Source organism: Bidens hawaiensis, unplaced genomic scaffold (assembly GCF_021521415.1).
Source record: "Bidens hawaiensis isolate Kalapana, Puna unplaced genomic scaffold, B.hawaiensis_p1.1 tig00032476_1, whole genome shotgun sequence".
In the NCBI taxonomy this organism is placed as follows: Eukaryota; Viridiplantae; Streptophyta; class Magnoliopsida; order Asterales; family Asteraceae; genus Bidens; species Bidens hawaiensis.
The window spans coordinates 96,757-168,845 of NW_027505254.1; the positions used below are offsets into that span (position 1 = coordinate 96,757).

Genomic DNA, 72,089 nt, shown 5'->3' on the forward strand with positions numbered 1-72,089 from the left:
GTTCTATTGACCCGAACCCGATGCATAGGGTATGATTTTTAGAGGCAATACCCAGACCCGAACGTGACCCGATTTTTACCAATACCTGATTTTCCAATACTTGGTCATACCCTGAACCCGGTTCTATACCGAACCCGGATATTTAAAAAACCTATTTTGTGCACCTCTACTAATACGTGCCAAAATCACATAAACCTCCATGAGCCCAACCAGAGGTGAGAGAAAGGTTCTGGGCCTGAAGATTTCATGGACTTAATTGGACTAAAGGCTCAATAGGTCTATAACAGGTGCATTTTTAAATTGGTCTCGTAACCAATAACCGGTTAATTATTTGGCGGGAAATAACTGGTTAATCAGGTCGGTACCAACCGATTTATAGACAAGAAACCCCTACCAGGTATAACCGAACCGATTAACCAGTGAATAACCGGATAAAAACTGTTTTTCTATAAAATATTAAAAAAAATCAGTTAGGTTAACCGGTTTCGGAAATCAATAATATAAAACGGTTTCTAACCGGCGGTTAGTTACGGGTATAAACAGGTTAGTGGTGGACCGGTTACTAACCGGTTAGGTTACCGGTTAGAAACCAGTTAAAAAGTAGTTAACCGGTGAGCTTGTGCACCTCTTATTAAGACCTTTCAGTTTGCTAAATGCAGACTCCATAACTCCACCCGTAACCTAAATATTTGAATCTTTTATGTTAGACCCATTTCTGCCATGTTTCACCAATCTAGTTGGTTCAAGTATGCGTCTAACCGTTGGAACCTATGAACTGAATCAAAACGGACCGTTGTAATCCTTAGAACCTACAAATGCTTGGATTGAACCTTGCAAATGTATGTTTGGGTATAATTTCTATTATAGTATTTTTTGGATATTTTGAACTAAAAAAAAGGATCCAATTACAATAGAGCGGCAGGTAAGCGGGCAACAAGTTGCGCTGCCACCCCATTTGAATGTCAAAAGCGATCCTACTGAAAAAAAGTTATCGTTCATCGGCGTCGTTGAGTTACTGTGAACGACCCGTTGAACTCGTTTTTAAAAACGTAGCAGCATCGAGGGCAAGAGACCCAAATGTATCAAAAGCAAAAGGAATGAAGACATTTTGATTCTCAACACACAACTTCTCGTGGTTAGCAATTTTTCCTGCTTCTTCCTTTAGCACCGCCTGCCTAGCAACAAACACGAACCATTTCTCACTGTTATAATTGAGTATATAAAGACAACTCTCAAACAGGTCTGGATAATGTGAGCGTGCAATGTGCTAAAAGTCGCGACATGTGCGCAAAAGGGTGCTTCACGCCCCTTTGAGTCCCTAACAACTTCCACTGATTAGTAAAAATTGGCTTCAGTTCTTAAAATAGCTTCTGTTGGTTCATACTTATGTGGTAGGACCTATAGGCTATACCTGCTGTAGAGATGCAACAACTTTTATATTACTTTCAATTCTTGATGATTATTGATTAGACAAGTATAATATGGGATTCTTAAGTATAGATAGAAACACATATTAAAGGAGTTCAATATAGTGACCCCTAGCTAATTCCTACATCCCACGTCGGGGAAATATATGAAAAGGAGGCATTGACTGAGTGTATAAAAACAAGGGTTGGGGAGATGTTAAAAGTATCTTTGCGCTTGGGGCAATGACGCAGCTAATGAGGTAATAACCTAGGCGCGTTAATTGCTGGTTGAAAACTATTTCCAAGCCCCCTCCTTGGCTTTGGGTCTCCCTTAGCCATCGAGAATTTCTGGAAGGACTTCCTTTCAAGGGTAAAGTCTTACAATCTCTAGTTTAAATTTTAATTTTGTTATTTCTCTAGTTTAAATTTTAATTTTGTTAATAACATATTGAAAGTTATTGATAAGTTACTCGTAAACGTTAAATCTTTGTAAATTAATTAAATACCAGTTTCTAGTTTTGCTTTATAAAGCTTTATGTTTTAACAATTGTACACGAACATGACTGATGACTGGGTTTTATTTGTTTTATTTATTTATTTATGAAAGATGAAACTTATGAGAAGATAATGATTTATGGTTGGGCTTTAATGTCATACTATCGTAGAGTTGTTGAATAGTGCATATTTTTAAAATTGAATTGTACTAAATATTGACGTGACTGACGTAAGAACTTAATTATGGTCCTTAGGAGATGAAGTGAAACCAGTTTATTAAATAAAAACTTAAAATACCGGTCTTCTGTGCGAAATCTGATTTAAACGGTTTAACCGACCAATTTAAACTGGTTTTTAAAACACCAACCCTACGGGCAATATTATACTTATGATCTTATACTAGTCACATTGTCACATTGTCACAAGTCTTATTAAGATTAGTATTTGACTATTTTCTTTAATTTCCCAAATGATACGTTAGTGCTGTTTTAACTTTTTTAATTCAACAATCAACATGCAAACAGTATGTTTGACTTTCAACACGTTTAATAACTTTAACTCATTTCATTCCCTGTTAATTTTAAATCAATCCATATTTAGTCAAAATTATAATTCAAAGTTCAAAAATATACACGCTACAAACAAATTAATTACTAAGAAACCGAATCCTGAGTTTATTTATAGGAGGTCGTAGATTCAAATTACGCATACGACAAAGTAGATAAGGCTAAAGGTAGGGGGGCTTGATCCATCGCCAAGTGATCCAATATATTTACGACACGTAGGCGCTGACGTGACACGTGATCAAGCCCCAGAGGTGTAGTGGGGCTTGATTGATCCACCCCCAAGTTTTTGATCCACCCCATGCCCAAACGGTTCTTTTGAGCCCCGCGGACCGGCTCGCCCCGACTGTCCACTAGGGATGGAAATGAAACCCGAACCCGATGGGAAAACCCGAAACCCGACATAAATGGGATGGGTAATACTCGACCCATTAGGGTTTGGGATTAGTTTTAAATTTTTCGCGGGTTTGGGATTTCTAATATACCCGATTACCTGATAACATAAACCCATTTATCCGATTATATATCAGATGTAACCAATATAGCTTATTATATAATATATATACTATATTCCAACTATATTATCTGTCGAAACTTGTTTGTCATTTATTTGAGATATTTTATCTTTATGGTAACCATCTTTGTAATCGATTAGTTATATTTTGTCAAAACCCGGTAGAAATCTAACGGGTTTTGAGCTGGGTATGCCCGACTGGTATTTTATCGAAACCCGATAAGAAACCCGAAACCCGACGGGTATTTACCCGATTAAAACCCGATGGGTTTGGGACGGGTTTGGGACGGACTTTCATAACCGGGTATGGGTTTGAGAATACCTAAACCCGACCCAAACCCATCCCTACCGTCCACGCCCCCGTTCACGCAAACGTGATAGTGATGTGCGCAACTGCCATGTCGTCCGCGCCCCACTACCCTCAGCCGAAAAAGTTCGCCGTTAAAAAAAAACTAAGACAAATCCAAATCCAAATCAAAACACCTTTTGATTTGAATTTAAAAGGTCGAAAGTTGTTTTAATTTTAAAAGCTATTAACCGCTTTGAATAAGCCACACCTCTAAATCGTGATCACATGCTACGCGGTGGTGTACTGACCTAATTTTGACCTTATTTATTATTCTCCACTTGATCTGCCTCCTAGCCGTTCATCTATCAACCAACTGTCACGATTTACATCTCTTAAGTTTAATAAAACCATAATATATATATATATATATATATATATTGAGATTAGACGTGCACAAAAAAACCGGTTCCGGAACCTAACTGGTGGAACCGAACCGGAACCGGTTCCAGTTCCAACCCGGTTGGTACAATACCCGGTTTGGGTATTTTTGTACCCGAAAATCGTACCCGGTTCTCATATTTGTATGTTAGTATCAGTTCCAACCCGGTTCCTACCCGGTTCTTAATTGTAACCGGTCGGTTCGTACCCGAAAAAACCGGTTCCGGCGGGTTTTTTTTGAAGAGTCAAACAAAAGTCAAAGTAGCCGTTGGAACCGGTTCCAACGGTAATATAGCCGTTGGAACCGGTTTTTTAGCCACCAATTAGCCGTTGGAACTGGTTCCAACGGTAATATAGCCGTTGGAACCGGTTTTTGATGCCCAAACCTATATATAACTTGTTTTCCACCACTAACTTCACCACCAAAATCAAAAACAAACTAAAATATTACTCCTTTAGCAAACCCGTTCCGTTACCCGACCATCCAACTAAATATTATTATGGCACCCATCAAAAAAACTAACAAGAAGGCTAAGAAGAGTGTTTTTGTTGCTCCCGTTCCTGTTACGGAGGACCCAAGGGTTGTTACGGTAGTCAACTATAACCACAACCAAGACATATGGAAGAATTGGGATTTGATTGTGGATGACGAATGTTATCAAAAGGCTCGTTGCAAACTATGTGGTTCAATATTAAAGCACGATTCCAACTCTACTTTGAGAAAGCACATCGAGAAGCCATATTGCAAGGCGTTGAAAGGGATTGGCGCGACCGATCAAATTGACTTGGGTAAAGATGGTACACTATTTCGTTACAACACGACTCAAGTTCAAGATAGAATGGCAAAGTTTGTTATTCAACGAGGTTTGCCGTTTAACCACTTTGATGACCCGGAGTTGACGTCATTGATTCGCGAAACTCTACAACCGAGATACACACATGTAAGTCGTACTACCTTAAGACGTCATTGTATCAGGTTGTGGAAGTGTGCTAAAAAAGAGTTAATCGAGTCTTTTCATTCTTTAGAAGCCGTGGTTAGTTTAACTACCGATGTTTGGTCGGCACCACACGGGTTGCCCGAATCATACATATGTGTCACCGCTCATTGGGTTGATCCGGTGACATGGCAATTGATGAAACGCACCATCGCTTTTGAAAACTTCCCGTTCCCACATACCACCGAAAAATTGTTTGAATTACTTGATGAAGTTATAACGACTTACAACTTGAGAAATAAAATATTTTCGATTTCGTTTGACAACGCTTCAAACAATACTAAGGCGGCTGAAAAATTTATCATTAAATATTCACCACCTTGTTTCGGGGATTTTTTTCATGTCCGATGTGTTGCACATATCATCAACTTGTTGTTCAAATAGGTCTTGACAATGAAAACATTTGTGATGATTTAAAATACTTTAGACTTATGTTACAAGATGTCTTCAAAAGTGGTAAAAGAAGACATCTTGAATATAAGAACTATTGCAAGTCGGTTGAAAGAAAGTATTTGGGGCCGAATTGGGACGTTCCAACCCGTTGGAACTCAACTTGTCATATGTTAAAGTGTGCTTTTGCCCAACGCCAAACTTTACAAGCTTTTCATAACAATCTTGTTGAAGAACGCGAGGCCGATATGTTTCCGGAAAGTGTTTGGGTCCAAGTCGGTTATTTGTTGGAGTATCTTGACGTGTTCAAAAAGTCAACAACAAAATTATCGGGAGTCTATTACCCTACTAGTTGTTGGGTTTTGCAAGAATTGTACTATATGTCTTGTGTTTTTAAAAGCTTTGCGGAGAAGAACAAACTCTTCGAAAATATTGTTGCGGTGATGAAAGAAAAGTTCATAAAATATTTTGAAAACATACCGCCGGTATTTACTTGTGCCGCCGCATTAAACCCCTATTGGAATGTTAATGGGGTTGAAACAACGATTGAGGAAATATTCGACAACTTAGGTATGCACGAGATTGACCCGAAGTTGTCGACGGAAGCGAATGACAAGTTCAACAAAAACCTTCAAGACCTTTATGACCATTATTTTCAAATGTATGGTCCAAGCACGGGATCGTCTTTTGTGAAAAAAACAACAACTAGTAGGCCGTGCAATGACCCACTTATAAACTTGATGAATGGGATTCGTGAATCGGCATCTAAGAGGCAAAGAGGAAACACACCAAGTAGCGAACTTGGTCGATATAGTGGAGCAAACTATGTTGAGGGCGCAACGGTCGACGCAATTCGCAATATTGATTTATTGGCTTGGTGGAAAGGTAAACAAAACGAATTTCCTATTCTATCCGCCATGGCTCGTGATTTGCTTGCCGTACAAGCCTCAACGGTTGCTTCCGAATCGGTTTTTTCTCTTAGTGGGAGGGTGTTATATATGCGAAGAACAAAACTAACTCCCGAGTCTCTAGAGGTTTGCATTTGCCTAAAGGACCATTTGGATGCGGTGGATCGTGTACAACACAAGGCGAACTTTGAAGACGAAATACCAATAGAGCGTCATATTCATGATGAGGAGGCGGATGACGGGGTTTCTTCCGATAACGAAGACGAGGGTGAAGACGAGAATGAAGACGAAGAAGAGTTGTAATCATTTGTTTTGGTAAAATTATTTGTAACTTGTTCAACTAATATTTAGTTTTGATTTGTTTTTTTATAATTACTTTTGTTACTCATGATTAATTTTTGTTACTTTTTTAATAACGATGAACATTTTATTTATTTAAAAAATAACTATTACAAACATTATTAAAACATAAACGATACTAAACATAACAACTAAAACATAAAAAACAAAGTCCGTCGTTTTAATCCGGGAATACTTATTTTTGGGTTGTAGAGTCGGACGACTCTCCCACTTCCGTTTTTTTAGCTTCCAAACTTCTTTTCTCTCGACAATACTTATTCGTATGTTTTCGTAATGTCGAGTTGGACCCTGCTTTAAGAAACTTCGAGCAATATTTGCAACGTGCCAACTCATGTGAGTCGGTCATGAGACACAAATCATAATGAACCCAAACATCGGGGCATCTTGTTGTTTCGATCACCATTACAACGTCATCATTAGTTGCCATTTGTTGTCGGTTTAAGGTTAATTGTGGTTTGGAGTGTGTTTTATAGTTTTGGAAGTGGTTTAACAAGTACACAAACAAACCTTGCTATTTATAGTAAAAAAATAACCTATTTATAGTTAAAAAAACCGGTTCCAACGGTCAAAAACGGCTATATAGCCGTTGGAACCGGTTCCTAACGGCTATAATATTTAAATTTCAAAAAAAAACCGGTGGAACCGGTTTTTACGTAAAAACCGGTTCCGGTTCATACCCTACCCGGTTCTTAAAAGTTGGCATATCTGGGCATCGGTTCGGGTCGGGAACCGAAACGGTTCTTGATTGGAACCGGTGCCATTTTACAACCCGGTGTGAAAAAACCGGTTTCGAACCGGTTCGGGTTTTCCAGTTGAACCCGATTTGTGCACCTCTAATTGAGATCAAGATCCATATCTATGATTGTGGGTCCCACACCAAGTAGCTGTCGGCTAACCAGACATAAGTCCTTGAATAGGTACGGTTGATTGCCAAAAATCACCGTTCGACTCATCCGACGGTCGTAATTAATCCTCGTGAAAAACAATGTCGCAGGAAAACACTAGGGCAATTTCCCAGATCCAACAACCCCTTTTCTTCTTATCCTACTTACATTTTCACCCCCTGATGTTATCTTACTTTGACAGCTGTTACCCTTGTCTTTTTGCAAAGGACGTTCTTGACATAAGCTTTTAGAGGTTTAACTTTTACTTTGAGTTTATATCTTTTAACCGAAAGACTCAACTCATACCTTTGATTAGTGTTGGAGTTCACAACTCTAATTACTTTCTCTAAAGCCCAACATGCTTTGGTGAGTGTCCTTTATAGTGGAATCATCAAGAGTTTGGAAATGAAGTTTGATTTATCCCCTCGTCAAAAAGCGGTGTTTGAGTGTCTTCGGGCTCCTCGAGCTCAAGATTTCTTAAGTGTTCTCCCTATTGAAGGATTGGGCCAACATATGTCGGCTTTGGAGTACCGGGCCATCCTGAAGTATCGGTTAATGATACCTTTGTTTCCGGTAGATGAGCCGTGCCCGGTTTGCCGTAAGGTTTGTTTGGATTCTTTTGGCGAGCATGCGGTTCACTGCAAAGAGTTGCCTGGGTTTAAGTACAAGCATGTAAGGCCCCGAACCCGGTAGCCTTACTTTAGCGTCGGATTTACTCATAAACACAGTTCTTACAAATCAGAGTTCATTAAAACTTTCGCGGAAACGTTTACTTGAATCATTCGTTACAAAACATTCAATCTCTTCTTTGATATTATAAAACAAATCATTATATTTAAAACATCTTTTCTTCCATCTTAAGATGCCAGCCGTTCAATCCATGCCATGTGCCATCCTCATGCTAGTTCTTTGGTCTGATCACCTGCGTGCATACTAAAAGTCAGCTACGCTGAGTGAGTTCTAGTTAATCGGACGCCATACAATACATACACATACATAAATATCCGAAGATACATATCCATACTTAGCTAATTACCCTTCTGCTCTTCATACATACTTACTACCATACATACATACATATCTACAATCACTAACCTCAGTCTACCGAGAGTACGTTCATAGTCCGCCGTCTATACCTGTACTCAAGGTCGTGAACACGTAAAAGGTCCGCAGTCCTTACCTATGTTCACCATTCATGGTACGTGCAAGGTCCACGGTCCTTCCCTATACCATCCCACTTCCACAACACGTACAAGGTCCACAGTCCTTCCCTATGTTGCAACCTAATTCATAGCACGTACGAGGTCCGCAGTCATCCCCTATGCTACCACAGCACGTATAAGGTCCGCAGTCCTTCCCTATGCTGATGCCTATCTATAATACGTATAAGGTCCGCAGTCCTTAACTACGTTGTCGTCTATTATCTGTAACACGTATAAGGCCCACCGTCCCTATCTACGTTTACATCTATCATCTACATTACGTATAAGGCCCGCAGTCCTTAACTACGCCATCACCAGCCGAGTCTATGTCCGACAGAAGCTAGAGGGATTTGCCATCCTAACTTACTATGTCAAACGTAGAACTCACATACCATTCGTGTACCTGTATACACATACTTCACATATACAATAATTACATTATAGCATAAGAACACTCTAGGCGTTCATATACAAAGAATATAGTTAAAACATTGTTTCTTCATGTGTAAGAAACATAAGATTTTACATGCATAGCAATCAATGAATGTTTCTTCTTGAAGAAGAAACATATTATAGATGTTTCTTCATGAAGAAGAAACTCATCACATGATTAGTCAACAAACAGAAAGACTACAGGTCTAAATATTTTATTCAAACAAATGATCAATCAAGGTTTAAAGCTATTTAAACCAGACTAAAGGTCTATAGCCGGATCAAGAGACGATCCGGATATTTATATACCTATTTTATTATAGGTCAAACAATCAATCAATCAGTCAGTCAATCAATCATTCATTCACAGTCAAGGTTTCAAACGAAATCACCATATCATTCAGAACAGACAATCACATGTGAATACGTTCAAACCTTTTATAACGTGAATACGTTAACCTTTTTAATCAATCGAAACATATTTATACTCGATAAGATGAACGGGTGTTTGTCTTAACGAGTCAGTCAATATTTACATGAGATTATGTGATCTCTAAAACGTTATAATACAAGATAGAAAATAAAAGCAACTCAGACCGAATACACATGTGTTTGGATCCAAACATAACCGTTCAGCCTAATCATTCTAAGGATACGTGACCGCGGGCTAATGGTCATAACTAGTCTCCCAGTAAGGGCTACGTGGCTCGGGAAAAATTGTGTGTGTAGGGTAGTGGTACATAGACCAGAAGTAGAAATGCTTCTGCTGAGCTTGTAGAGAAAACTATATTTGTATTATATTGTCATTCAAATGTTTTATAGAGTCATACGTGTTCACCAGCATATAGCTGACGTTTTTTTCCCCACATTTCAGGGTTACAGATTAGTACAGGTAGCAAGACATTTATGGAGTTAGATGCTCGTAAGGTAATGATGACTCAGTTTTTAATTATTAAAATAATTGCAAACGGTATTTCAACAAGCTTTATAAATCAAATACCGGGTATTTATTATCCGAGAAGTTTTCAAACAAATTAATATTTTATTCAACCAAAGTCTTCCGCTAAAATAACCCGCAACTCTGATGTATTTACAAAACATGTACCAACTTTTTGTCACATGCCTAGACCCTAAACTGGGGTGTGACATAGATAATCTGGCAACATAGCTACATAGACATCCTGTTTAAGAGATGTGACACATGTCTCGCTAATGCTCTGGAATGCTTAAAGTACAAAGATATCTGGAATTATTGTCATGAAATAATCATATATGTTGTGAAACTAGCATATTAGCAAACAATAAGATATGTATTTATAACAATATCCAATTCAAAAATAACTCAAAAGATTTCAAAAGCTTCTAATGAATTCTCTTAGAAAATAGGTTAAAAGAGTTATCTAGACTTGTCGTACTATCAAGAAAAAAATTGAATAAATCCAAGTTTTTATTTTTATTTTTGTGAAAACTAGTGATTGGATGCTCAAATTCTAAACACACTAAGATTGTTCAAACTTTGTAAATAGTAGTAAGTTGTAGTGCATTCCCGACTTATTCATTGTGATTCAAATTTGTTTTAAGATATATATATATTTGTTCAATCGTCGTTTGTCTATCAAAACCAACATCAGTTCATCGATTACGTACAATTATAAATCCAAACATTAAAAAATTACGATCTCTCTTTATCGCATGGTCCACCGTCCTCCAATTTATTAAATTGTTAAACATTTATGATCCAACTCATCGTTTAAAAAGCCAAGACCAACAATAGACCGCTACACAATCAAAATAATACATAGATCGCCTAAACCAAATCCAAATGATGAAATAAAGGTTATAGAATTATATTTAAAACCTTCTTTTAATAAAGTATATCTAAAAACAAAATTAATATTTAAGATAACAACTATATATTTAACCAAGATAACAATTAATGAAACTGCGTATAAAAACATATGAGCACTAGAGGTGTATGGAGATTATTGATCGAGGTTATCAGGAAGAGAACCGACCAATAAGGGATTGCAACATCATATTTAATCGAATCCATGAAGATTATGAATATTTAGTAGGGGCACCAAAAATCAACAGAGATTTAAGAAGATTGTTAACATTAAACTAAGCATAACCAATTCCATGAAACTAATCTGGTATTGAGTTTTGCTAGGGGTGCTTTTGGAAACATGGGCGAAGGTTATGAGGGACCCGTTGTGTCCTCGATCATTTCCGTTTTTTCGCTTAGTACTGCAAATTTTCGCGATTTAGTTCAAAATTTTTTATATGTGTTGACTTTGGACACCCATACATTATTTTACACAACTTCGGCCACCCCTTTGGTTAAGTCCATGCTGCGACACTGTTTGGAAATTGTACCGAGCTACCCTAGTACCCTAACGGACTCCATCATCAATCTAGAAACTTAACAACACTCTTGTTTGTGCCAAAATTACACTTCACAAAACCAAAAGGTCCTAAACTTCAAACATTCAAAAACCCAAAGGGCATCCAAAACATACTTGACATAATATTTTATAAACATTCTTAAGCCTTCTTTCATCTCTCTCTTTCTCTTTCTCTTTCTCGTTATCCTTCCCTTCACGAACACCTCTCCGGCCACCACCACCGTCATCTCCCACCATATCTCCGCCACATCTTCCAAACTCAACAAACACCACAAACTCAAACCAAACCAAACAAAACCAAACAAAACCAATCTCAATATGCAACCGGCAACCAACGGAACCACCAACACAGACTTAACTCAACAACAACTTCAACAACAACAGTGGCTAGCTATGCAACAATACCAACAACAACAACAACAACAACAATGGCTAGCTATGCAACAATATCCACCTATGCATCATCCAGCCATGATGTACCAACAACCACCACCTCACTACATGCCATATTACCAACAACAACAACAACAACAACAACCTCAACAACAACAACAACATAAAGGTACACAGATTCAAAACACAAGTGAAGACAACAAGACGATCTGGATCGGTGATCTACAACACTGGATGGATGAGACTTATATTCAGTCATGTTTTGCTCAGACCGGAGAGGTTAGGGTTTTGACTTTTTAACTTTTTGACTTTTGGACTTGTTTCTACTATTGTGTAACGTTGATTTTTATTCTGTGAATATGTACTTTTGTCTTTCGTGATGTAACTGTGTCACAAGTCACAAAGAGTACAATTAGTCAATTATTTTCACCTTGCCAAAACTAGTATTATTCTAATGCTATAAGATATATTGTATGTGTTTTTGTTAACCTACTTCATTAATTGCTAGTTTGAATACTTGTAATATTGGTGATTCATATATATATACGATAGATCGATAGATACTAACTAGCTAGTGTTATTTATTTGTTGAAGTTGATTTGTATATGTAATGTTTAAAAAATCGTATTATAGTCGATTCTGACTTGTACTATAGTTTTCTCGTCATTTTTTTGTTATCGGAGTTTGATGCTTTTATTTTTAGTAGTTTAAAAACCGTTGAATTTATGCAAAAACAAGACGGAACACAACGAGCGTCTATAGAGTTTAAATGATTAAATGTTTTAACTTTTTAGGCCCGGGTGAAAGGAATGCTTACTTGGTTGTTTGGATTTAAATTGTTTATTTATGAATAGAGGCCTTAGTGTAGTTTATGTAATGTTTATTTGTAAATTGTATAGACTTTCGTTGCGATCTTTTACAAAGGCTTTGTTTTGAGTAAATATAATTATTAGTTGCGCCCCGTTTTGTTGGGGCGTGACAAGTTTTCTTATGTTATATGTTATCTTGATACTGTACTTTACACGTCAAGAAAAGTTTTTTCGAGCCTGGGTTCTTAGTGGGATTTTACGACATTTGTTAGTTAGTTTGTTTTGTAAAGTGAAAAGAAGATGTCTAGAGGCGTAAACATATTTTCTTTGAAAGTTGGTTTTGATATTATGAAATAAGCAGGTAGCATCTATAAAATTGATACGCAACAAACAAACGGGTCAATCTGAGCGATATGGTTTCATCGAGTTCCAATCTCATGAAGCAGCTGAGAAGGTTCTACAAAGCTACAACGGGTCAATGATGCCGAACACAGATCAAGTGTTTCGATTAAACTGGGCAAGTTTTAGTTCGGGTGAAAAACGTGCAGACACTGGTTCGGATTTGTCTATATTTATAGGAGATCTGGCACCGGATGTGACAGATGGATTGCTGTATGAAACATTTGCTGGTAGATATCCGTCTGTGAAAAGTGCAAAGGTTGTTTTTGATACGAATACTGGATGTTCAAAAGGGTATGGGTTTGTTAGATTCGGAGATGAGGGGGAGAGAACACGGGCTATGACTGAAATGAATGGACAATATTGTTCAAGCAGGCCTATGCGTGTCAGTGTTGCAACACCGAAGAAGCCACCTACTCAACAACAGTATGGTCAGCAACAGTATCCGTCTCAAGGTATGCGTTAAACTTTCTAACTCTGTTTATTCAAAATGTTAGATTATTGTTGCGACTTGCGACATTTTATAATCATATAAGTTCTAAATTACTTTAACAGAAACTGTTTCGTCACGACTCAGCTCTACATATTTTTAATAAGCATTAAAATTTGCTTATTGATCTGTTTCTTTATCTGTTTGAGCCACATATTTTGTGATCTGTACTTGGAAGATTGTGTGTTAAGTGAGTAATGCGAAAATGGGTGGTTGGGTAACGATCTCAGGCGTGTTGAGGTCAAACTTGGTTTGGGCACAGATGAGTTCTAAAAAACGGGTCAAACGGGGTGGTCAGGTGGTTTGACTTGTTGGTTTAAGAAGGTTTTTTTTTTTTTTTTTTTTTTGTTTATTGACTTATTTCAAAGAGAAAACAACTTGCAGACATGAGCTGTTAATACACATCGGACCTGTTTCAATTTACTAAAAATCTCTTATATAATTATAATCCTTTTGACGATAACCCATTCAGTTTTTCTCGTTAAGCCATATAATGTGCCTTGCATCAAATTTGTAATGTCTATATGCTTTCTTTCATCAAATTTGTTAGATGCAATGAATACTAGTTTCATGAGTATCAGGTTTCAGGTAAAATATGGGATTTGGCTACTGATCTATCGCATATCGACATGAGTGTTTAAACGATAAATAGACATAAGAATCTCGATAATGATGTTTGGTATTAGCAGTTTCTGGATAGCTCAAATTCTATCTTATCTTTATATTATAGTTTGTATATATTCTCTTATTATTCTTTCTTATAGTTCCTGTACAATGTAATTTGTTCGGATATTTGAATATTCAATGATCCTGATATTCATTGACATACATGTGAGTAGATGTGACAGTAATAATTCATTTACTTATAAACGCATTTACGTTTTCTTATGTTTCACCTCCAAGTCACTTTATTCAATAACAAACGTTTTGACTATTACTGTACTTTTTAGAATAGCCAAAACGTTTCTTATTACATTTCTTAAAAGCAAGAAAAGTTGACAAAAATGTGGTTCGCGCAGTCCAAACCGACTTGACCAGTTTTGGCTATTCTAAAAAAGTACACGTTTTGACTCGTTACCCGACCTCTAGTTTGAGTTTCTTACACATACCTTCTCATCTTTCTCGTTTTTAAGATGATAGTGATCTTTGGGATTTGTCATATGCATCTTATAATGTAATCGGTGTCTTATGTTTTAGCTGTCCTATTGACCGGAGGAAATGATTCATTTAATGCTGTTCAATATGATGGCGATTTATCAAACACAACCGTGAGTCACTCCGTCTGTTTATTAATGAACTAACTAGAACTGCTAACAGCTTTACTAACCGTCATATCTTTACTTCTTACAGATTTTTGTGGGAGGACTCGACTCTGAAGTGACTGATGATGACTTAAGGCAAGCCTTTTCTCAATGCGGCGAGATCTTGTCTGTTAAAATACCAGTAGGCAAAGGTTGCGGTTTTGTCCAATTTTCAAGCAGGTAATCCTTTCTTCCGCCCTTGTGGGGCCCAAATTATATGTTTCTCGGAGGGATGTGCATGAAATAAAAAAAACAATCCATAACCATAAAACTGGAATTTCGGTTCGGTTTTTGCCTGTAATTAAAATCGAACTGAATGCATGGATTTTTATTTTCCATTTTGATTGCTAAGTAATTATTAGAATTTAAGCCAAAATGTATAATAATTAATTTGCAAAAATGTAAGCACAATTTCACTTTATGGGCCAAATTCTTTTAGCTTAAAAGTTCTCAACTCCACATGATAAAACGAAAAAAAAAAAAAAAAACTGAAACCGAACGGTTTTTAAAAACTCAAAAAGCTGACTTTTTGGTTTTTGATTCGGTTTGATTCTAAAACCGACCGATGCACAGTAGTTTTATTATAATTTGGAGGTTCCGCTAATATACGTTTATTTCTCGTTTAAATTTTCATAATTCAGAAGCAGCGCCGAGGATGCAATTCAGAACATGCATGGCACGGTGGTAGGCAAGCAGACGGTCCGTATATCATGGGGTAAAACTCCTGCTAACCGACAGGTAATTCCTTTTTTTTATTTTTTTTATCTTGACTCGGTTTTGACTTTTTAGCTGACTTATCATCATACAAAATATAGTTAATGTTAATATGCTATCATGTATTGTTTATGACAGAGGATGAATGGAAACGGAGGCTACTATTCGAAGGGCGGTTACGGTGGCTATGGCGGTTATGGTGGTGGTGGTTATGGACAACAGAACCAGGACGGAGGCATGTATGGAGGTGCAGACGCGCCGGCTTATGGGTCGAATGGGTACGATAACCATCAGCAGTCTGTTAGTTGATCTAGCTGGTGCTATTAATTTGAATCTGGACAAATATAAGATTCTAAAGACTTATTATGTTTGTTTTATGGGATATAAATATCTATGAATGCAACTGGAATTTTGATTGAATTATTTTGGTAGATTTTTAAAGTAGCATGTTTTGGTTTTTTAGTTTTGGGTAGGTCTAGGGGCCCGAACGCGCTGATTCGTTTCTTTTAGTCGTTTTTAAACGATAGTACGATACACGTGAAACTGGTTTTTATAGATCTAAAGTTTTGGTTCATATATACTTTTGAGTGTTTGAAAGTAGAAATGGTCAAAAGGGAAGAATAGATGTATGGTTTGGGTTCATATAATGGTTTAAGTGTTTACTAAAGAACAACATTTGAGGACCATTGGCTGTATAGTGGGTCTTCTTTTTGACCTTTAGAATCAGTTAAAGTTTGTGATTGCTTTAAACCAAATTAGTAATTAAAGAACTAGGCTTAACATTCATTGCTAATTCGTCTCGTATACTAATTCGAGTCGGGTTCGAGCCTCCGGTGATTTGATCCTTGACTCGGTTATATAAATATTTATTTTCATTTTTCTTATATATTGAGAGCCTCCGGTGATTTGCTTGTTGACTCGGTTATATAAATTTTTATCTTCATTTTTCTTATATATTGATAGCAGGGTACTGTGTTTTTCTGTAACCAACTGTTTTTTAAGATATTATTAGATACTTGTTAAAAAAAACTAAACTGGTAACATCATTAAACTTCAAAATAAACGAGGATACTCGTCAAGCATAAGCTAACTTGAGTTATTTACGAGCTTTGTTTCCAGGTTGGATTAGCCGAGCCATAGCTAGACTTGTATAGTTATGAACTCGTTCCTGATTTAACAATGACTCAACTCAGTTCGCTCATTGAATGACCATATCTTCAACTGTAAATAGATATCCCATAAGCAAGCTTTGATTTATTACAACTAATACGTCACATATACGAATTAACTATGACTCAAGTCCGCTCGCTCATTGAATGATCCTATTTTCAACTGTAAATAGATATCTCATAAGTTTAAGCAAAGCTTTAATTTATTACAACCAATAAGTCATTTATACGAAGTATCATATACGTCTAAAATGTTCATAAACACGTATCTTGTTGTTACACTTGCAAACATAAAAATGTAAAAAAATATCAATTTTCACCCTTCAGTGTGACTAGAGAAAAAAAAAATTGTTACCATTTATTAACGCCTACAAACATCAATTTCTACCAGCTTCTCTTACCTTACATGATCAAATAGATCTAACATTTCACAATTTCCATCATGCATGATTTGAACTTCAAACACCCTTTGACTTATCAACACACTGTTGGACTCCATACGATCATATGGAACATATACGATCATATAAGGTTATAGAATATGTCAGCTTTTTGCAGCTTGTGGTTGGCTGTCCAGAAACATTTCATACGATAGTATGGTAACTATACGATCATATGACTTTTTTTTTAAAAAAAAAACCAACTTTGAAGATCTTATCAACTTTGGGTTTTTTGAGAAATTATAACTTTGAATATGCATGTGTTAACTACTGACGTAATAATGTAATATGGCTGAAAGAAAACTTGTCCCGTCCGTGTTTGTATATCAAAACCAGTAGAATATTATATCACGTCTGGAATATTGTGTCCTGTCAAATAATACACAATATATCATATCACATCCAAAATTATATATCGTGTCGTTGCGTAAAATGAGGGTAAGTATGTACGGAATATTATATCATATATCCTTTAGCAACCACATCTGTATACTATCACAAATCTAAACACATCCGGCTCAAGCAATTCTGTTTTCTTTTACATACGCTCGTATGGGAGTCATACTATCGTATGACTTCTGGTCAAACTCCGTACGGCTGCACGCTCAGTGTACTTTTGTGTACTTTTGTCATGTGGGGTTCCATACGATCGTATAAATCCTATACGATCGTATTTAGGGATTGTGAGTTTTAAGAGATGGTGTACGAATATCATAACCCTTTGTTTTTTAAGAAATATACCACTTATGTCCGTATTCTTAAAGCTTTTGCATCACTACTGTTTTCATGGGCGCCCACATCACATACCGTATCTCTCTCCCTTGTCTCTCCCTCATGGAAAACGCTCCTTGATGGAATGGGTTTGGAATGGTTTTTAGCATGTTTAAGTGATTAAATTTATGGGTTTTTAGGTGTTTATATGTGTGGAATTGAATAACTATAAGAAATCAATATTCTGCAGGTGAAACATTAAGATCGGACATGATTCGGAAGATAAAAAAATTTGGAAGATATGGAAGATGATAGGATAGAGGGTTGAATTACGTAGACGTTGCCGCAAATGAGGAGGACAATGAAAATTTTATGAAGGAAACAATAATTTTAAGAAAGCTAAGACTGTAGCTTACGTCCTTAGGAGTATTTTTGTCCCTCCTCACATTCTTCTCACAAGCACATCCTGACACTCCTTGTAAAAGAATTTCTCGACACGCCACGATGAAGACGGTCTTAGGTATAAAATTATAAAACATGTATACGTATTCTATACACATACCAAAAATATTATCCAAAAAATTTACAAAATCGATGCACGAATTTACAAAAATAATTGAAGCCGTTGGAATGACCACTCGTGACAATTGACATATATGGGTATAGGCTCCCTTCCAAAAAAGTCTCCATGTGAGTGATAACACATGACCCACCAACAAATTATGTTCACCACTTTATACAGTAAAAAATTTAAAAACATGTTCACACTTTTAAAAATAATTAGTACATATTATTATATTAAAACTTATCATCATCGAAATATGCTATGCATCCATTTATGTCGTGTTCCAAGATATTGATAGCACGAGCCTTTTAGTAAACTACAACCAAAACGACAACGTTTACTTTTGTCAATAAATATACGTACCAACTTCTCATTTGCCATTTGAGAAAAATATGGAGAGGGGACACACATTGTTTCTTACACTACTTATTCTTGTAACGGTAACAACGTGCGAGTGTCAAATCCATGGCTCGCGGGCCAACCAGGCGGAAACCCTGATGGAATTCAGACGTTCAAGAAAATACCAGGCCCGAGTCAGTATGGCCAGTGAGGACATGTTGACTGAATCAGGCCTTGGTGATCAAATGAAAACCGACAATAGTGGGAGGAAAATGGAAGATGATTACATACACGAAGGGCTTCCCGGGCAACCATTATCCACCCTTTCGATATTTAAACAATATTCGGGATATATTAATGTTGATAGAGTCAATGGTAGAAGCCTTTTCTACTATTTTGTTGAAGCTCTTGATGAACCATCCTCTAAGCCACTTGTTCTTTGGCTTAATGGAGGTACATTTTGCTAATCTTTGCCTTTTCTTCGGTTTAACGAGATAAACTCGTAAAGTTTTATGAAAAATGTTACAGAAAATAACATTTTGGATGACTAAAAGTTGCTTACAACATTCTAAATCACTTATATTATATAAAATTAGCATATTACTTGGTTTGTATAGCCATATCTAATGCATTTGTTCTTAATCATATCTACGTGTTTTGATTAATAACACAACCTCTCTAAACGGTCCATTTTGTCACATATATTCGAAATTTGTTTGCATTATGATACAAGGAACATGTCAATAGAATTGCAATTGAAATGTAGTTATTATAGTCTATTTTTGGACTGGCAAACTACTATGTAGCGCAAGGCCGTCTTTGAGGGGGGGGGGGGGGGGGGGGGGTTCCCGGTCCGATCACCCTGATATATGCATGTCATGTCACTTTGGTTAATTAATTAAGTTAGAATAAGTTGCATCACATTTGCATACAAAGTTTTGACGTGTTGAAATATGCAAACTTGTATACATATAATAATTCGTATAATTCTTTTAATAAAAAAGACATGTATTATAAATAAAAGGTTACACAAATGCAATATATTTTATGAACTTTACACTTACAAAAACAATTTCTTATATTTTATAGATTCCACACCTATTTTCTTAGCATTTTCCTACACATCTTCATAACAGATGCGCTTACACACACATTATAACTTATAACGACCCATTATAACGTGACAGGACCGGGTTGTTCCTCGCTTGGGGTTGGAGCCATGATCGAGATTGGACCGTTTGGCGTTAACCCTGATGGCAAAACGCTCTATACACGAAGATATTCATGGAACAAAGGTTGGTTTTCTTGTACATGTCCCACTAAATATATATAAGTCAGCTTTAATAATATATGTTTTGATCCGTTACACAGTTGCGAATATATTATTCTTGGAGTCACCCGCAGGAGTTGGATTCTCTTACTCCAACACAACCAGTGATTATGACATGTCAGGGGATAAAAGGACTGGTAGGCTCCCTTTTATTATTGCATGCACCTTCTTTTATAAAGAAATAGAAAGAAAGAAAGTTAACATGGTTTTTATATCTAGTTGCTTCCATAGTAAGGATATTCCATTTGAATTGTCTTTTATTATTACTATTATTAAATAAACTGAAAGTTCCAACTTTCAAGTGAAGAGTTATTTTCACCCGTGCGTGCAACGAAACGGGTAAAATACATACATGTTTGAAAGCTACTGTGCGTTGCAGTGGAAACATGGCAAGAAGTCGGTCGGTATTAGTTCGATTTGTTATGATAAAAGTTTGATTATTAAAGTTAAGAGACCAAAAAGTAAATATGCAAGTTGAAAGGAAAAATATTTTATTCTCAAAGTTGAGGGGCCGAATAGTAATATGTGAAATTAAAGTTGAGAGACTAAAAAGTATATATACAAAACTTTTGAGACAAAAACCTAATTTACCAAAATTTGTAAATAAAGTTGAGGGCCAAATGAACTTAGGTAGCTAAAGTATAAATAATCAAAGTTTTATAAATTATATATATAATTACGTGTGCAATCAAGTTTTGATTTAACATATGGTCTCTTTATAAAATCACAGCCGTTGACTCGTACGCTTTCTTGGTGAATTGGTTCAGACGATTCCCACATTACAAAAATAGCGACTTCTTCATAATAGGCGAAAGCTATGCAGGTACATACTACGGTTCAAAATAAGCAACTTTAAATTCTTATATAAACACATTTATTTTATAAAATTGCTTATTATTATTGTTATTATTATTATTATTATTATTTTCTTAGAGAACACAATATGAAATTTGAGAAGTTAAATTATGTTGCAGGATTTTATATCCCAGAACTAGCTGATGTAATTATAAAGAGAAACAAGGAGGGTCACTCTAGTTCAATCATTAACATCAAGGGTGTTATGGTAAATAACTTCCTTTTGTTTTATCTTCTTTTTCTGCATTACAATATAAAAACCATATTGTTATATCTTAACCCTCTTAATATGTCTTATACAACAATTAGTAGCCACTTTTAATCAATTTCTTTTGAAACAACTTAACTATCAAACATACAAAAGTGATCAGTAAGAAAAGAATCTTGTATATTTTTATTGAGCTAGTAGTTTTTATGTTTTAATCAATTTCTTTTAATGTTTGAATTAGTATACAATGTGAGTATGTGACTGCCACTTTGAAACAATCTTTGACGTTAGAAAACCAATCTACATTAAGGACTAGTTTGACGAATGACGATGATAATGATACAGTCGGTCTAGATACCTATTAAGTCCCCAATCCCCATATAACCTGTTGTGAGTAGCAAGTTGACTAGGAAGTCGCCATAAAATCTAAAAGAAGTACATGTTAATATGTTATAAAGAGTTGTTAGTTTCATACACGTCCAAACCCAATCATGTACCCAAGCCTTAGTTTATCCTGCTCCAGTCCTAGTTTTAGAGAATTATCCGCGTCTAGCCGTCTACATGAGTGATGTAGAGGTCGTGCTCTAATCATAAACAAGTATTTAAAAAACTTAAATACCTATAACTAGCTAGTACGGATGAGTAAAGTCGTCTCCACATGGAATCAATATAAAGTGCAATTCAAGGACTAGGCTTTCTAGACTTGAGAGGACTCTCAAACAACCCACCGAAAATAAAAGAAAGACTCAAAGTTTTTAGAGAGAGAAACTAGAGAGAGGTTAGAGAGAAATATATAAGAAGTTTTTATTTCTTTCTAATGATGGTTCAAAAACTAGGAGGAACCCTCCTTTTATAAGCCAACGAAGGATGTTCATTACATCATTGCTTACATCACACTAGTCAATTACATCATGGCTTACATCACACTAGCCAATTACATCATGGCTTACATCACACTAGACATATTTAAATACTTAGAACTTAACCTACATGCTAAAATCATTTTAAGAGTGATTAAGCTTTATTCTTAAACATGCATCAGACACACAAATCACACAATAATAAAATCACACAACTTAGTGAAATTCTTCAGGCACGTGCTTCTTCATTTCCGTCATATCACAAAACTCGATGGTGAAATCAGGTGGACTTGGATATGGTTCTTCGTATAATGGAGCATCAACTTCAGAATTAGACGGGTCTCGACAACGTGAATACGGGTGTTCACATGGTGGAGCATCAATCTCAAAGATCTGATTGAAAGGGCACTTACTGTTCCAGTAGTTCAGAATAACTTGGTCCCGTTCCTTTGTCTGGGGGTTTTCGGTTGTCCATGCGTCTTCTTTTTCTAGATACTCTAGGGGAATATCTTCAAAATTTACTTTGTTTATTTTTGTTAAGTAACAACGGATTTCTTGCCATGGTTGCAAGTAGTTAATTTTGAAATGATAGCTTGAAGGGCTCATTTCAAACCACCCATAGACGAGACTGGACTGGTCATTGTTGGTTTTCCAAATAACACCAAACAGTGCCTGCCTTGTTTGAATGACAACATCTTCACCCATTTGCTGATCGGGCATAACCACTTAAGGAGTTTAACCATATTTGTCCATTCTAGGGGCATACTTCCTAACTCATTGGAAATCAGGTAATTGATAAGTTTTTCTGAGTTAAATGACATGGCTATTTTGAATTTCTCAAACAAATACCATTCTGTCGGTAGTTAGTACAAATGGCTGACGTATAAGATATTGAGAAAAGGGTAATCTGGGCGAAACCTGCAATTCTTCATGAAAGGGGCCGTTTATATAAGGGCGATAGTTAGGGAGGTTTTGTAGTTTAGTTGAGAAACATTACGGTTTTTTGTTTAGATAAGTTCTTCAACTTTTACTAGGATTAGGGTTGAGTTTGGCTGCTTGGGAATGGTGGCTTTATCCATTTTCTTTATGGATTTCTGGTGATGGTCGTTCCGGATGGAGTGGTGCTGTATTATAGAGTCATTCCTACTTTTATAGGCCACCGGGCCTTTCTCGGCAATGTAAGGAACAGTATAGATTCCCTGTAAATGGAGATTCCCGCAACAGTTGTGATTTTTGAAGTGACACTCGAATCTTTACTTTTGTTGTTTGTGGTTGATACCACTCTTCTCGATTCTTCCTTTATCTTTCAAGATTTCTTTACATGTGATTTTCTGACAGACTTCTTTTGCTTTTGCGAGTGGGGCTTCTTCTTTCTGAGAGATTCGTTTGTTTGTTTCTTCAGAAATCTTTATTGGTAGTGCGCATACTGTAGTTAACTGTTCTTGGTTGTTTTCCTAGGCTGGGAGATAATCTTCCTCGGGAAGCTTTTCTTTATTTTCTTCATAAACGAAACTCTCGTCGTGAGATGGAATTAGCATGTACATTGATGAAGCCATCATCATGTTGTCATCTCCGACCTGTTTGTCCTTTTTAGTACCGCTTTTGGATGGCTTTCGTTCTGTGCTACTTGATGAAGCACTGCGTTTTGAGGATGAATTTCTCGCTCTTGCTCTGATATGGGCTTGTTCATTTGACCAGAGGTTCATTGATGGTGACGTTTATGAGAACGAGTGTACCGATAGTGGTTGTGGCTCAAAGGCTGTTAAGACAAACGGGGCACCCCTCCATGGATCGTCAATCATGGTTGAAGTTCTTTGTTGCTTGTGTTGTCTTTCAAGGTCAACAAGCTGTGCTTTAAGGAACTTCATCTTAGCTTCCTTCTGAACTAGGCTATTTTGTACTTGTGGGCCAGGTCTTGAATGGACTATTTGGAGTAATTCATTATTAAGACTAAGTATCTTGGTTCGAACTTCATAGATGATACTCTCAAGAGTCTACATTATGCCTACCAAGCTTTCTTTGGTTTGGCTAAACCTGTTCTGCTGAGATATGATAGCTTTGAGAGTGTTGTTTTGGGCAACAACATTCTTACTTTGCCAGTTGAGAGTAGCTTCTACAGCAGTGATCTGACTTGAGGATCCTGTGGGATTCATAGTACTGGAAGGTTGAACTTTCCAACTATGTTTGGACATTTGGATAGGATCTTCAAACGAGGCCAGGGCCGGGAACTCAATCTGGAGTTCTGGGGACTAGGCGGATGGAATGGGTGTGATGACAAACATTTCTTTCGGCTTAGGAGAGGTTTTGGGTGATGAATGATTTGTTGATTTAGGTGTTGGCTGTGATGGTGTGTCACCATAAAGGACATAGTGATCAAACCAGCCCGATGGTTCACCGAGAAGGCCAACGGTGAGATCTCCTGCTCCATCTCTTCTTTAGAGACCTTTGGGGATCCTTTCTTCTTCTTTGGAACATCTTCATCATAGTCAACCCTATATGCTTCGTCTAAGCATGCCTGACAGTTGCACACGTCATACAGGAAGTGTTCTGTCTTGGGTGGGGTCTTTACAGGCTACATCATGCACATCGTTGAGAAGACACTTCGTCTGTCTTCTTTGTTGAACTTGAGTTCCACAAGACCATCTTGGTGTCGGATAAAGTCTGGAGGTGTTGTTTTCTGGACTGGAGCCTGATGAATCTGTTTATAATTAGTTATCCATTTTTCCGGAAGGAGCTTGAGGAGCTCTTCTATGTAAATCTGTTTAGGAACATATGTTAAGGTTGGAACGACGTTGGAGTCGATTTCAATGAAAAACGCGTCACCTGAATTATCATTCTCGGGAACCATGATGTCCAAAGAGTGATTTTGGACCTTGTACGCCATCTGGTAGTGGAAGGTTGCTAGAAAGGTGTTAACCTGTTGGGCACCTCCAATATGAATCTGAGCTTTCAGGGCGGTCAATAGTGATAGATCATTGAGAGGCATGTTGAAGTTTGGGTAGAAGGTGACAAACACTGTGCCGGCGTTCAACGTGGTCTGGATAGTACCAATACAGGCGTGTTAGTATTCTACAAACCTAGAATTGACCAAGGCGATCCGGAGAGAACGCCGGTAGACCTTTTCTACCGTGGAAGGTCAGGGCTAATGATACGATCCTACAATAATAATATTATAATTATTATAATTATTATTATTATTTAAGTTTATCTATTATTTAGTTTTCTTTTTAGTCAAATTATGTTTCCTTATCGTTTATCTTTTACTATTTTTATTTCTTTGTTTTCCTATATATTGTAATCTCGTTTAAGAAAAATAATAAGAAAGAATTATTATCTTGGGTTATTTTCTCTTCTTCTCTTGTGTTCTTGGGAGTTCAGACTTCCTCACCTGGGATGATTTCACTACAGTAATGCTTACTCAATTCCACGCTAGTTTGTTAATACAATTGTCAAATCTGATCATGAAACCATTGTTAATTAGGAAGTTACTCAAGGATTGGGGGATGTGACCTTAGGTGGGCATGCAACTGGTAAATATAAGCAACAAAGTTGTAATTTAATGGTTAATAAAGATGCCAATGAAATTTACAACAATACAATTAGCTGGTTGGCGCCAACACTGTTAAAAGGTGCAATAAGGCGACCCGTGTTGCGCCCCCTGTGGTGGTCCGTTGACATTGGCCCGAATAACACTGGAAGGCTCGAATGGCGGCCACCGTGGTGCTACGTTGAGACTTCCCCACATGCCGTCGTACGAATCGAGTGGAGACCGCCTTGGCAACGACATTCCGTCCTTGAGGACAAGGACGTTTTCAAGGGATCGGGAATTGATACGATCCTACAATAATAATATTATAATTATTATTATTATTATTTAAGTTTATCTATTATTTAGTTTCCTTTTTAGTCAAATTATGTTTTCTTTTCGTTTATCTTTTACTATTTTTATTTCTTTGTTTTCCTATATATTGTAATCTCGTTTAAGAAAAATAATAAGAAAGAATTATTATCTTGGGTTATTTTCTCTTCTTCTCTTGTGTTCTTGAAAGATTGACGGTTATCTCGAATAAACCGTAACAGCTAACCTATTGCACCAAAGTGGATATTGGTGAAGCCTTGAACTTGGAAGATCCTTGGAAAATCTGGGGGAAGGTATAGGGTTACTGGGTGTTCGGAGGTTGTGGCTGGAAGCTGGTGTGAATCAAACTTGGAGGTTTGAACATACTCATTGACACTTGGGTTAGGGTTTGAACTATTTTTTTTTTTGACACTTTTTGTAAAAGTATTTTGGGGTTTAGAAAAGACACTATAGGGATTAAATAAAGGCATACTAGTAATAGGGATTTTAGAATCATCATATAGAAAAGAGAATACACATAATTGATCGATCCTAGACGCTACCAACGATTGGACATAGAACGGGTTATACTGGACTCGTGGTTCATATATGAGTTTTAACGTGACTTAACACTTTTTGGGTTTTCCCAATTCGTACTAAACTAGAGACTTACAACGACTCTTCTCCTCTTTAACGTCATCTTACCACTCACGAACAAATTGTCTACCGACACATGGAAGTGCTTTCATGTCGTATCAAACTGTTCAAGTCCTTAACAAGATCAGTTGTTCTGATGCGAGATATCCGATCAAAGTCGGCAGTGACAGAGCATACTTAAAAGATCCGGTAAATGCGGAAAAGATGCCTGGTTTTGGCTCTGATACCATAAAAGAGGGGAGTGTATGGCTGATCTTCTAGAAGACCCATAAGAACCTCAAGACACAAGTCTAAGCTCGGCTTAGAAATTTTCTAAACCTCAAGGACTAGGCTTTCTAGACTTGAGAGGACCCCAAACAACCCACCAGAAAATAAAAGACTAAAAGACTCAAAGTTTTTAAAGAGAGAAACTAGAGAGAGGTTAGAGAGAGCCAAAACCAGGCTCATGTTCCGCCTATACCGGATCTTTTAAGTATGCTCTGTGACTGCCAACTTTGATCAGATCTCTCAAATCAGAACAACTGATCTTGTTAAGTACTTGAACAGTCTGATACGACGTGAAAGCACTTCCCTGTGTCGATAGACAATTTGTTCATGAGTGGTAAACGACGCTAAAAAGGAGAAGAGTCATTGTAAGTCTCTAGTTTAGTACGAATTGGGAAAAACCAAAAAGTGTTAGGTCATGTTAAAACTCATATATGAACCACGAGTCCAGTCTATCCCATTCTATGTCCAGTCGTCGGTCGTCAGCGTCTAGGATCGATCAATTATATGAGTTCTCTTATCTATATGATGATTCTAAAATCCCTATTACTAGTATGCCTTTATTTAATCCCTATAGTGTGTTTTCTAAACCCCAAAATACTCTTACAAAAAGTGTCAAAAAAACAATTAGTTCAAACCCCAACCCAAGTGTCAATGAGTATGTTCAAACTTCCAAGTTTGATTCACACAAGCTTCCAGCCACAACCTCCGAACACCCAGTAACCCTATACCTTCCCCCAGATTTTCCAAGGATCTTCCAAGCGCAAGGCTTCACCAATATCCACTTTGGTGCAATAAGGTTAGCCCTGACATTCGATGGTAGAAAAGGTCTACCGGCATTCTCCCGGATCGCCTTGGTCAATTCTAAGTTTCTATAATACCAACACGCCTGTATTGGTACTATCCAAACCACGTTGAACGTCAGCACAATGTTTGTCACCTTCTACCCAAACTTCAGCATGCCTCTCAATGATCCATCACTATTAACCGCCATGAAAGCTCAGATTCATATTGGAGGTGCCCAACAGGTTAACACCTTTCAAGCAACCTTCCACTACCAGATAGCGTACAAGGCCCAAAATCACTCTTTAGACATCATGGTCCCAGAACATGATAATTCAGGTGACGCGTTGTTCATCGAAATCGACTCCAACGTCGTTCCAACCTTAACATATGTTCCTAAGCCGAAATACATAGAAGAGCTCCTCAAGCTCCTTCCGGAAAAATGGATAACTAATTATAAACAGATTCATCAGGCTCCAGTCCAGAAAACAACACCTCCAGATTTTATCCGACACCAAGATGGTCTTGTGGAACTCAAGTTCAACAAAGAAGACAGACGAAGTGTCTTCTCAACGATGTGCATGATGTAGCCTGTAAAGACCCCACCCAAGACAGAACACTTCACGTATGACGTGTGCAACTGTCAGGCATGCTTAGACGAAGCATATAGGGTTGACTATGATGAAGATGTTCCAAAGAAGAAGAAAGGATCCCCAAAGGTCTCTAAAGAAGAGATGGAGCAGGAGATCTCACCGTTGGCCTTCTCGGTGAACCATCGGGCTGGTTTGATCACTATGTCCTTTATGGTGACACACCATCACAGCCAACACCTAAATCAACAAATCATTCATCACCCAAAACCTCTCCTAAGCCGAAAGAAATGTTTGTCATCACACCCATCCCATCCGCCTAGTCCCCAGAACTCCAGATTGAGTTCCCGGCCCTGGCCTCGTTTGAAGATCCTATCCAAATGTCCAAACATAGTTGGAAAGTTCAACCTTCCAGTACTATGAATCCCACAGGATCCTCAAGTCAGATCACTGCTGTAGAAGCTACTCTCAACTGGCAAAGTAAGAATGTTGTTGCCCAAAACAACACTCCCAAAGCTATCATATCTCAGCAGAACAGGTTTAGCCAAACCAAAGAAAGCTTGGTAGGCATAATGTAGACTCTTGAGAGTATCATCTATGAAGATCGAACCAAGATACTTAGTCTTCATAATGAATTACTCCAAATAGTCCATTCAAGACCTGGCCCACAAGTACAAAATAGCCTAGTTCAGAAGGAAGCTAAGATGAAGTTCCTTAAAGCACAGCTTGTTGACCTTGAAAGACAACACAAGCAACAAAGAACTTCAACCATGATTGACGATCCATGGAGGGGTGCCCCGTTTGTCTTAACAGCCTTTGAGCCACAACCACTATCGGTACACTCGTTCTCATAAACGTCACCATCAATGAACCTCTGGTCAAATGAACAAGCCCATATCAGAGCAAGAGCGAGAAATTCATCCTCAAAACGCAGTGCTTCATCAAGTAGCACAGAACGAAAGCCATCCAAAAGCGGTACTAAAAAGGACAAACAGTTCGGAGATGACAACATGATGATGGCTTCATCAATGTACATGCTAATTCCATCTCACGACGAGAGTTTCGTTTCTGAAGAAAATAAAGAAAAGCTTCCCGAGGAAGATTATCTCCCAGCCTAGGAAAACAACCAAGAACAGTTAACTACAGTATGCGCACTACCAATAAAGATTTCAGAAGAAACAAACAAACGAATCTCTCAGAAAGAAGAAGCCCCACTAGCAAAAGCAAAAGAAGTCTGTCAGAAAATCACATGTAAAGAAATCTTGAAAGATAAAGGAAGAATCGAGAAGAGTGGTATCAACCACAAACAACAAAAGTAAAGATTCGAGTGTCACTTCAAAAATCACAATTGTTGTGGGAAGCTCCATTACAGGGAATCTTTACTGTTCCTTACAATGCCTAGAAAGGTTTGGTGGCCTATAAAAGCAGGAATGACTCTAAAATCCAACACAACTCCATCCGAAACGACCATCACCAGAAAGCCATAAAGAAAATGGATAAAGCCACCATTCCCAAGCAGCCAAACTCGACCCCAATCCCAGTAAAAGTTGAAGAACTTATCTAAACAAACAACCGTAATGTTTCTCAACTAAACTACAAGACCTCCCTAACTATCGCCTCTATATAAATGACCCCTTCATGAAGAATTGCAGGTTTCGCCCATATTACCCTTTTCTTAATATCCTACACGTCAGCAATTTGTGCCAGCTACAGATAGAAGCCTTAGGGTTTTTCTTGTATTGGTTTGAGAAATTCAAGATAGCCATGTCCTTTAACTCCGAAAAACTTATATGTTACCTGATTACCCATGAGTTACGAATTATGCCCCCAGAAAGGTCAAATATGGTTAAACTCCTTAAGTGGTTCTGCCCGATCAGCAAATGGGTGAAGATGTTGTCATCCAGACAAGGCAGACACTGTTTGGTGTTATTTGGAAAACCAAGTAATTATATGCAGAACGACCCATCAAAGAAGAATAATGACCCGTTTAGTCTTGTGTATGGGTGGTTTGAAATGAGCCCTTCAAGCTATTACTTCAAAAATTAACTACGTGCAACCATGGAAAGAAATATGTCGTTAATTAGAAAAAAGAAACAAAGTATATTTTGAAGATACCCCCCATATATTCTAGCAAAAGAAGACGCATCGACAACCGAAAACCCCTAGACAAAGGAATTGGACCAAGTTATTCTGAACTACTGGAACGACAAGTGCATGTTCAATCAAGTCTTTGAGGTTGATCCTCCACCATATGAAGACCCATCTAATCCTGAGGCCGATGCTCCACCATACGAAGACTCGTATCCAAGTCCACCTGATTTCACCATCAAGTTCTGTGACATGACGGAAATAAAGAAGCACGTGGCTGAAGAATTCCACTAAGTTGTGTGACGGAAAGAAAGACACAAAAGCAACCACTGAAACCACCGAGTCAGTTTAAGAACAACATATCTTAACCTCATCAAAACATGTCATGTCAGTCCTGAAATCGATAGTTCAGCAATATTTGCCTTAAATAAACCATTGGCGTTAACTCACACCATCTTCTACTTTTCAATTTATGGTTAATGTGTCATTCCTAGATTATTTCGGAGTTAAAAAAAATGTTTTTTTAGCTTAAACTGTATTCTTTACATTTTTATCATTATACTATGATTTTTATAGTGTTTTTTAATCTTATAATCATTTGAAGCTATTAGAAATTATTAACTAGGTCAAAAAGTTATTCGGGTAAATATTTGAGTCAAAAGAACATGTATTACATTATTAACATTGTGGTTGTTTGTATATATAGGTTGGGAATGGAATCATGAACGAGGATACCGACGACAAAGGATTCAACGATTACTTATGGAGCCATGCGTTAATTTCAGATGAAATTTATACCAAATTAACTCAAAATTGTAGTAATGCTACCGTTAATAGCGAATACTGTAATAGCTTAGAGGAAGAACTCGGGGAAGAAATCGGGGACATTGATTTCTACAACATCTACGGCCCCACTTGTCCGATATTGCCCCATGGATTAACAGTTAGGAAGAAACGCCATAGCGGATTAGATCCATGCGAAGGAAATTACGTGGAAGCGTATCTCAATCTACCAAATGTTCAAAAAGCTTTCCATGCTAATGTCACCAAGTTATCTTATCCATGGGCGACTTGCAGGTATGATCATTTACCGGGTCAACTCGCTCTACCTATGCTTTAAAAGTTATATTTTGTACCGTTAAAACCGTCTGACCTTGCTGAAAAGCATGTTGATGTTAATGGGTGTGAATTTATGAGACTACACGAACCTAATATGAAATTCATCACGAATTTGATTCTAGTCTAAATGGTTTTGGGTCAACCATGAAAACAAATTTTACTAAACGGATGTGCTTGGGTCAACTTGGCGGGATCATGGGTTGACCCGTCTAATCCTTAATATTATAATAAAATTGTTTTAGCGTAATATTTTATTTACTTTAACTTAACTATATCAGATAGGAGGTCAAATATGAAATCATTGTTTTGTAGGAAGGCTTAAAATAAAACATGCCATGTAAATATGACACTCTATGGTTTTTTAGCACACTGTAGATGTAAACAATCAAATACTTTGATCCAAAGACCAAGATCTATTCCTAGACTTCTTTAGAAAATGTATATTCTTACAATACCCATACACTTATATTATATACATTGTTGTTTTGCTATAGTTTGTGATTTAAAGTGCTAGTATAAAATTAAAAAGAACTTTTCTAGTTAAATGGTTCATGTTCGTGTCAATCCATAAAAAATGTTTTTTTGTCCCAATTTATGTGACTAATCCGATATTCATAATCTGACCCATTAACATTAAGCATAGTTATGGGATGGGTGATTTGTTTGGGCCTTTGGGCCAACTCATTGTCTTGGATAATATCATTTAACCTTGGTTTATAATTTGTTTTGTTGCAGTAAACTCATTGTGAAGTGGAAGGATAGTCCGAAAACTATGCTTCCGATATACAAAAGGCTAATTGCTTCGGGTCTTCGAATACTTCTTTATAGGTATTCATGTCACACTTTTAACAATTACACGACTCATTGTAAAATGGACCATTTGACTGTCTCTAGAGATTATTCTAATGATCTGATATGAAACATTTTCGACAGTGGAGACGTGGATGCCGTTGTTCCAGTTTGTGGCACACGATATTCTATTGATGCCATGAACCTTAAAGTGATCAAACCTTGGCGATTCTGGACAGACGCTACTAAACAAGTAACGTTTCTTGTCTAAAAACCGTACAAACTTTAGACTTACGTTTAATGGATACTAAAAGAGTATTAAACAAGCTAGGAAATTTGAGTTTTGGTTAAATGTTTCAGGTGGCGGGGTATAAGGTTGTATACGATGGATTAACGTTTGCTACTGTACGAGGTGCTGGTCATGAAGTACCTCATTTTCAACCACGCCAAGCCTTTGCTTTAGTAAAGACGTTCTTGGCAAATCGCGATTAAAAACAAGCATCATTATCAAACAAGTGGTTTTATATTCTTCATTATTAGTATCATTATCAGCCGTCAACACAAAAGAATAGTGTTGTAGATTCAGTGTTTCAATCCATGAAATGAATTATAGCATCGATAGGCACTCTTGTAACCAATAACGAGAAAATCTATTTTTAATTCGTTCGACATGTTATCAATGCAACTTTACCATCAAGGATTCGTTTAATACGATCTTATCTTGCCGATTCAATCATTTAGGAGTTCAAATATAATAAAGTGCAAGCGTATTTTAAAATGGGATAATTCCCAAAATGATCCAAAACAAGAGAGAAAAAAAATGATCCTAAATTGGTCCACATTTCCAAACTAACCCATGAAATATGTACTGACCGGACGCTTTGGAAAAATAAACGACTGGATTTTTAATCCAATCAAAATGTGACGTGTAAAGGATCTGACACACCAGACGAGATTTTTAAAAATCTCGTCTGTTCCGACCATATTTTAAAGTTAACTCACTTTTTAAAAAACAGTCTATCCAGACAGTTTTTTTATGTTTCTTGTCTCGTCCTTTCAAATTATTATTAGTCCTAACTTCTTCATCTTCATCTTCTTCATGTTTCATCTTCATCTTTATCATCTTCATCTTCTTCTTCATCTTCATCTTCTCCGGCACCCTCAACCTCACCACCGTCTGACACCACCTCACCGCCACCCGACACCACATCACCTCCACCCGCTGTCGCCGCATCACCACCGCCAACCACCAATTCCCCACCTTCGGCAGCCACTTCTCCACCGCCAACCACCAATTCCCCTGTAAAATGGCTAAGCCCAAAACATAATAAACCTGACCTGACTGAGTTATGAGTTAGGATTCGTTACCCACTATATTAGATTGTGTGACACCTTTTAACCATTATTATTATTGTTATTATGGTGTTTGTTTCAGGTAGGATATCTTTTTAAGTTTTTTGGTTGGCGGTTGGCGGTGGTGATGCGGTGAGGTGGTGTTAGAAGGTGGGGAACTGGTGGTTGCCGGTAGTAATGCGGCGGCGGCGGGGTGGCGGTGAGGTGGTGTCGGGTGGCGGTGAGGTGGTGTTAGACGGTGATGAGGTTGTGGGGTGCCGGAGAAGATGAAGATGAAGAAGAAGACGATGATGATGAAGATGAAGATGAAGAACATGAAGAAGATAAAGAAGATGAAATAATAATAATTTGAACGGACCAGACAAGAAACATAAAAAAACCGTCTAGATAGACTGTTTTTTAAAAAGTGAGTTAACTTTAAAATATGGTTGGAACATACGAGATTTTTAAAAATTTCGTCTGATGTGTCAGATCCTTTACACATGTCACATTTTGATTGGATTAAAAATTCAGTCAATTATTTTTTCAAAGCGTCTGGTTAGTACATATTTCATGGGTTAGTTTGGAAATGTGGACCCATTCAGGATCTTTTTTTTCTCTCCCTCTTATTTGGGATCATTTTGGGAATTATCCCCTTTAAAATTTCATTGTTATAAAAGTTATATGTACGTAGTAACTATGCTATATTATAATGCATATATGAGAGATATTTAAAGACAAAAGTTAAGTGAATTCAAGTTGTAATAATGCTTATAGTACAATACATAATGCAAATGTGACGAGGCAAAATTGTCTTTTATGCAACATCATCCGCTTATTTAAAGAATAGAATTAAGTGTCATTTTAGTACCTGTGATTTGATCAACTACGTAACTTTAGTATCTACTCTTTATTTTGTGCAAATGGCTACCTCAGTTTCAATAAACATGCATTTTTAGTACTTTTTTTTCTAACCCCGTCTATTTATTCCGTTAAGTCAGGGATAGTTTGGTAAGTTCGTTACTTTCTTTGTTTTTTTCTTTTCTTTTAAATGCTCATACCATGTAAACCATAAATCCCCAAATCAAAACATCAAAATCCAAATCCTAAATCTCTAAATCTTTTCTCCATATCATAATAGGGTTTGAATTTTTACGATATTTAGTGATTTAGGATTTGGATTTTGATGTTATGATTTGAGGATTTATGGTTTACAAGATATAAGCGTTTAAAAGAAAAGAAAAAAACAAAGAAAATAACGAAGTTACCAAACTATCCATGATTTAACGGAAAAAATAGACGGGGTTAGAAAAAAAATACTAAAATTGCAAGTTTTTTTTAACCTAAGGTAGCCATTTGCACAAAATAAGAATATGTACTAAAGTTGCGTAGTTGGTCAAACCACATATACTATGACAGTTATCTCTAAAGAATATTTACACCTTTGCCTAATGTCTCCTTAACTTTTGGATCACCGTCAAGGATAAAATACAATGAAAATGTGACACACGAGTGTAGTTTCACCTTTTTTTTACACCCTTTAGAGAATATGATTTATTAACTTCAAACTATAATTTATTACTTTCTGATATGTTTATGGGGATCATGTCGAAAAACACACATTTTATTGACTTTTAACCTTATAAAAAAACATTGTTGTTATTATTATTATTATGATTATTAGGTGTATTGGTTTTATTAATTTTAACTATCATTTTTTGATCGTTTCTGGTCTTAATTAACGAATTGGCTGATAATGATCCCACTTTTTATCATATTTCTTGCCAACGGTCCGTTACTAACCGGTTCTAACGTCTTCAGTTGCAGGTCACCGGAAAAATGTTTAGCCGGAAACTCACATTTATTTCAGAAAACGCAGCATGCTCGTCCCAAACATCTTTGTAACCTTTGATCGGACCTTCAGGAACCTTTTTCTATTAAAAGCCTCAATTATTGAGGTCACCGGAACCCTAGAACTATCGTCGGAATCGGTTGGTTGTGTTCAAGTGGTGGTGTTTGGTTGTTGCTATTGGTGTTCAGGTTCAGTTTTTCGACAAAAAAATAAGCAACCAACATTAGGGTTCCGTTAGTTGTCAATTATTGGAAACAAATCTGTTAAAAGATAAGACCTTCAGCAACCAGCTCGTTAGTTAGGAACGACAACAACAAAAGATAATGGTTTTGATTTATAAAACCAATACACCTTAAATGTTATTATTATTATTGTAACAAAAAAAATCTGCTTTTCTCAAAACTTATGGTCCACTTCATTCTAAAAGTCTACACCCTTTCTTCTACATATACACTTAGCAAAACACAAACCTTTCTCCAAACAATCATATATCCATCTTCTCCTTAATTCCATGGAAGTACAAACCATCCCACCGTCACCGGCTGCCGAATTCAACTTCGACAGCACCGCCACGTCCCCATACGCCACTGCCCCATCAAGTCCTCAATCCACCATGATCCCATTCTTCTGGGAACACAAACCAGGAATCCCCAAACATGATCATACAGATTTTGCATTCGGGCATCTCGAACGCCACTCTATATCCGCAGCCGACGACCTCTTTGATTGCGGCAAAATCAAACCATTGAAACCGCCCCCATGCATGCATTTCCCTAGTGACTCACCAGGATCATGCAAACCGCCTAGCTTCCGGTTTAAAGAGGTGTTATCCGGTTTTGATCCTTTCTATGAGGCGTTAAAGCAAACACCGAACCCACCCGAGGAGAATGCAACAAATTATGGACGTGAAACGACGTCGAAAAGCAACAAGTGCAATAAGTGGAACATCAAGAACTTGTTATTGTTTCGAAGTGTGTCCGAAGGGGGTGTGACAACGAGAAAAGGTTCTATGAATAAATACACAATGTTGAAAAAGGACGAAGCATTTAGTTTCAGAAGCACCGACACTGGTTCGATGATGGTGTCGGTGGAGGAAGTGAATTTATCGACAACAGGAGAGATGAGGAGGAGGACGAACTTGCCGTGCAAATCCGGGTTATTGGGTTGCCTAAGGTTTCATCAAAACGCAGCAAGTGTTATGAAACAATGAAATTAGAAAGGGATCTGGTTTTCATACACTGGTAAGGTAAAAAAAAAAGGTATATTGTAACTTGTAAGGTTGTTTATCTTAGTGTGAAGTTACATTTTACAGTGTATGATTCTTAAAAGTGGTGACAAGTCATTATATTTGTTATCTGAATCTTTGTTTATCACATAAGAATGTTCATTATGGTGATGTGAGAGTGATAACGATAGTAGTGAAGGCAATTTGTGTGGATTGACCCACATAGGATATATATATTCCATTATTGTGGTTGCTTTTTACTTGTCTCCCTATTTATTATTATTAGTTTCAACCACTCTTTGTATAATTTCATGATTGATCATTTTCTAATTTCTTGAAATAGTTTTATGGTATACATTTGTATTGAGAGTGTAATAAGTTTTATCTAAATTAAAGATATGGATTTCTTGGTTTCTTTTATCTTTTATTAATTTTGTGAAAATAATGAGTTTCATACTAAATTAAAGAAGTTAGTGGTAAGAACCAGATTTTTCTTTAGTTCAACTAGATGTGAAATTCATGTTTTCTAAAAAAATAAAAAATAAAAATTTTACAAAAATAAATTCCAACGAGTTCCAATGATCCGAGTCGGTGGATCCTTTTGGACCCCTTTGGTTCCATCATACTTCAATTTCATTAGTGGCGGATTTAAAAGAAAAACTGAGAAGGAGTACGGGCTAAAAGATCTTTGTTTAGGGGTAGCTGATATATAAAACGAAAAAAAAAAATACACTAAATAATGTTTTTCGCCAAGAAAGTTGAGCCCGTCAACCTTTGCTAGATTCACCCCTGAATTTTAGATATATCATTACAATATAAATTTTTAAAAACTCACATGCTTATGTTATCACACGCTTATTTTTTTTTATTTACTTGGATACTTTCTTTCCATTAAACCAACTTTATTGATTTCACATTATTAATATTATTATAAACTTTAGGGGTTAGCCATAATGAAATGGGATGAAAGAGTGTCGTTTTGTGCAAAGTTGCTGTCGGCAACGGGGTAAAAAGGGAATTTAGTTTTTAAATATGTGGTGGGGTCAGTGGCCAATTTATATAAGTCAGTCGGTCAGTCCTACACAAGTAAACAGTCAACCAACTGGACTTTTTTTTTTTAACGACCAACAAAGTAACACCGGGTATTCCGTACGTGGCCCCCATTGGCTAAAGGTAGCCCGAGCCGGCCACTAGTCCGGACGGACGGAGCCCCTAGCGATCCGTCCACCTATTGAGGGATTCACCGGATAAAACCCGACCCCCACGCCCGCAAAATGGCACGACAACGAGGGGCCAGAAAAACCGGGTGAGATCAGGACTCGAACCCTGACAAGCCAGGGTCATCCCTCATATCTCCCATATAAATTGGTGATAGTTAGGTTTAAACCCCCTACCTCTCACTTGTAAAGTGAGTGCTCTACCATTGAACCACAACCAATTTATCAACCAACTGGACTTAAAGCTAGATTTGTAAAAAAAAATTAAAAAAGAAATAATATGTTTTATATAACTACTTAAAACTATTTGGGTCTTTTAAATACCAAAATTTGAAAAGGCTTAAAGTTAAATTGACAAAAATGTTTCAAAATGATAAAAAATAACATGGAACTTAAGAATCTTGAAATAGTAGTATGTAAAAATCTTTATTGGGTTAAACAGGTCGCATTTGCGTCAACCCATTAAGCAGCCCTATTTCAAACCACCGAATCCAGGCGACCAGGCCCCTACCAACACCATCAGCTTTGTAAGATCAGGGTATAAATGCACACAGTCACACATATATAGTCTGCACTTAATAGCTTCTAATATAGTCATTAATAAAAACAAAATATGACTGTAGAATACTGAAAATGATGTGAATCTATGAAATCAAACCGTTATACAAATCTCATGTTAATTTTTTAGTTTCAAGATTGAAAACGAGGATCGATCAATGAATTTTACAGCATCGTTTGCGTTTAGCTAGGCCGCTCATTTCCAGCATCAATGGGTTCCCCACTCATCGTCTTCTGTATTGAAAATGTTACCATAAATTTATCAGTATAAATCCATACATTCCCTTATAATATACTTACGAATGAGTCAATTTATGTTATGCTTTGCCCTAGCGGGTCATATGGGTAAGGACATAGAATTAACCTAAAAGAAAGCGGGTCAAACGCTGCCCAAAGTGTCTTCTTATTAGGAGTGTAAACGAGCCAAGCTGCTCATGCGCTACTTGAGATCGGCTCTCTAAATTCTAAAAGCTCGAATCAAACCGAGCTTAAATAAGCTTGGGCTTTAGAAATAAAGTTTGATATATGCCAACTTGCCAAGCTCATAAGTTAAACGATCCGAGCTCGAGCCTAGTCGAGTTGGGCTCGGCTTGTTTACACCCCTATTTTTTAATGCATAAAAACTCACACTGTATACATAATATTTAAAAGCTTATTAAATAATATAATATATTATCTTTGACGCAGACAAGTTGTAGAAAATCGGACAAAAGTGTTTTTGGTCAACCAGACCTGGACCGTTTTGACCCGTTACCCAACCCATTTTGCGACATGTATGACAAATTTGTTAAAACATATTACCACTAAAATTTATGCAAAATGCGTACCGGTACCGGCATATTAATGCTTATAAAGACCAAGTGAAGACTTTTCTCTCTCCTCGACTCTCTTCCTTGCAGCCTCCCTAGCCTTGAGTGCGGCGGCTTCTTCCTCGGACACAACTTTCGGTTTCGTATCCACTCGCTTTCTCTTGTTTATAGCAAGGGAAGACGGCTTGTTAACAGATCGTGTAGGGTTTACAGTTGACCGTTGAGTTTTAGAGTCTGTTTGACTTTGTGAAGTCAATGATTGTGTAGCAAACATGGGTTTCTTTTGTATAGACCCAGAGGGCTGTTTAGACGCTGCAGCAAAAGCCTCTTCCTGTGTCACCCACTTACCTGTTAGCAAAACAAAAAATATTATAAAAAAGGTTAAACAATCTATAAAATTTATAGAAAGGCTACCAATTTACCTAAAGCATCAGTATAGTAGAAGCCCGAGTTAGGATCATAGTAACAACCGTTACTTTTATTGTAGTAATACCCTGATGAGGTGTCATGCTCCCATTCTGTCATTAACAAAAATCATGTATTGTTTCATTTCACTTTATGAAAAATTTATTTTTTTTATAAATTAACGATTTTTATTACTAACCTCCTGATGTAGAGCCATCACCGGTCCCTTCAATGCTTATTGGAGCACCTAATGAATTTGCCTTCTGAAAAGTTGATATGTCGTTTTGATAACTACGGGTTGCTTTCTGCCAACAATAATTACAACGAAATATATAAAAAAAGTGGCATATTGAGAATAAATTATCCTTCTAAAATAAAATAGCATATCTATTTATTTACCTCTTCAATTTGTGTGAGAACGCGTTCGGTTTCCTTGTTCTGCTTATCTTTTTTAACTTTCTCGTCTCTCATGTCAGAGAGCCGTTTGGTGACAGCATCTTTGTGGCGTTGACCAAGTTCATGGTTTCTGATGCTTGAAGGATTGTTGGATATGAAGATTTTGCATAAGTCACACCATTTTTTGCCCTGACTAACCCAATACTGAAAAATAAACAAATAAAATGTTAGCGAGATGGTAAATGCAATAAAAGTGAGTTTATAAGTGTAAATCTAAAGCAAAAAAAATAGGGGTGTCAATCATATCAAGTTGGCTAGTTTAATCGTTGAACCAAAACACAAGCCATGCCTTTATTCGTGCCAAAGACATCAACCCTCCCCAAACACACTTAGATTTATTTAACCTAAAGACGACCCACTTACTTAAATGAGTCAAACAGCTTGACAGGCCTATTTTCCAGGCAAGGCCCAATATATGCGCTTCTAGTTTCTAGGACCTCGGTTCTTGAAGTTGCCAACACCTGTATTGGTATTGATGACGGACCACGAACAATGATGATTTGAATTTTGAACCTTTACTATTTATTACTTTTTCAACTTTTGGTACTTTGAACATTTGTTAATCAAGTTCTGGAATTACATTTGAAGCTCGACTCTTTTAGAACTTTTGGTACCAACTAGATGATATCAAAATATTAAATGTTATATAATAACTTTTGTTTTTTATATGAAGAATAGTATTATTTTCCTAATACACAATGTATTTTACCTTTTTTTCTTGTATTTAAGTCGCTTTTTTTTCTTAGGCCCTCACTTTTTGCTCTTTCCGCCTGCCGCCTAGGCCCCAGGCAAGGCCTATGCGCCTTGAGTGCATCTAGCACCTTTGATAACTATGACGGATTGTAGTCAAGTTGCAAGCTTGTTAAACGGGTCATAAATAGATTGGCAAGTTAACTTATTTATCAACCCCTGCCAACCCATTTAACAAGTTTACAACTTGACTGCAACACATAAAACCGTTTGACTCGTTCAGATAAACGGGTAAAGAAAGTCATGTTCGGGTTAACCTGTATGACCTGCTTAACTAACAGAATCAAAGGAAAACAAAACCACCGTTGAATATTATCAAGCCTTAACACAATGATTAAGTAATTTACAATTCCACCTCAGAAGCAATTTCATTGCAGTTTATAATATCTTTTGTTTTTGTTCAATATGTAATTTGAATCTCCATAAACAACAAAATAATATAAAATTCGTGAAATCAAGTAATAAAGTAATAAACCAATCACAGACAATTACACGATTATGCTACTTCATATTAAAAGATAAGATTAAAGACCCTGAATTGATTAATACAGCTTTAACACAATCTATTAAAACCAGTGTCTGGATATAAAGATGGTACCTCAGTCATTGTTGCAAGTTGAATCAGCAAATTGAGTTGTGCGTAAATCAGTACGGATGCTGAATTTAAAAAGCCCTCAAATTTCTGCACGAATTGCGTAGATTTTGATCAGCGAATTAGGGCTCAAATGCTGATCGAAAGAAATAAGCCCTAGAATTTGATCCCCTTATGTATCAAGAAATAATAATAATACTCTTATTCCCCCCCCCCCCCCCCGTCCATAAGGTTTGGCTTGTTGCATATATTTCCCTCAAGTTTTTATTAACGTCTTGTGACACGCTTACTATCTTTTTATTCACCGAAAGAGTGAAACCGTGGTTTTCGTTTTTGTGGTTTATTCAGTATGTTATTCCAATTTAAAAGTTTTTTATTTGACTTTTTAGTCCACAGAGTCTTATTTTCGTTGCAATTTTCGTTCATCTCATTCACATATTTTGGACTGAAATAGCATATTTTAACAAACTACGGGGATGAAAATTGCAACGAAAATGAAACTTTTGTAGCGGAAGACTGAAATAGCAAATTTGAGCAAACAACAAACACCGGAACGAAAACCACGCTTTACTCAGAATGACCAGGAGATTTGATTTACCACTTTTCTTTTCTAGTTGAAAAAACACCTTATTTTTTTATTTTTTTATTTTTTGTTATAAAGTTAAAATGTGGTTTTCAAATAACCATTAAGGATCATTTTATTTTGGAAAAAGAAAAAGAATTATTATAATTTAAGAGTATAAGACTAAAGGCAGGAATATGGATCGAAGACCGAATTGAGAGACGCATGAAAATTTAATATATCTTAAAACATTAAGAAAATTTTATCTAAATTTGAAGTTTGTTACCATTAATTAAAGGATGAACAAACAGATTGCTTTCGGATCCAAAATAGTACCTGTTTTGTTATACTAGAAATTAACGAGTTGACATATCTAACGAGCACACTAAATACACATATTTAAGTTGATTGGACCACATGAAATTCACTTAGAAGTTGTTTGGACCTAATGAATCTATTAAGAGATATCTTTGAATCGATAAGAGGTAGAGTGCGTTTAGTTCACTTAAAAGATATCTCTTAATGTATAAGCTTTAGAAGCATACTGGCTCATTTAGAGGTTACCTCTTAACCGATCAGCTCTTTTAATGGCTCGACACAATGTTGACAAAAAGCCCCTTGTTACAATGTTACCTACGTTGCTTTTAGTTGGGCCATAGACACCCATTTTGGTTTAATTTTCACGATAATAGGCTTTTTATGAGCAGACATATCTACTAAAAGTCCAAACTGGTCCAAGTACCATATTCATAAAAGTACACCATTTAGAAATGAGTCGTACCTTTTAGCATGAGAGTTATGAGAGCCTTTATTCTAGGGCTGAGTACGGTTCGGCTCGGTCTCTAGGTTAAACCGAAATCGAAACCGAAAATTCGGTTTTTCTCAAATATGCAAGCTGATCGGTTTCGGTTTTTCGGTTTTCGGTTTCGGTTTGGTTATATTCGTTTTTTTTTTATTTTTTCTTGTTTTTTTGTTCTATTAATTGTTTTATGCAACTGGTTCCTATGTACAAAAATTAATATTAACATTTACTATTCCTTTCACGATCTATTGCATGCTAAATGGCCACACTTGGTAATATAAAACAAAGACTTATGGACCACAAAGTTGGACGAAACAATTAAAATATTCTAGTCGGTCCTGAAGTAATACGGTTCGGTTATACATCAGTTCGGTTTGGTTAATATGTTGGTTCGGTTTTTTTCGGTATTTTTGAAATGGGTAACCGAACCGAAACCGAAATTCGGTTTTTCAAAAAAACAAAAAAAAACGTCAGTTAATGCTTCGGTTCGGTTTTTCGGTTTAATCGGTTTTAGTTCGGTATTTTCGGTTTTCTGCTCACCCCTACTTTATTCTCTGGGTATGTCTCACTTGACAGTCAAAAGATGGTCAAATCTTAACAAGGTACCACTTCCATTGCATGATGTACCAGTCACGATAAGCATGATTCCCATTATGGCTATGAGCTTCATGATTTCTCAAAGCATTCCATGCTTTGGTCATTCTTGTGTGCACAATAATTTGCTTTCCTTTTTCCTTTTTAAGCATGGTAGCAAGTCGTATCGGTATGGAGATATGTTTTAAACGTGCAATATGAACAATCCGATTTCGTTAATGATGCAATTAGGATCACCCAAGCATAAGATTACTCAACAAAAAATAGGAAAAAGAAAAAAAACTCTCTATCTATACATTTGAATGTAGTTCAGTAATTGAATCGACTCGAAATGATATTTGATACAATGCCATCGAGCGTAACTTGAGAATAATACAAACTCAACTAGAGCTCGATTTATCAACCCACATATTTGAGTTTGGCTCGGCTTGACTTGATTTTGTACTAAAACACTAGTAATTACAATATGATTCTTGGTCAATTTGAATCTACATGAAATTTTTTAGTTGGACTTATTATATAGTTCCTCAATTATTTGTGTGAATAATAATAATAATAATAATAATAATAATAATAAAATCACACACAAGTTTAATAAAGCAAGCGAGCTTTCCGATCCAAGTATAAGTATTTTGACACTTGACTTGAAGTTTGTTCGAGTTGCTTGAACTTGACTAGAGTTACATCTAATCATTCTTAAATATTAATTGAGTTAATTATAAGTAACTTATGAATTATCATCTTCATTACAGTAGAGTATCCGTCTATCGACAATATACGGGGTTTGCATTATATAATATCATATTTTTTTAATAGACAAACTATATACGGGTTTTGCATTATATAATTTCATATTTTTTAGTATGTATATATGTATCTAACCTTTACTATTTTGAACCATCACGCAATAAAAATAATATTTGAACAATAAAAGAAACAAATATGAGAAGGATATAAAGAATTGTAATCACACAAAAAAACCTTTCGAAAAAAATTAATAAGAAAGTTAAAACTCAAAATTTAATAAAAAAACGAAATAGGTAAAAACACAAAAATGTTTCCACCATCTTTCTCGTTTTTTTCTTTAAAGACACAATGGTGAGTGAAAAGGATCATTGTGTCTTTTTGTTTATCATTGTATTTTGTGTTTATTTTCGTCATTGATTGTGTTTTTTTCCCTTTATATTGTGTGTTTTTTCTTTATATTATATTATATTACTCAACATTATGTTATATTTTGTTCAACATTGTGTTATATATTGCGATGTATTGTGTATATTTTTAATTATAATTGTGTTTTTTGTTCATTTTCGGCATCGTGTGTTTGATCTCGGCACAGTGTATTTTCGTCATTTGTTTAATTTTTTTTAACGAGAATGATGGCAGAAACATTTTAATTTTTCAATTTTTTTTCGTTTTCTATTTATATTTTGAGTTATGATTATTTATTATTTTTTGTAATTAATTTTTAAGGGTGCTTTTGTGTGATCATAAATCACTTTCAACCTATTTGTTGTTATCACCCCCCCCCCCCCCCGGTTAAGTTAAGGCTAACGTCGTTAACTAGGACGCTGACGTGGCTTGGTTTATAATATTTTGTTATTTTATTCAGCTTACGTGGGTACCAACATGAAAATTGTATTTATATTAGCAAACATCAATTAAAACAAAATCCTCATCCTCATCTGACCCTGACCCACCTATACCATACTTAAAGTTGCTATCATCACATATAATCTCATGTATATTGACAAAAATAACTTCAATCATTGAGCAAAAGTATCAATAACAGGTGCAGTATCATCAATATCAGGTTCAGAATACGATACATATCTAACGGCCATCAGCTTCTTCCGTTGCGGACACCACAGACTATAACATCTCATCAAACTCAACTCCAATTCTCCGTCACTAACGGTGTTAGTACTGGAACCTTCAAACTGTTGACTAGAACCACCTCCGTTGATAGATCTGCACGGTGACAACGGTAAAGCTCGAGAAACCGAGATCTAAGTGTTAGCGTTGATTTTACGGTCACGGAGTTGAGCCAGTGCGTCTGGTTTTAGGTACCGAAATCAGGAAAACAATATGGTTGTAGTTAAGACTTTAGGAGATCAAAGTAGTTTTGGTAAGGATAAATCTGATGGTGAGGAGGCTGATGATAGTGATGATAGCAGCTTTAAGTATAGTATAGGTGGGTCAGGGTCATATGAGGATGAGGATATTGTATTTTAATTGATGTCTGCTAAAAAAAATACATTCATGTTGGTAGCCATGTAAGCTGACACACCAGCTGAGTAAAGTAACAAAATATTATAAACAAAGTCATGCCAACGTCTCAGTTAACGGTGTTAGCCATAAATTAACGGGTGAGTGATAACATCAAATAGGTTGAAAGTTGAGGGTAGTGGGAGACAAAGTAAAAGTTAGGAGTGGTATCTACCAACGAAAGATAGGTGGGAGTATTATCTTTTATTTTTACTTTACCCGCGTTGAATTAATGTCTTATTTAACCTAGGACGAGTGCAAATATGTTGGGTAAGTGAGGGTATTATGGGAATAAGAAAACAAAAGATGAATTCATGGGACAGTGCGTGTTGGAAGGATAAAAGGTATAGAAAGTGGAATCTTTAGGTGGACCAACCAACCAAACCAAAGTCCAATCGACAACCGTTGGGAATGTGGCGAACCGATTCCTCCATCCGACACGCTTCAAGAATCTTTCTTTCTTACCACTTAAATTGTTTCTACCAAATTTTTATTTCACTTTTGAGATCTCCATTACAAAACATTATTTTTTCTTTTGTTTTTATAAAACTAATTCTATGTTTTAACAATGTTTTTTTAACCAACCTGTTAAATGGGAATAAAATAAAATAAAAATACATTATGGTATATATATATATATATATATATATATATATATATATATATATTTTAAGTTTCCATGATGGTGTCACTATCCTCATCCAAAATCTAGAACTATACAAGTTAAGCATAGAGAGGCTTAGTAAATGGGTGGAATTCAGTGGACTGAACCACACCAAGCATAGTGATACCCAATTATCAAAAAAGTGGATAAAATACATAATTAACACTCTTTTTTTCTCTTTATTAAAAGAGAGTGAGAAATCAACCATTTATCTTGTGGTTAAGTTATTTTATAAATGATAATAAAAATAAAAAGGATTTATAGCTATACAAAAAACCTCTTAAAAAATTAAAAAATTAAAACTCAAAATATAATAAAAAAACGAAAAAAGTAAAAACACAAAAATGTTTCAACCGTCTTTCTCATTCTAATTAAAAAAAAAACAAACACACGCACAAAGGTAAGTGAAAAAAGTCGTCTATGTCTTTTGTTTATCATTGTGTTTTGTGTTTATTTCGTTATTAATTGTGTTTTTTCCTTGAAATTGTGTCATTTTTTCTTTATATTGTGTTATATTACTCAACATTGTATTATATTTTGTTATGCATTGTGTTATATTTTGCAATTATTGTGTTTTTTAGTTATAAATATGTCTTTTGTTCATTTTCGTCATTGTGTCTTTGATCTCAGCATTGTGTCTTTTCATCAATTTTTTTTATTTTTTATTTTTGTTTTTTTTTATTATTTTTTTAACGAGAATGATGGCGGAAACATTTTTAGTTTTTTTAGTTATGATTTTTTAATTATTTTTTTGAATTTATTTTTAAGGGGTTCGTTTGTGTGATTACAAATCTTTCTCACAATTCTCATTTTTGTCTCCATTTGTATTTTAATTTTATCTTATCTTGTTACAATGTTAAACAATTCAATTAGGTATTTTGTTTATAGTTATATTTAGCAGTCGTCTAAAATCGACTTTTGAGATGGTTAGTCGATTATTAAAACAAGTTCAAATCTTCAAAATTGAACTCACACTCACACACACGTATGTATGTATGTATGTATGTATGTATGTATGTGTGTGTATTTGTTATAAGGTATCTCTCGAGGGATTATGTCACATACATCCTATGTATGAGATCTAAGAGCATTCTCATCCCATTCCACATCCTTATCTTTATAATTACACTAAAAAAACTAATATTTCTCTCTCTTATTCAATTAAATAATATTTTTTATATCTTTATCATTACAGTTTTCTCTCTCCTTTACTCACAATCAATCCAACAAATATTAAAAAATAAATAGGGGCAAACAATGTTCCCCAAATGTTTCCCCAAATTTACAAAAAATTACTATATTTTTCTCTCCTCCCTATAATTTACACTCACAACCACTCAAAACCTCACCCTATAATTTACATGCTCTCCTCACATAAATTTAGAGGATGGGATGTGAATGCTCTAATACATCTGAGGCTTTTTCATTTATTACTTTGAAAGGTTTCTTAGTCATCTTACTACATAAGCATGATTTGCAGACATCAAACGTCTCTGGACTGGTAAATTATAAGATCCCGTAAGTCTGGAATTTCGATACGTGCCTCTTGCTTATGCGACTAGGTCAACTGTGCCACAAATATGTATGATTGAATTTAGTCTTTAGTCTCTTGTATTTATATGTATTAATAGAATTGCCACATTAACTAATTGCATTGATAGTATTACGTGGCCTATCCTCAAAATGGAGCATGTCATGCAAATCATCCAAAATGTTATCATCATGAAAATCATAACAAAAATTTTGTTCATGCAAACGAGAAACTGAAAGAATATGCCTAGTCAAGCTAGGTATAATGCAAACATTATTCAAAGTCAAATACAAGTCAACAAGTAACAATAAGATATATGTCCCGTTGCCTTTTCAGCAATATGAGCTCATTTGCTAACATGGAGATCCAAATTGATGTCTTTAGTTCTCTAACTCTTCCCAATCCCTACAAATCATTGCAAATGTGATGACCAAAACTAATTTAAATACTTAGACATTACGAGAATAAGAGTATTGTTTAATCATACAAATACCTGAAGTGTTTGTTCTACTAACACTACCCTTCATTAGCTCACCAAGGTTTGGTGAAAAATACCTCACCACGTGCCCAATTTGATCACAATGATAACACTTGGTGTTAAGGGTCTGTTCTACGGTCTTCTTTATGCCAACTTTGTTTGATTCCTTGGATTTTTGCTCTTTAGCCTAGTGCACGTTTTTGTATTAATTTACTTGAAAACCCCATTCCAACAATTTTAAGCATCGTGTGCAACTCTAAAAAGTATATCTTTCACTTGTTCGTATTAAAGTCTTTGACAAAACCATCTTATCGCTTTACCAAAGAGCTAAGGATTACAACCAAATAGCTAAGGATTACATCCACAACTAACTTATCACCCATAGGAGAACCAAGTTCTACAAGTTAATAAATGTAGCCCTTCATCTTCTTAAGGAGATTGTTAGGTGACGTTCCCCTTCTCATATGAAAAGCAAGCTTTTGAAAATTCTTTATTTTGAAAGCAACACAAAAAAATACAATACAAGATTGCAAACCAAAAACCAAGGATACAAACGTGAAATCAAACAAAAGTACATGGGGTCAATGGCTCGGCTTACATACTTAACAACCCAATCAATAAGATTATTCTTAGTTAAATACAAACTAGGGGTCATTAAACTCGCATGTTGCGGAGGGACACAGTGGGAATTTAGTCGGTATTGGTTCGGCTCGTTGTGGTATTATTTTTAAAATTAATTATATACCTTTCAAATACTTAATTTGAGTTAGTGAGGGATTTTTACCAAATTGTTAACCTAGAGGATTAAAGCTACTAAATAAGCAAAGTTGTAACAAACCAAAAACAAAACAAGGAGGGAGATGGAAAAGGGTGGGGGGTGTCACACCCCGACCAAAGGCGGCGGAACATGCCGGAGTGCAACCGATTGCCCAAAAACACAAGACACTATTTAAAGTGACAATATTTATTCAACTCATTTTATCTCAACAAATCAATCAATAAACAACGCATCTCGTCAACACAAACAAGTCGAATACAAGTATCAATTATGTTGTTCGTTTTACTAATATCCTAATAGTCTTGGTAATGTTTTCATCAAGTCCCCGAGTCATCAAAAGTCAAACCTGTAACATTTCATAAAATAAAGTTTGTCAACACAAAGGTTGGTGAGCAATTCATAAGTTTGAGCATATAAGTATATAGTAATAAAAAGCCACAAAACTAGTATACAAAACAATAAATAATAGCTATAAACTTGGATAAAATAGTTATCGCTAACAAGTTAGCGACACCCAACTATAAGGGGTTGCCAAATAGTTTAGGATTTTATAGACAGTTGCTAAACACATTAGCACCACCTAGCTACAAGGGTGATATTATCTAAAATATACATATTATTATATAAATATTTCCTACACTTTTAAATTTTTTGAGCCAGGTTTTATTGAATATATTTCTATTTGGCTCATAATTGGGTTTTAATGGTTTCAAGAGTCAACAAGTTAAATTGAAATACTTTTTACTAAACTTGAGACCAACGAGTGAAGGGCCGACTAAATTTAATATATATTACAAGATATTATCTTATTCATATTATTTTAACTTAAATCATATAATTGAGTATTAACATACAATAAAGTCTTAGTACGTTTAAAAGAATGAACCACTTTATCTAGACATTATATGTATATTGTTTGTAATTAGCAAAACATGTGTTTATTTATTTATTTTTTTTGGTCAGTGCCATCAAATGAAACAAAAATGATGTTAGTGAGGACATGGATTCTAATTCAACGAGCAAAAATTCCAAGGACTTGAGTGGGCCATAATTTGGAAATAAAATAAACACACACTTGGATATTATATAAAGGACTTTTAACGGGCTTCGGTGATGGATGTAATGGGCCGTTGGTTTATTGAAGGCGGTGGAAAAAGAATATTATAAAAGAAAACTTACATGTGAAATTTGGGAGGGAGTCGTAGGATCTAAAAGCCAACCGAGGGGAAGGCTGATTGGGGGCGCCCCTATTGGGGTTCAACGAGAATAGAAGCAAACTAGCAGGTTTCTCTCAAAAAGTCTACTATCAAAAAGTTGAAAAGAATAAAGAAGAAAGCAAGAAGGTCAATTTATTTTAATTTTCGATGAACATATTAATTATTTTATCATTGTTTCATCTATTATTATGATTGGCTAAACTTTTATACTGCCTGGGTTTCGGATGATTACTTTTTAGACTCGTTTTATTTTTGATTTTGAATTTATTATTGATTGGTTCATGCTTTGGTAAAGTTTTTATTTTATTTGGTTGTGATGCATATGCGTATTTGGTATTAATTTATTACCAGTTTTTGTTCCATATGCGTCTTTGTGAATGTCTTTCATGTATGGATGCATATTAGGTTACTTACTGTGTGTTTGTAACTAGTTTATGGTTTATTGTTAACGTATTCCATAGGAACGGTAATTGAGAATTTAGAGATACCTAGTATTCTGTCACTTGAGAGACCGGGAGGTAATTAAGTGTCGTCTGTTTTGGTCTTTTACGGGTTTGGGTAGTGATTGCACGGGAGTGAGTTACCCTAGACTTCTTTAGATTCTTACATATCCGAATTATAACCGAATTAATAAGAATACCTCTTTACGCCTTAGGGTGTTTTGTGATTAGAGAGACCAGGAGGTAATTTAATCTTTGGGTACCTTAGCATAGTTAGGTAAGTTGAGACCAGGGGGTGATCCGAACCATTAAATCGTTGAGCTTACATGATATTTAGGGTTCTTAGGTATTGTTGGTGTAACATTCTGAAATTTCCAAAATGATATTAATTATATTACTTAATAATAGAGGGAAAGTTTACTCGGGTTATCGGGAAATAAATAAATAGAGTAGGAGTTGGTATGGGTCGGGCTAGTGTTGGGTAATGGATATGGGTTATGGACTTGGGTTATGAAAGAAGGAAGGAGAGTCCATGGGCTTAAGCCCATGATCCCTAAATATAAATACCATTAACCACCATTTAATCCTCATTCTCACATATTCCATACACACACACCCAAAACACACACAACCCGAACCAAGAACCGAAGGCGAAAACCCGAGCTTGTTGGTGCTGGAACGTCGTGACGGACCAAAACAACATCAAGGCTTAACCGTGTTCGTAGTTCGACTCGTTCAAGGTACGTTTATAGTTAGAAATCGTTCGTGTAGGTTCGGGTTGATTTGAGAAATGATAGATCTGAGTTTGTATGGTAAAAACGAATCCAACAAAGCTAATCTTACTGAAAATGGTTATGATTTGATGGGTTAATCGATTAATAAAAAGAACCCGTAACCTATATGCCTAAATCGCACCCTTTAAACATCGATGTTAGGTCGATTTGATGGTTGGGGTTTGTAGGCGCCGGTCAGACGATCCCGTGGGTACCTAAATCGAGTTATTTGGTTAAGAAACGAAGGTGATTAAGGGATTTAAGAACGAACAGTAGCTGCAGATGACAACTTCGCCTGCAAGCTAAGTTCGCCTGATGAACTTCGCCTGCAAGCTAAGTTCGCCTGATGACAACTTCGCCTAAAGCCAAGTTCGCCTGATGACAACTTCGCCTAAAGCCAAGTTCGCCTGATGACAACTTCGCCTAAAGCCAAGTTCGCCTGATGACAACTTCGCCTAAAGCCAAGTTCGCCTGATGACAACTTCGCCTAAAGCCAAGTTCGCCTGATGACAACTTCGCCTAAAGCTAAGTTCGCCTAAAGTTTAACTTCGCCTAAAGCTAAGTTCGCCTAAGGTTTGACTTCGCCTAAAGTCAAGTTCGATTAGAGAATAGATTAAAACGATAAGTATAAGTAAGCTAATACTAGGCCGCCAGATTAGATCAGGCGAGTATTGATACGTGTAACTTGTACAGTCAGCCGAGCACAGTTAAAGAAGGGATTTACAACTATCAGAGGAAGAAGCAGAGCTCAAGTGAGTTTCTAGCCCCATTCCTTGTTATGTTTTCGAGGCTGTGTGCATACTCGATGTGTTGTTAATACATTTATCCTAAGTGATAAGTGTATGCCATATGTGATATATGTGATGGATATGAATGATTGCTTGTCGGTAAGCGAACGATCTTCGGATATTGCGCGTACTGTCAGGTTAAAAATAAGAGTACGAATACTATATATCGAAGATGTATGAACATTACAAATGAATACTTGTCGGGGCGTGAACGATCTACGGATATTGCACGTATCGACAAGGGGAATGGTTGTTAATGAATTATGTAAAGAACGTCTAGAGTGTTTTTATGCTATAATGTAATTATTGTATATGTGAAGTATGTGTATACAGGTACACGAATGGTATGTGAGTTCTACGTTCAACATAGTAAGTTAGGATGGCAAATCCCTCTAACTTCTGTTGGACATAGACTTGGCAGGTGATGGCGTAGTTAAGGACTGCGAGCCTTATACGTGATGTAGATGATAGATGTAAACGTAGATAGGGACGGTGGGCCTTATACGTGTTATAGGAGATAGACGCCAACGTAGATAAGGACTGCGGACCTTATACGTAACGTAGATAAGGACTGCGGACCTTATACGTAATATAGATAGGCGTCAGCACAGGAAAGGACTGTGGACCTTATACGTGCTTTATTTGTAGCATAGGGGAGGACTGCGGACCTCGTACGTGCTATGAATTAGGTTGCAACATAGGGAAGGACCGTGGACCTTATACGTGTTGTGGATGTATGATGGTATAGGGAAGGACCGCGGACCTTGTACGTACCATGAATGGTGAACATAGGTAAGGACTGCGGACCTTTTACGTGTTCACGATCGTGAGTACAGGTATAGACGGCGGACTATGAACGTACTCTCAGTAGACTGAGGTTAGTGATTGTAGATATGTATGTATGTATGGTAGCAAGTATGTATGTAGAACAGAAGGGTAACTAGTGAAGTATGGATATGTATCTTCGGATATGCATGTATGTGTTGTATTGTATGGCGTACGATTAACTAGAACTCACTCAGCGTAGCTGACTTTTAGTATGCACGCAGGTGAGTAGGATGAGGCAGCTCGCTTGAGGAGACACGTGGCACTGAATAAGAGGCTGGCATCGGAAGACTCAAGACGTTTAAGTTAATGTTCGCTAATTTTGAAAGACAAAATGATGTTTTAAGACAAGACGTGTTTTGTTACGAAATGTTTTATGAAAGCTTTTATATTCCGCGAATGTTTTAATTAACTCTGATATTTAGAACTGCGTTTATGAGTAAATCCAACGCTAAAGTAGGGCTACCGGGTTCGGGGCCTTACAGTTGGTGAGACCGGGAGGTGATCTACTCTTAAGTTTCATATTTTTAGAATACGGTACCAATCATAAATCCAATTCCGAGAGTTTACGAGTTGACTAGTAGGATTCCTTGCCTAGGTAGTTGTTCCCCCTATTTGAGTTCTAGTCCGGTTTTTCCGTGTCAGTTTTAGTTTAAGTATTATTATATTTATAGTTAATAATTAAAAAAAACAAAAATTAATAAAATCAATTTATTTAAGTTATTAGTCAGAGTCTAGTTTAGGTGTCGCTAGTATCCTTTGGGTTCGATATCCGGACTTCATTAGGCTTTACTACAGTTGATAGGTACACTTGCCTATCTAGTGGTCTAGCATTAGGATAGTCTAGATTTATAAATTTAAAACTAGAGTGTCTAGGTTAGGTTATATTTTAATAGACCGTTTTGCACATCAAGTTTTTGGCGCCGTTGCCGGGGATACTTAGGCGATAGCGAAACTAGCTTTGATTGAACTTAACTGATTAATTGGTCTTTTGTTTCTTGAGTTGTGGTGTGTCTTGTTAGTCAATGTCTTAGATTTAGCGCATCTAGTCGTATTTAGAATAATTTAGTTTGTGTTTTATTTTATCGAGTCTAGTTAATATGTTTAATAGATCGAGTCAGTTTAGGAGTATTTTATATAGAAGATGTTGGAAAGAGATGATGTTGGAAAGAGCCGAATAAGAGGAACGCGAAAGATTCCAAAAGATTAAGGAATTGGAAGTCAGACTTGATAAGTTGATCGAGAGAGAAAGACTTCGTAAGATAGAGGAACTCGAAGCTATGTTAGAAGAGATAAGTGCTAGAATTCAAAATGAGAGTTTTTCTTACAAGGAGCAGGAAGCCGTCTATGAAACAGATGATGAATTCTGGAATAATGATGATGAGGGCGTGATAAAAGAGATGGAGTTGGAGCTACCTGATTACACGGAGTTGAGGGAAGATGTCGTTGTGGAGCCACTTGACCAGATGGAAGATGAAGAAGAGGAGGAGCATGCACCATCTTGGGAGGATGAGTTTGGTGATAAATTGGTGGGTTTACCAGTTTTTGACGAACATGAATAATTTGACCCTGTTGGCGATCTTATCTATTTAGAAACACTAATTATGGGGAAGCCAACAATGGAGATCAAGTGTGTACCAAACGAAAAAGAAGTGGAAGTGGTAACAGAAGATGAGAAGTCATTAGAGTTAGTTGAGTCGTTACATCGTAGGAATGTTAGTAGGTCTGCGGAAGAACTAGATAGTGGATCGCCACCGAAATCGAGAAAGCCACAGAAGAGGAAGCGGAAGTGCTTGGATCAACATGTTTTGAGGGTTCAAAAATGGTACATTAATAGTTACAGGAAAACACTGAAATGCATAAATAACTATTTTCCCCATTATATGCCGCATATTAGGTTTGGTCCGGGTAAGTTTAAGTATTGGTGGTCCGACTCGTTTGAATGTTTTAAAATGCTTTTAAGTTTTTCACTATGTGCTATTTGTTTAAAAATGTTGGACGGGTGGAATTAAATGGGTTAGACAGGGGTTGGATAAAAGTAAAGCATCCTGATTGAGATTTCGGGAGCGAGTCTAGCTGAAGACACTTCTGTAAACTTAGCCCTTCCCGGGAGGCAACCCGGTAGTATGTTTTTACTTTTATTTTTACTTTTATTTATTGGGTTTCTTGCTTTCTTTTGCTGGCTGTGTGTTTCTTGGTTTGCTTTCAGGTTACCCCAGGATTGCTTGTGAAAGTTTGATGATACATGGTTGGATTCAAGTATGGGGAGGTCATTTGTTGATTGATTGCCGCGTTCGTTCGTAAGTGACAGCTTGGTAGAGAGCACTGGAGTGTGAGGCTTTCGTTCGAATTGGAGGGCACGGGACACGACTCGCGAGGCATATCTGCGTATTTACCAGGGGAGTCTGTACCACTTTATTTATATTTAAATGTGCTTTAATCTTTGTCTTTTTCCTGTCTTATTGAGGACAATGTGACATTTAAGTGTGGGGATGGGAAACTGCCGTTTTTATATTAAATAAAAAAAATCAAAAATTTTAAAATAATAATAATAATAAAATTTAAAAAAATAATCAAAAAAATGAAAAATGTCCCGATTTTTAACGAAAATTTTTGCAAAAAATGGAAAATGATAGAAAAATTTGAGATTGGTTTTTAAAACTACTATTATATATGAGATTAAATAAAAGATAACGCACTAAACTTGGGATGTGTCGGTAGGCCCAACTAGCTTTAATAGTCATCTTTAGCAAATTTTATATATAATAATTTGAAAAACGGTGAAAGCGAATTTCGATGCTTAGGGAGGATTACCATAATCTAAAAACTTGAGATTGTAAGACTTAGATGCACTCAAACTAGCACACCACCACATGTCCATCTTTTTACGAGCTTAGAAAATAGTTATATAATTTAGGATGATATAAAAAATGAAAAAAAAAAAGAAGAAGAAAAAACGAAAAAAAAGTGTGTTATGAAAGCTATGAGTATTCCAAAAATTGGTCCGAAAAGCAAATGACCATGAGAAAGTTATGTAATGCAAAATGCCAAAGAAGCATTCTCAAAGTTAGTAAAAGATGCCAAAGTTGCACATACTAGACGAGACTTAGAGTTTACGTGTTACCAAGGGGATAGTGACTCTGAGGATACACTATTGGGGCTCGAAGGTTTTTAGTCAATAAATATTTTTAGGGAATATATAGGACAAAGTCCAATAATATTTAGGGTATGCTCGTACGGCCTCCACATGACCATTCATCCATCAAATTTCACCGAGTGCATCTACTTAATACCATCAACGAGTCCTTGGCTTATGGTGATTTGTCAAACCATTCTGTTTTTTTACTCTAGTTTTTCTAGCTCTCTTTGTCTGAGATGGGGTAGGTGTAGCTGTGGTTTTTTAACTTAAAACTCTTAATGCAATTGGGGGTTTGATAGGCTGGTGGCTGGGTTTAAGTGGACAACAATATCGGCAATCGCGATTTTTGCGTTTATATATGCTTAAAAAGTTAGCCTATATGTTTTAAAGATCGGTCTTCGAATTCTGATTCCATTGCAAAATACTTTTCAGGGACGAAAAAAGTTTAAGTGTGGGGATATTTGATATTATCTAAATATACATATTATTATATAAATATTTCCTACACTTTTAAATGTTTTGAGCCAGATTTTATTGAATATATTTCTATTTGGCTCATAATTGGGTTTTAATGGTTTCAAGAGGTTTGTTGATGGGTTGGATAATTTTGATCTTGGCTAGTTTGGGTTGAGATTTGGTTGATACATGTATTTTGTAAGGAGTGTTTGGGTTGCTATTTTGATATCAAACTCTATGGTTGGATGAGAACGATGTGGCGATATACTGTGACGATATGGTTTGTGACTCGACATAGTACGGGTCGAAGGATTTTAAGTCATAGATGGGCTTTGGTTTGTATATGTCCAAGGCATTCGTGAGTGTGTTTATCGGTGTCTTTGAAGTATTAGGATAGTGAGTTGGTAGGTAAAGGTGTCGGTATTTATGGCTTTTTGTTGGGTTTGTTTTATACATCTTGGATTTACGTGGGGTTGGGGTTGGAGTTGGTGAGGATATAACGTTAATGTGTTAGGTTTCGTTCGTATTGAGGAGATATTTTTTTTTGAGTGCTCGGGAAACTTTTGAGGTTGAAGGATGGTTTGATTTAAGACGGTAGTTTGAGAGGGAATACGGGTGTTTGGGAACTTGTGGTTGCGTTTAGGGTTTTTTTTTACTAGCAATAAGTATTAAATTGAAAATATTATAATTTATAAATAGTGTTTGAAACATCAATGAAAATTTTGATAATTAAAGTTACAAGTTAATATATATATATATATATATATATATATATGAATATACATATTATATAAATATAATTTTTTATATATAAAGGATTTTTTTTTACTTATGAGGGAATTTAAAATACGTAAGTTGAATGTTAAAATTTGTTATGAGGTCTCACTATGGAATGATGAGTGTCGTTTTGGAAATATAAAGTTACGAAATGAAATCCTTTTTTTTTACCAAGTTCGTTATTTAATATCGTGTAATGAAGAATATCATGGTAAGTTAAAATGAACGGCATTGTAAATCGAGATATCATGAGCAAACGATTTTTTGTTTTGTCTTTAAGGTAAAATTTCTATAAAGTTTTGTATGAGCGTTTCAAGAATATTACAAGCTATAAGTTTGTAACTTTCTTGAAAATCATGGCAAAACTATCATAAGAATTTTTAAAAACGCGGACAATCGTATGATGTAAATTTTCATTTGCGAACATTTATATTAAACCAAAGATTGCATAATGAAAGTTGTTATGAAAATAAATTTGGGTAACGAGAATTCTACCACATGTATTATATAATGTAGTATAATTAAAAATGTCGTGAGAAGTTTAAATAATTAAAATTTTGAAGTGATCGTCCAAAATAAACGGAATAGTTATAAAGAAAATAAAATTTTTATAATTTTTTTTGTACGAGGACTTTAAAGACAATTGGAAGTTTATACCATAGGAAATTTACTTGGAAAGTTAAGGTGAAATTTATTATAAAACCTTCTTGATATGATGAAATTTATATAATAAGATTTTCGTTTGTAAATCGTCGTAATGAAAATAAATGGCATAGTAAAATTTATTATGAATAGATCAAACTCTATATATACATATATTTAACCTATATCGAAGAGATCATAATGAACGAAATTTGTAATAAAAATCATCGTGAAATCAAAATGAGGAAAATTGGTGTAAAACTTTACCATAAAAAATCGAGATATATGTAAAATATATATATATATATATATATATATATATATATATATATATATATATATATAACATTTATAAATGAAGACTTGTGATAAGAATTTATAACAAAATAAAGGAAAAATGGTTTAAATTCTTGAAACGTAATAATAATGTTTTAAGATTTTAAGGCGGAAAAAATCGTGCATGGACCACCATGACTTGATATTCCGACACTAAAAACCTTTATTACAAAAATACCATGTTGGGGTCTAAACATGTGCACGTACCACCGCGTCTTTTTCATGTCTTCGACTTAAATAACGATTGTAGCAAAAACAATAAATCAGAATACAACGTCATGTCATAACATTAGTCCGCGAAATCACCGAACACCGAAAATTAGGATGGCGGGCGGAACGCTCGCATTCGACTACTTAAAGTGGTCATCTCATATGAGACGATCTTTAAGGAGATTTGAAACAACGGGATCCAAGTTAAGCTCGTGATCCATAAAACACAATAAAATCTAATGTTTTTACGTTTTAAGGTAAGGATACCTTGGAGTACTATGAAAGTGTGTGTATGTGTATATTTATGATTTGATAAAATAAATAAGTATATAAATAAACAATGTGTATTGAACAATCAAGTAGGGTAAACACGTATAAGGACCCTAAAGTAAAGACTATACTAGGTTGTCACATCTAACCACCTATCCTATTGTCTTGTGGCTCTGATACCAATTTGTCACACCCCGACCAAAGGCGGCGGAACATGCCGGAGTGCAACCGATTGCCCAAAAACACAAGACACTATTTAAAGTGATAATATTTATTCAACTCATTTTATCTCAACAAATCAATCAATAAACAACGCATCTCGTCCACACAAACAAGTCGAATACAAGTATCAATTATGTTGTTCATTTTACTAATATCCTAATAGTCTTGGTAATGTTTTCATCAAGTCCCGAGTCATCAAAAGTCAAACCTGTAACATTTCATAAAATAAAGTTTGTCAACACAAAGGTTGGTGAGCAATTCATAAGTTTGAGCATATAAGTATATAGTAATAAAAAGCCACAAAACTAGTATACAACAATAAATAATAGCTATAAACTTGGATAAAACAGTTATCGCTAACAAGTTAGCGACACCCAACTATAAGGGGTTGCCAAATAGTTTAGGATTTTATAGACAGTTGCTAAACACATTAGCACCACCTAGCTACAAGAGGTTTCCAAGTAGTCTAGGATTTAATAGTTATCGTTAATTGCATTACGTTAACGACACCTTGCCATGAGGGGTTGCCACATGGTCCAGGATTTATAGTTCCACCATCCAAAAGCGATAAACACATAAGCATATAAGCATGTAAGCATAGAACACCAAATCGAGCAATTATTTAAGTAAAGTATACAATCACTTTTGTGGGTTTAAGATTCAAGTAAATAACGCATTTAGTTTGATAGTTATGAAATGTCACCCCAAAACGAAAGATGGAAAAAGGGGTATGAAAGTACTCACCTCGATTGATGAACCGAGAAATAAATAGATAAATAAATGAAGCTCGAACGGTAAACAAACAGATCCGACATGAAACGATAAACACCTTAGCTAAAATAAATAATGTAATATATATTAATGAACTTGAAACCATAATGAAACTATATTGGAAACATTGAACGAGGAGGTTCGGTTGTTAAATCGGGTTACCGGTTAGTTTGTTAATGATTAGAGACTCGTACTTAATTAATAATTAGAATAAAAATAATATCATTTTATTGGGACTTTTAAATAACTAAACCAATATTAAATAGAAACAAGACGAGCTTAATTTAAGAGTTCGGTTTTATAAAAATGAATAGATAATAAAGTTTATAATAATATTATTAATGATAAGATAGTAATGATAATAATAATTTTAAAAAGATATGTTATATATATATACACACACTTATATATATATATAGACATATAAGATAATAATAATAACAATAACTATTTCTAATAATACTAATATAGTATAATAATTATAACAATAATTATTATTAATAATACTAATATTAATAGTTATAGAATAAAATCTTGGTATTAAATTTTAAGATGTTGTTGATAAAAAAAATAGTAATAATGGTAACTAATATTGATAATAAATAATGATATCATACCCGATGTTGGTTCGATTTCTAAACGTGTTCACAATAACTATAATGATATTATTGCTAATAATTTAATGATAAAATATGATTTTTAATAGATAATAATAATATGACTTTTAATAATATTAATAACCACTTTAATATTTATAATAATGATATTAATAATAATAATACTATCAATTAATAAATATAATAGTAACTTATATGTAACAATACTAATAATAATCTTTATATATTGATATTAATACTATTAGTAACAATAAATTTGTTAAGTATAAAATTTATATCAAAACCGGTCTAGGATGGGTCGCGAACCCGAGACCTCTCGTTTATTAACTAACGTACAAATCAACCGAACCAAAATAACGATTATTAACTAAACCCATAAATTTATATCCATTCCCGGGTTGTTTATCTTTTCCCCAAATCTAAAAACAACTCCATATCCAACCCACTCGTTTCAAAGAATATAACCGACAAATAAAACCGATTACACTATCAATTTAAAACTTATACTCGATATACGAAAATTAATAATACCAAAATCCCCAATTAGTTTACCTATTAACCGTCCCCGAGTCGTGGCTCTACACCGAGAAGGAAATCGAGCCGAAACCACCGGAGACGAAGGAACAGAAACTGCCGGAGATGAGAGAGAGTTGTCGGAGAGAGAGAGGGACGGCGAGAGAGAGGGAGCCGAGAGAGAGGGTGAGGCACGGCGGTGCACTAGCGGTGGCTTCTCGTCGGAAAAACGGAAACTGAGGGGGGGAAGGGAAAGGGGTTTTGGTGGTGGTGTGTTTGCCGGAAAAACGAAGAGGGGGAAGGGGCTCGCCGGAGGTCACCGGATAACGAACTGAGAGGGAGGGGATGCCGGCGGTTGGGGTTGGTGGCCGGAAAGAGGGAAAGAGATGGTGGGGGTACGGTGGTGGTGGTTTAGTGGTGGTGGTGCGTCGTAGGTGATGGTACTCGCCGGAAAATGGCTGTCGGGATATCGTCTGAATCGCGGTTCGCCGGAAAACGGCCAAGGGAGGTGGTGGCTAGTTAAATAATGGTTTAGGTTTAGGGTTTATTCTATTTATATGGATGGTGTATAGATGTTACATTTTTGGCCCCTCAAGTTCCAAACAAGTTTAAATTGAGTTTAAATGTTCTTAAAACTCATAACAACTTTACGAAAAATCGGATTGGACCCCTTATGTTTTCTTAACGACTCTATAATAAGGTAAACATCTGTTTATTGGTGATCGAGATATATAATAATATTATATAATAAATAGATAAGGAAAACAAAAATGTTGAGTCGGTTTTATAAAATAAAAGTTTACAAAATGAATATAAATCGAGATTCGAATTTTGAAGAATGTCACACGGGGTATACAAATATCAAACCGGCACTCGTAGGATTTAAATCTGGGTCCAATATTTCAAATCTTTAACAACAACACACCAAACCACTCCACCAACTTTTTTTTTTGTTCTCAGTTAGTTTTGCATTAATAATTTATACATATGTAAAAGAAGCTAATGATGTTGACACAAACTCTTAAATTGCACTTTCAATATAGATATATAATATTAATATTAACCAAATATTCTCTAGTTATTATTTTTAGATACTATTTATCAACTAATAACAAGTTATATTTATTGGAGATTATATAATTATTCCACGAATGATTAATGCCACAATAATATAATTCTTCACACAAATGTGTCTTCGCGCATTAATTATAAGTGTTGTTGCATGTTTTGTGACTCCTTAGGTTTATACATTGTTAAAAGCATCGCCTTATGTTCTTACTTTGAGCCATAGATCCAACAAATGTCTTCATGTTTCTACTTTTACATTCGAAGATTGGTGATGATTTAGTCTTTTTATTTATGCGTTATGCCATGAACCACTTTTCTAGTTTTGATTTCACTTGGGGTGTAAGCAAGTTGTGTATGAGCTTAAGTTTGACCTGTTAAAACTAGTGGCGGATCTAGAAAATTTTGTCAGTGGGTGCAAAAAACGGTCAACATAGTACGGGTCAAGTCAAACTAAGGGTCAAACCAAAATGGGTCAGGTCAAATGAAATTACATTAAATAAACCACGTATAGAAATGCAAGCAATAAATTTCCCCAAAATACAATAACAAAATACATCTTACAGTTGATAGAAACCTTTGCATAATTGTTAGGGCACAAAGCGCTCTTATGTACAAATAAAAAAAATAAAGTTAAATAGTGTAAAATTATAAAAAAAGAAATGATACTCTGAATACCATCATATATTGGTCTAATTTTTATAATGCTCCGATTAAACTAACAAAATATATCACTATATTAATAACTAATTGATGAAGTAGTTAAACAATTAAACAATCTAAGCTTAATTGTTATTTTGTTTAAGAAAAACTACACTTGCGTTTCAAAAGTTGGCTCGGAAAGTTGAGTTAGGGGCACTAAAAAAACATGGATGAGGCACTCGTGGTCTTTGAACCTAATATAGTAGAAGTTTATAAAAGAAAATATGAATTTGAGGGGGTGCATACACCCCCCTGACTCAATACTGAATCTGCCCCTGGTTAAAACTCTGTTTTAAAGCTCAAGTTTGATTTGCAAGTAGTTTTTCTTCACACATATACATGTATACTCATTTATATAAACACATTTAAGTATAATTCTTACAATTTTTTTTATGTAACACAATACATATTATTTTATTATTTTTATCATAATTATGCACACACGTGTATATTAAGTAAAAGGTTTATACATATATAATAAGCTCATTTAAGCATGTGAGAATACAGTCAAGTCAAGTTCGATATGTAAAATTCGGCCTCCGGTTCGTTTATTATAAGATATCCAATATATGCTCAGGCTCGTTTAATCTTGGTTTTTTTCAGGTTCTTAGCTAGCTGGTCTCTAGTAGCTTGTAACTGCCTCAACTTGTTTACACAATGACACCACTCGTCTTGACTTGTCACAAGAGCTAGATCCAGGAAGAATACATTATGAGGATCAGGATACACCTCTCATCATCTCTCACGTACTATACAAAACATAATCATCGATCAATATACGAAACATCACTAACCATCAACTTACCTCAACACAAAATTTACATGTTATGATGCTCCATTATTGATTGAGTTAGCCATGAATTTCAGGTACAACTGTACAAGTGTCTAATCCAGTCCCTTGAATTCGTGACAAGATAAATTAACCTCGAAGCAAATCAAAATGCCTTATCATAATTCTTAACATGAGTTCATCGATTACACATCAAATCAATAACGCATTTAGACAATTCAATGTATGAATACATGTTCCGTTTCAAAAGGGAAAAGTTTATATTCTCTAGCATGAGAAATCAATAAGTCCAAGTATCAATGGTCCCATGTACTTGAATTCTCCTTAGTCCTTACAATGCATTTTGTCTTTTTACAAAATACCATAATAATAACTAATTGTATTGGTATTTTAACAAAGAATATATATGGAAATTAATCAAAACGACGTAGTTTTGAAGGGTTTTTCGTCTAAGCTTAGGTGCGTGACAACACCGTATTCAGTTTCCCGTATTTATAATGTTCAGATCTTTTTAGGTAACTACAACTAGGGTTTAGGACCACTTGAAAGGGATCTTCAAAACTTATCAATCTTCTCCCTTACAACATTATAATTAAAGATGAGCAAATGGTACCGGGTACGGATACCAAAACAAACATTTCGGTACTAGTACCGATACCAAGTTTTAAAGATATTCGGGATCGGATGCATGTATGATACCGAGCTCATCCCTAAGTATAACTTATAAATGAAATTATATTAAAAGAAGACGTGAGTGTCAATTTGACATGACACACATCTAACAAAATTATACATGTAGTGTTCATGTCAATTTGACGGGTTCACGTGTTAATCCGTCAACTATCTTTTTAATTTGTTTATGTTAAAACAAAAACTAATTTAATATTGTTTTATGTTAAATCTTATAGTTTAAATGTAAATGACATAGTTTACACATAATTATTTAAAAAGGTGAAAATATGGAGTAAATTTTGAATCTTAAAGTATTAATCTACAAAAATCATAAATTATAAGAGTTAAACGGATCGTGTTTGTGTCAACCCATAAATACACTTAATACACACTATATTTGGGCTCATGTGAACTATACGTGTGACATTATTGTCAGTTTCATGTCATATTCGGGTTCGTATAAAATTCTAGGATCCGTATCTTATTTGAACAATTGAACCATGAAGGTGACATGTTTGGCAGCCTTAATAGAAGATTCCCATGATAAAGAGAGGAAGAATATGAGGAGAATGGGACAAAAGATACCCGGGTTAAGAGGTCACACATGATAATACCAACATCATCCATTCGATTCACATGCTACAAAGACTAGACTGATTACGATTGTTTTGTCTCCTCTGTCTAAATATATATAATAAATAAATATTTCTAACATGTTATTTTGATTTTTGATAGTACAATAATATACAAAAAAGAAACAATTAATTGAATAAAATTGAGGAGTTATTTTTCTAGGTTATCTGGCATGGGTGATGTTTAATAATCAATATGGATAAAACTTATCTTGTGTTATAATATACTTTTGGAAAAGAATAATATTTATTCAGTATATTGTCTAGGGTTACACATAATCTATAATAGCACACGGGGTGGAAAGCGTGAAGGGGCGCGGAAAAAAAAGGTACCGGGTGGGAACACCATCCCCATGTTCTCCCTAATGCTTTTTCACCGAAATTAATGGAGAAATGAAGAAAAACAAGAAGAAAGTTTGGGGAGTTGAATAAAATTGAGGGGGGGGGGGGGGGGGGTAGATAGATCCATAAGATTGTAAGAACCAGGTACACCATTCCCTGTTTTTAGAGGAAATGGAAGAAAATGGGAAATGGGAGACTCCGCATGCTCTAATGAGATTAATCAAATTCGCATTCGAGTTTTATAAACAGAAAACATAGAGAGCTAGAGTAAAACAAAGAGAATTGTGATGTACTTTTGTTACTTGTAAAAGTATATAAACTTAGATTAGTGAACACTTCATAATCTTTAACTTGTGTCAGAGGATGTTTTTTAAATCTGAATGGAACCATTAAGAGCGGGACATTTGACTCGGTCAGAGCTCATACCGTTTCATTCCAAAAAGAAAAACATATGAATGGGACAAAATTGCGTGTGAAATGATCAGCTTCTGATTGATGCTGAATGAGAAAGAGGATGAGTCAGATCTGAATCGGTCAGATTTGATTGAAACAAACAACACCTTTAAACATAAAATATAGTCGGATAATGTAAATTACATAAAATTAATGAAACGTTATAAACACCAATATTATCATAAACGTCATTTTCGTATTAAAAAATTTTTAATCCGATAAAGTTTGTTGTCATCTTCTAATTTATATTCTGATACAGAATCCATTCAATGAATCTTATGCAAAATATGAAAATAATTTCGTTACAATTTTGATGTGACTTTACCTATTTTATTTGCTCGTTTTCTACTTGCATAATAAGTTGTTTTATAACAACCAAGAATATTAGGTACGCAACTTCTAGACTTAAAATAATAAATAATAAATAAATAAATAAATAAATAAAGGAGAGAGAGAGAGAGAAAATGAGTTAAAATAAAAGATGGAGTTCAGGGTATGTTTGGGATTAAGTTTAAAAAATGCTTATTTGCTTATTGGTTTTTTCAATAAGCTGTTTTGAAAAGTCTGGATTTTGAGCTTTTAGAAAATTGTTTTTTAACTCTTTCAAAAAGCTAACATAAAAAGGATTTTTGTGATTGTCAAACACATTTTGGCTTATTGGCTTTTTGAAAACATCAAAAAACCAATAATCATTTTTCAAACTCAATCACAAACTTAGTTCATCTAAATGTTCTAAGTTTACTAGGGCAGTTTAAAGAGTGGCCGAGCCAAGTCAGTGTTACTTAGACCATCTTCATTGATGGTTTTTGTTTGGTTCAAACCAAAAGCCATTATTTGAAGTTTGTTGTTTCAAACCATCAAAAACCATCGAGTGTGGGCCCCAACATCACATCTTTCACCCCACATGTTATATATATATATATATATATATATATATATATATATATATACCCATATGTATTGGATCATTTCAGAAGTTTTTTTACAGCGAGAATTGCGAGAAGTAAATGTGTAACTCCATTAATCCCTAATTTCAGTTCATTTCTTATGTGTAGGTGTGTTGTGTAGGTGCGTATGTACGTGTGTAGGTACGTATGTTTGTATATGTGTATGTATGTTTGTATGTGTGTAGGTACGTAGGTTTCAATGTGGCTCGGTACATTTGTATGTGTATAGGTAGGTTTGAATGTATATTAAGACATAAATACAACCAACCTACATACATGTAGGTAACATCATAAGCAAGTGAGTGAAAAAAATAGGGATTAATGGAGTTACACATTCACTTCTCGCACTTCTCGTTGTAATATCACTTCTCGCAAGATCCATCCCATATACCCATATTTGTATTTATAAAATATATTTAATATTAATATATTATACATATCTACATATATGTATTCTTTTTGTTTGTCTTTTTTATTTTTTATTTTTTTTATGTAACGAAAGTTTAGCAGTTAGTTTTTTTTTAACAATTTTATTATCTATTTTACAACGCTTAATTTGAAAAAAAAAATTACAAGAAATCCTAGAAAAAAAAAACGTTACAGGGAAGTCCTAGACATTACAAAGAGTCCTAGAAAAAAAAACGTTACAAGAAGTCCTAAGAAAAAAAAATGTTACAAAAAGTCCTACTTATTCAAATCAACGTCATCCAACTCGTGTTTCCTCATTATTTTGTCACATACTTTCTTGTGAATCGCTAGTCTCTTCGGGTCCATATGCGAGCTATCCACAAAAGGTATGTTCATATTTTGATTAAATATTTTATAGTATTGTGAATTCTTATTTAAAAATAAATGTAAAACTAAGTGATTGTGTGAAAATGTAAAGATGGTTTGAAAAGGTTGTATTGTTGGAGCAAAAATGTGGTTTTTAAGGGTTTAAAGATTTGCGCGACCGAGCGCAGTCTCCGATCGTGGAAGCGGGAGTTCTTCTACATATCCGCCCGCGCCGTCCCCCTTGCCATGAAGTTTAAAAATGGCCAAGCAATTCCGAGCCTTCACGCCCCCAACTACCAGGAGGCGGAATGGTTCTCGAAGATATCCCTGGTCCAATCTCCGGTTTACCGGTTTGCGGAGTCCGGGATGGTGATGTTGGGGATGAGCCGGGTGTGGAAGGAGGCGTCTCAGGTTCCCATCCTTCTCGAATACGGTTTGAACTCTATTCCTTATGGTGTCTTGTCTTTTTTACTGATACGAGTTTGTCTTCTAACTGTTTCTTTTCTTTCAGAGGGGAACGATTTGGAGTCGCTCCTGTACCCGCGGGAAGCTGACGGTCCCGCGCGGATGGGTACTCGTGCTCTAGACGAGGGCGAGTTGCCCATCCTGGAACAAACGGCGGATCGGTTTGTGGAGGTCTATCCGCTGGGCCACGAGATCCTGAGCCACCGGCGGCCAGGTAAGGCGATATTCTACCCTCAATCCCTCAATGCTGTACCCGCTGCCGGAATTCATGACATCCCTTCTTCTGAGGAATCCGCAGATGGTCCTTCGCTGGTGCGGAAGAGGAAGGCTGCCGCGGAAAGGGGAAGGAGAAGGTGGCCTCCACAGCCGATCCAGTGCTCCTATCTGACACTGAGTCAGATAGTGAAGAGGTGGCGGGGAACCCCGGTGGTGAGAAGACCACTGCTCCGGAGGCTACGACTGTTGTCTCCGGAGAACCAACTGATGTGTGAGTGATGTAACTTGTTTGAACTAAAAACTGTTGAAGATATCTTTAGAGGGCCAAATTTAAGCAAGCCATCCCGACTTGTAAAAAGCTCGAGCCAATGCATTTGATAAGCTAGCTGTTTTTTTTTTAAATTAAAGTTTGATAGTATTTCAATATTTAAATTGAAATAAATATTAAGTGCTCTACTTATGTGAGCTTATTTAAAATGTATAAAAATAACAGTGTTATAACGTACTTATAAGTTATAAACATTATAATTCGGGTTTAATTTAATGGGTCTACCGACAAAGCTTACCTTAAATTGAGCTCGACTCGTTTTTGAACAAACCGACTTGAAACATTGGAACCACACATTTTTATTTAAATATCCTATATATATTTTCGTAGACCATGCGTAGTCAAAACTAGGCGCACCCGGACATTTTACGTCATGTGACGTCTAGTCAGCTATTGACATTTTTCAAAAAGTGGTGTAGTGGGAAAAAGATCCCAAAACACCTCTCTCTACCTCTCTCTCTCACAAAACCCTCAAAATTTGTGTCACACATGTGTTTTTGTATGAAACTATTGGCCTAAAATGCCAAGCTAAAAGGGGGAGGGGGGGGGGGGGGGTGCTCCCGGCGTTTTGAAAGGAAGACGCCATGAGTATGCATGGTCTGCGGTTTTAGTTAGTGGTTAAAATATCTAAAATACTCGTTAATAATAATAATAATATAAAAACAAATATATCTAATTTGTATGTCATAAAATTTCTAAGTATGTTGGTATTTCTTTTATCCGATTGCTATTTTGTCATGTTATATGAGATCATTTGAGTGGTGTACATGTGTAACCCGTTCACAACCAAAAGAAAGTGTAAGTTGTTAGCTTGAAATCCCACCAAAGGTCATATTCTCTCGTCACTCACGCGGTTAAAAGATAGTTCAAAAATCATCTAGCATGTCATCATATATTCAGTCCAATCTATGTGATATGCTTTAAACCAGTCAAATGCAAGAAGAGACAATATCAAAGAAGGTTACTCTCAACCAAATGATCCCATCCAATAAGAGTGACGTCTACCCACATCGACTATAAATAGAAAGTCTCTTATCAATGCACGATCATTTTCTACATGCTTCTAATACTTTACTTTCACTTATCATCTCATGTTGCTTAACTAATTCTCTCGCTAGAGGTTTGTCACAAGGAGGACCACCTTCCTGTGACGAGACTAACAATGATTGGTTTTGTAGGTCCAAAGCCTTTTAATAGATACAGATTTCATCTTATCTTGTAGAACTCTAGTCAAATAATTTATTTTTATAGCTAGTTGGTTTGGTATTGCTTCATTGACGTCATTTATAAAACTCAAACTCATGTTTCTTTATAACCCAAAATAGAAATAAAACATATAGGAAAAAGAATATTTTATAAGAAAAATAAAACGTTGGATGCAGAGACTCAAACCCGGGTCCCTTACCTCAAACACCAATCACGTTTTCTAGGATATAAAAACAATTTATAAAATTAATAAAATATTTCTCACTTCTATATATAATTTGTATGATAACAAAGAGACATGGAGCCATATATCTTCTCTAAATATATATTAGTGACCAAGTACATGGACTTACATAGACAAAAAGACATGGAGTCAATAATCCTTACTAGTAAGACACTTAAAAGATTTCAAGTTAAAAAAAGAGAAGGTATTGAATTTAAATACCTAGACAACCTCCTTTCCTTTTTTTTAGTTAATCTTTCTATTTTTGTTGATCGCCGTATTAGGCTTTTTAGTTTATTAATAGTTTTTATCCCTCGTATTACGGGAGTTGTTTTATATTGTTTGTTCTGATATTTATTTATTTTTTTAATTTATATAATATACTTATGGTTTGATGATAATTTGTTTCACAAATAAATGAGATGTTATAACCCGGTTTAAAAGTTATATGGTTTTGATGAGACCCAAGACTCGTTTATCTTTTTACTATGAAATTGGTTTTTTAATTATAAATAATATTTATGAAAGTTAATAATATACTTATGGTTTTATGAGACCCAAGACCCGTTTATTTCTTTTATTATCAAATTGGGTTTTTAATTTAAATAATATATATATCTTTTTTAAAATAAATAAGATATTATTTTTTATTATATCCTATTTTATAGGATTTTTACATAAATAATTTGGTGAGAATAATTTTTAATTTAATGAGATGTTATAACCCGTTTAAGGAATATATGGGTTTTGTAAGACCCATACTCATAAATTCGGGTCAAATGCATGAGAAACTTCAATTTAAAAATCAAGCAAATCTGGTGACTCCAAAAAAAAAGGTGCGACCACATCGCGACACGTAAGATTTTTATGTCTTTGTTTATATATATTAAAGATTATTATTATTATGATTATTGTTAATAGTTTCTTAAAGTATGCTTTATTTGATTTTGGGTTTTGTTTCGACACTCATAATGGACCTAATTGATACCAATCAAATTCGCGTCGACTCGCCTTCACATTGCTTGTGACTTTGTTTAAAATATGTTAACTTAACAGAATTATTTTTTAGTTTTAGTTTAGGTACGTTAACCAATGTAGCTGATACAGACTGAATTCGTATCAACTCACTAAGTCGCTGCTGTAACACCCATGTTTTACCAACCGAATAGACGTGATTTTAAATATGATATATTTTTTTTGTATCATAGGCTATACAAATTGTCACTATTGTTATGGCCGTTTGTATCCATACGAACCTTACCAATAGCGACCACATTCTTGTCAATTTGATGCTAAGTTGTATGTGTGTAGATATTGTGTTGGGCGTTTACAAATTTATTGTTTTTTATTTAGTATTGAATATTGATGTTGTGACAAACTTAATCGATACAAACTGAATTCGTGTCGCACCATCACAACCCAACGGGTTGCTACGTAGTTACTATTTAACTATATTATTTGATACATTTCTGATATATAAAATTTTAAATAACTATATACGCTTGAGACTTATGTTTTGTTTATTCAAAAAAATAAATAAATTATAATGAAAAACAAAAGAAGGATAAGGCGGGGGTATAATTGGAAATAAAACGGGATTCTCATGCCCGACAAAACCAATGGGTTCGAGAGGCTTAAAACGAATTTAAACCATTCAAATCATTTCGTCAACAGATTCTTTACCGACTATTTTATTTCCTTGTCATGGAATCTAACGGCTGTCATTTTTTTTATCTTTTTTAAAATGGATGTCATATATTATTTAAAGAAAATGCATCGATTTGTTCCAAGCCTAGTCATGGTAATCCAAACTATGTTATAGATAGTTGTAACATAAATTTAAACATTCAAAGTTGGATAAATTGGTATAAAAGATTGTAATAGAGATATAAAATTTGAAAAAACATAAACATACAAGGTTCGGTTTGGTTAAAGTTAGTTAATGGAGATGCATTAACCATAATTGAATGGCCGGTTAATCATATTCACTTAAACGTAACCATTGGTTTTTTGAGTTAAGGTTATTTTTGGTTAACAATTTGGTTTTTAATTTGTGGTTCGGTTTTTTCTCACCCCTACCTCTTAGAGTACCTCGAGGGGAGAGAAGATTAACATAAGCAAAAGAAAAATAAAGAGAAAAAAAAACATCAATAGCAAATTATTACATGTTATCGAACCATGGCTATAGATTATTATTACTCGTTTCTATTTTTTGAGATGTAGTCACTCTAGAAATATGGGTATGTTTTGAGATATCTCAAAATAACTGTTCTAAAACTAAAACGTAGTCACTCTAGAAATATGGGTATGTTTTTGAGTTGGATCGTGAGCTACGGAAAAAAGAATCAAAGACGAAGCTTTGTGTTGTGGGCGATGGGCGATGGCGCATCAACAGCGGACTAAAGGCATTCGA

The 72,089-nt window shown here is 35.4% G+C and overlaps 4 protein-coding genes and 1 non-coding gene across 5 annotated transcripts; 4 read left to right on the plus strand and 1 right to left on the minus strand.

The window, feature by feature from the left end:
• Positions 1-1,631: 1,631 nt before the first annotated feature.
• Positions 1,632-1,784, plus strand: LOC143611911 (U4 spliceosomal RNA). Its single transcript, XR_013149863.1, has one exon. It is a non-coding gene; the product is annotated as a U4 spliceosomal RNA (small nuclear RNA).
• A 9,783-nt stretch (positions 1,785-11,567) lies between these two features.
• Positions 11,568-15,740, plus strand: LOC143611908 (polyadenylate-binding protein RBP47-like). The gene is made up of 6 exons (XM_077086012.1): positions 11,568-11,953; positions 12,845-13,337; positions 14,570-14,640; positions 14,723-14,853; positions 15,315-15,411; positions 15,526-15,740. Exons 1-6 carry the CDS (start codon positions 11,600-11,602, stop codon positions 15,694-15,696), a joined length of 1,317 nt encoding a protein of 438 aa, XP_076942127.1. The 5' UTR covers positions 11,568-11,599; the 3' UTR covers positions 15,697-15,740.
• A 2,905-nt stretch (positions 15,741-18,645) lies between these two features.
• On the plus strand, positions 18,646-32,689 carry LOC143611903 (serine carboxypeptidase 24-like). Its single transcript, XM_077086008.1, has 9 exons — positions 18,646-19,064; positions 19,799-19,906; positions 19,983-20,078; positions 20,672-20,764; positions 20,916-21,004; positions 30,791-31,161; positions 31,939-32,031; positions 32,137-32,245; positions 32,353-32,689. The coding sequence occupies exons 1-9, from the start codon at positions 18,665-18,667 to the stop codon at positions 32,482-32,484; spliced, it is 1,491 nt and encodes a 496-aa protein (XP_076942123.1). The 5' UTR covers positions 18,646-18,664; the 3' UTR covers positions 32,485-32,689.
• Positions 32,690-35,687: 2,998 nt separating this feature from the next.
• LOC143611909 (uncharacterized) lies at positions 35,688-36,386 on the plus strand. The gene has a single exon (XM_077086013.1). It carries the CDS (start codon positions 35,688-35,690, stop codon positions 36,384-36,386), a length of 699 nt encoding a protein of 232 aa, XP_076942128.1.
• A 1,797-nt stretch (positions 36,387-38,183) lies between these two features.
• LOC143611899 (zinc finger protein ZOP1-like) lies at positions 38,184-41,356 on the minus strand. The gene is made up of 6 exons (XM_077086004.1): positions 41,195-41,356; positions 39,790-39,990; positions 39,590-39,695; positions 39,408-39,503; positions 39,010-39,333; positions 38,184-38,410 (listed from the first exon to the last, which is right to left on the minus strand). Exons 1-5 carry the CDS (start codon positions 41,201-41,203, stop codon positions 39,017-39,019), a joined length of 729 nt encoding a protein of 242 aa, XP_076942119.1. The 5' UTR covers positions 41,204-41,356; the 3' UTR covers positions 38,184-38,410; positions 39,010-39,016.
• Positions 41,357-72,089: the final 30,733 nt, after the last annotated feature.

Excerpts from the sequence above, each read along its gene's own strand:
- LOC143611909 (XM_077086013.1), top strand. The coding sequence starts at position 35,688 with ATGGAAGTACAAACCATCCCACCGTCACCGGCTGCCGAATTCAACTTC.
- LOC143611908 (XM_077086012.1), top strand. The coding sequence starts at position 11,600 with ATGCAACCGGCAACCAACGGAACCACCAACACAGACTTAACTCAACAA. Across the intron at positions 11,954-12,844 it reads GTTTTGCTCAGACCGGAGAG|GTAGCATCTATAAAATTGAT; the intron begins GTTAGGGTTTTG and ends TGAAATAAGCAG. Across the intron at positions 14,641-14,722 it reads GCGATTTATCAAACACAACC|ATTTTTGTGGGAGGACTCGA; the intron begins GTGAGTCACTCC and ends TACTTCTTACAG.
- LOC143611903 (XM_077086008.1), top strand. The coding sequence starts at position 18,665 with ATGGAGAGGGGACACACATTGTTTCTTACACTACTTATTCTTGTAACG. Across the intron at positions 20,079-20,671 it reads GTCAGGGGATAAAAGGACTG|CCGTTGACTCGTACGCTTTC; the intron begins GTAGGCTCCCTT and ends ATAAAATCACAG. Across the intron at positions 21,005-30,790 it reads TTAACATCAAGGGTGTTATG|GTTGGGAATGGAATCATGAA; the intron begins GTAAATAACTTC and ends TTGTATATATAG.
- LOC143611899 (XM_077086004.1), bottom strand. Across the intron at positions 39,696-39,789 it reads TTCTCACACAAATTGAAGAG|AAAGCAACCCGTAGTTATCA; the intron begins GTAAATAAATAG and ends TATTGTTGGCAG. Across the intron at positions 39,504-39,589 it reads TGATGGCTCTACATCAGGAG|AATGGGAGCATGACACCTCA; the intron begins GTTAGTAATAAA and ends TGTTAATGACAG.